The sequence below is a fragment of the Eleutherodactylus coqui genome, chromosome 1, assembly GCF_035609145.1.
Source record: "Eleutherodactylus coqui strain aEleCoq1 chromosome 1, aEleCoq1.hap1, whole genome shotgun sequence".
NCBI lineage: Eukaryota > Metazoa > Chordata > Amphibia > Anura > Eleutherodactylidae > Eleutherodactylus > Eleutherodactylus coqui.
The window spans coordinates 6,457,014-6,529,102 of NC_089837.1; the positions used below are offsets into that span (position 1 = coordinate 6,457,014).

General features: G+C 47.3%; 1 protein-coding gene across 1 annotated transcript; it reads left to right on the forward strand.

The window, feature by feature from the left end:
* The first annotated feature begins 3,780 nt into the window (after window positions 1-3,780).
* LOC136579528 (vomeronasal type-2 receptor 26-like) lies at window positions 3,781-58,558 on the forward strand. The gene is made up of 7 exons (XM_066579682.1): window positions 3,781-3,855; window positions 5,321-5,344; window positions 18,896-19,174; window positions 25,615-26,433; window positions 49,280-49,495; window positions 57,417-57,540; window positions 57,651-58,558. Exons 1-7 carry the CDS (start codon window positions 3,781-3,783, stop codon window positions 58,556-58,558), a joined length of 2,445 nt encoding a protein of 814 aa, XP_066435779.1.
* The last annotated feature ends 13,531 nt before the right edge of the window (window positions 58,559-72,089 follow it).

Genomic DNA, 72,089 nt, shown 5'->3' on the forward strand with positions numbered 1-72,089 from the left:
AGCTCGCTGTTACTTAATTTGTAAGCCCTCTGAAAAGATTGGTTTCAGTTAGAGTATAAAAACTTTTGAAGCTTTTAAAAATTGTAAAAAACTTTTAAACAGAGCCTTTTTGACGGCAGAAAAATTGGCAGTTCAGCGTGATGACATGATGTTTTAGGAGGAGGAGGAGTAACAATATCCGAGAGGGATTGATGAAGCTAATTCCCCCTTTTTTGTGATGATAGAGGATGCATTTTTATCCTGTTGCAGCGAAAAGAATCATTAGGTTCTGTTGCTTTCTGCCGTTGGAGAAGAGAAGTTTGGGGAAATCCAGCCTTTGTTCATCTTTATGAGTGTAAGCATGTCGGCACTGGCAGTTGACAGGCAGGTACACTTATCGTGATGATTCCCGCAGCTGCACTAAACACCCTCTCTGATAAGAAGCTAGTGGCAGGGCAGGCCAGCACCTCCAGGGCGTACAGCACCAGTTCGTGCCATGTGTCCAGCGCAGACACCCAATAGTTGTATAGAGCAGAGGGATCAGGGATAACGGTGGTATGATCGGCTATGTACTCCCTCACCATCTTTTTACAGTGCTCTCTTCGACTCAGCATTGACTGGGGAGTGGTGACACAGTCTTGCTGGGGTGCCATAAAACTAGCAAAGGCTTTGGAGAGTGTTCCCCTGCCTGCGCTGGACATGCTGCCTGATCCCCGCGCGTCCCCTGCTAGTTGGCCCTCGGAACTGCGTCTTCTGCCACTAGCGCTGTCAGATGGGAACTTTAGTATCACTTTTTCCACCAGGGCCCTGTGGTATTTCAACACTCTCGTACCCCTTTCCTCTTCGAAAATGAGAGTGGAAAGGTTCTCCTTATACTGCGGGTCAAGAAGGGTGTACACCCAGTAATCCGTGTGGGCCAGAAAGCATCTAACGCGAGGGTCACAGGAAAGGCAGCCTAACATGTATTCAGCCATGTATGCCAGGGTCCCAGCACGCATCACATCGCTGTTCTCACTTGTAGGATGACTTTCAGGATTATCCTTCTCCTTCTCCTCCTCCTGTTCAGCCCATACACGCTTAACAGATGAGAGGCAAACAGCATGGGTACCCTCTGCAGTGTGGCCAGCAGTCTCTTCCCCCTCCTCCTCCACATCCTCTCCCTGCTCCAAAACGCGCTGAGATATAGACATGAGGGTGGTCTGGCTATCAAGTGACATACTGTCATCCCCCGTTTCCTGTTTCAACTGCAAAGCTTTGGCCTTATGCTTAGCAGCGAACTTCTCAGCAGACAAAGCAGCGGGATGGTAACACTAATGATGGCCGCATCACCGCTCACTATTTGGGTAGACTCTTCAAAGTCTCCGAGGACCTGGCAGATATCTGCCATCCATGCCCACCCCTCAATAAAGAATTATGGAGGCTGACTACCACTACGCCGCCCATGTTGCAGCTGGTATTCCACTATTGCTCTACGCTGCTCATACAGCTTGGCCAACATGTGCAGCGTAGAATTCCAGCATGTGGGCACGTCGCACAGCAGTTGGTGCTCTGGTAGCTGAAACCAACGTTGCAGGGTCCTCAGAGTGAATGCGTACGTGGTGCACTTGCGGAAATGTGCGCAGACGCGGCGCACCTTGCCGAGCAGGTCAGACAAGTGGGGGTAGTTTTTCAGAAACTGCTGAACCACCAGATTGAAGTTGTGGGCCAGGCATGGCACGTGTGTAGGGCTGCCGAGCTGCAGAGCCGCCACCAGGTTATGGCCATTGTCACACACCACCATGCCCGGTTGGAAGCTCAGCGGTGAAAGCCAGAGGTTGTTCTGCTCTGGCAGACCCTGCAGCAGCTCGGGGGCCATGCGCCTCTTGTCACCTAAGCTGATTATTTTCAGCACGGCTTGCTGACGCTTGCCCACCGCTGTGCTGACGCGCCGCGCGCTACCGACTGCTGGCGATGTGCTCATACTTAATTGAGAGGTAGAGGTGGCAGAGGAGGAGGAGGGGAGGGTTCGGAGGAGGTGGCATAAAACGCTGCAGATACCAGCACCAAGGTAGGACCCGCTATTCTGGGTGTGGGTAGGACGTGAGCAGCCCCAGGCTCTGACCAAGTTCACCCAATGTGCCATTAGGGAGATATAGTGGCCCTGCCCGCCAGTACTTGTCTATGTGTCCGTGGTTAAGTGGACCTTCCCAGTAACCGCGTTGGTGAGTGCACGATTTATGTTGCGGGAGACGTGCTGGTGTAGGGCAGGAATGGCACTCCGGGAAAAATAGTGGCGACTGGGGACCGCCATCATGTTTTTTAAAGCCTCCGTTTCCACAAGCCTGTATGGCAGCATCTCCAGGCTTATTAATTTGGCAATGTGCACGTTAAAAGCTTGTGCATGCGGGTGGGTGGCGGCGTGTTTGCACTTTCGCTCCAACGCTTGTGTTAGCGACAGCTGAACGCTGCACTGAGAGACATTGCTGGATGGAGTGGAGGGCAGTGGAGGTGAGAATGTGGGTGCAGGCCAGGAGGCGCTCGTGCCTGTGTCCTGGGAGGGGGATTGGATCTGTGTGCCAGGTTGGGGCACTGGGGAAGAGGCAGTGGTGTGACCTGGAGGCGGTGAATGGCCTTCGTCCCACCTTGTGGAGTGCTTGGCCATCATATACCTGCACATGCTGGTGGTGGTGAGGCTGGTACTGGTGGCTTCCCAGCTGATCTTGGTGCGACACTGGTTGCACACCACTGTTCGTCGGTCGTTCACGCTCTCACTAAAAACATCCACACCCTTGAACACCTAGCCCTCTGCACGGAGGCTTGCCGCAAGGGGGTGTTTTGGGAAACAGTTGGGGGATTCTTCACTCTGGCACTGCCTCTACCCCTGGCCACCCCACTGGCTCTTTCAACCTGTCCTGCTGCTGCACTTGCCCCCCCCCCTCTGAAGCCCTGTCCTCAGTAGGCTTAGCAAACCAGGTGGGGTCAGTCACCTCATCGTCCAGCTGCTCTTTCTCCGAATCCTCTGTGCGCTCCTCCCTCGGACCTACTGCCCTTACTACTACCTCACTGACAGACAATTGTGTCTCATCATCCTCAACCACAGAAAGCTCTTGAGACAGTTGCCGGAAGTCCCCAGCCTCATCACCCGGACTCCGGGATCTTTCCAAAGGTTGGGCATCGGTCACGACAAACTCCTCAAGTGAGAGAGGAACCAGTTTTTTCCCACTCATGTCAGGGACCCGTGAACAGTTCCCGGGAGTCTCCCTGATTAGAATATGTCATTTTGATGGAGTGAGGAGGTTGGGATGAAGGAGGAGCAGCCAGAGTATTCAGAGTTGCAGTCCCTGGGCCGGAAGTAGTGGACTGCGTAGAAGACTGGTTGGTCGATACATTGCTGGACGCGTTTTCTGCCATCCACGACAGGACCTGCTCACACTGCTCTGTTTGTAATAAAGGTCTACCACACGGACCCGTAAATTGTGATATGAAGCTGAGGAGCCCAGAAACTTGCCTCTCTTGTAATCCCACAGCAGTCGGCTGTGATTCACCACGCCAAGGAACTCGGCCTGTGCCAACACCCTCACTTGGATGTCCGCATCCTTGACCCTTACCCCTACTCCTCATCATGGCAGATTAAGAATAGAGCAGGGCCCAAATTTATTATCCCACTGTACAGCATTGACAACTGTGCTTAATTCACTGCACACAAAGACTTGGAAATAGCGGAGGCTCTTTGCTGTGACTTCAAAAAATTAACCCGCTGTTTTGCGCTGATACCTAGGGGTAATTTACCGCTCGCAGAGACTTGTAGATAATAGAGGCTGTATGGAGTGGGAGAAGACTCTAAAGCGAGTGGCTAGTGCTTGTAACTGCGGTAATCTCAACCTCACCAAGGAAAGGGTATTGTGAGATGCTCTACACAGCGGCAGAGCTGAAATACTTTGCAGTGGCCCAGGAAATATTACAGTACTGTTTATCGGTGAGACCTCTGTCTAATGCACTGCAGACATTGAACAATATAGCTGAAATAGTTTGCAGTAGGCTAGGAAATATTACAGAGCAGTTTCACGGTGAGAGCTGGTTGTACGGCACTGTAGGCTGAGAAAGCTATTACTGAAAGGCTGGGAACAGGCCTAGATGCGTAATAAAAAATGAATGCACCACTACTCCCAGCAGGCCACAACTATAATGCACATGGTCAGATGTAGCCCTAAGAAGGACTGTTGGGAATCTTGCACAGAGGATCAGGAGGGCTGTATAACTTTCCCTATATAGGCAGCACTGTCCCTAAACTCTGCATAATATACTGCAGACTGAGAACGCTATAGCTGGAATGGCCTGCACAGCCCGAGATGCTTAAAAAAAAAAAAAAGGTGCACTACTGCTCCCAGCTAGCCACAGCAGTAATACACACTATGAAGAGTAGCCCTAAGAAGGACCGTTGGGGTTCTTGAAGACAGGATCCTACGCTAACACTATCCCTGAATGAGCAGCAGCAATTTCCCTAACCTCTGCCAGCATGCGTTTGAGGCGAGCCGCAGGCGGGACCAGTTTAAGTACTCAGCGGTCACCTGATCTCGCCAGCCACTCACTACTGTGGGGAGGAGAGAGGGCTGGCACGTCACAGCAGGAAGTGGTAATGCCTTCCCCGCATGTCTATTGGCTAGAAAATGGTGCGGAACATGCGGGGAAGGAAATGCAATTGACTCGAGTACCGCGTGGTGTTCGTCTCGAATAACGAGCAACTCGAGTACCCTAATACTGGAACGAGTATCAAGCTCAGACGAGTGTGCTCGATCATCTCTATCACCGAGTCATTCAGTCAGTGAGTCAGTCAGGTAGTGAGTCAGTCAGCGAGTTAGCAGGGGGAGCTGTCAGTCAGTGTGTCAGTCAGGCAGTGAGTTAGTCAGTCAGCAAGTTAGTCAGTAAGTCACTTGGTCAGTTAGAGCCAGTCAGTCAGTCAGTGAGTCAGTGAGTCAGTCAGTCAGTGAGTCAGTCAGTCAAGGAGTGAGACAGTGAGTCAGTCAGTGAGTCACTCAGGTAGTGAGTGAGACAGTGAGTCAGTCAGTGAGTCAGTCAGTCAAGGAGTGAGACAGTGAGTCAGTCAGTGAGTCACTCAGGTAGTGAGTGAGTCAGTCAGTCAAGGAGTGAGACAGTGAGTCAGTCAGTGAGTCACTCAGGTAGTGAGTGAGTGAGGGCTCCCACAAACTTGCGTTTGCATTTTTTGTTAACGTGATTGTCAATGGGACTTTTTTAATGTTAAAAACGCAACGCAATGCACCAAAAACGCAAGTTGCGCTGCGTTGCGTTTTTAACATTAGAAAGTCCCATTGACAATCGCCTTAACAAAAAACGCAAACGCAAGTGTGTGGGAGCCCTTAGTCAGTCAGTCAGCGAGTCAGTCAGTCAGTGAGGGAGTCAGTCAGCGAGTTAGTCAGCTAGTGAGTCAGTCAGTTATTAAGTTAGTCAGTCAGTCAGCGAGTGAGTCAGTCAGCGAGTCAGTTAGGCAGTAAGTAAGTTAGTCAGTGAGTGAGTCAGTTAGTCAGTGAGTCAGTCAGCAAGCAGTCAGTCAGTGAGTCAGTCAGGCAGCAAATCATTCAGTCAGCGAGTTAGTTAGTCAGTCAGTCAGTTAGTGAGGGCTTTCACCTTCATATATATAGATATCTTCTGACATTGAGAAGCGATTCTTAAAGGGGTTGTCCCGCTGTGACAAATACATCTATACTTACCTGATCAAGTACCCCCCCCCCCCCCCCTATATTTACCTGTCCAATGTCCTTGGATACAGCAATTCCAGCAGTGTCTCATGCACGCGCATGCACAGTCCACTCACCCCATGGCTCTCACTGACGGTCTGGACCTTAAGATGAGGAAGAACAGCGGCTTCCCCCTGTGAACTGTCCTCAGCTGTAGGGTAAGTTTGGGATGGGGGGCTTATGTATGTTACTGTTTATGTGCTGGGGAGGGGGGCTGTCAGAGCAATTTGTCGGGCCGGGGGAAAGGGGCTGTCACAGTAATTTTTCTTGCGGGGCTGTCACAGTAATTTGTCAGGCAGGGAGACTGTCACAGTAATTTGTCGTGGGGGTGGGGGGAAGGGTTTCTTTCACAGTAATTTGTAGTGGGGGTAGTGGGGGGAGGGTTGCTGTCACAGTAATTTGTAGTGGGGGGAGGGTTGCTGTCACAGTAATTTGTCAGGGTGGGGGGCTATCACAGTAAATTGTAGTGTGAGGGAAGGGGTGCTGTCACAGTAATTTGCTGCGGGGGTAGGGGGAAGGGTGCTGTCACAGCAATTTTTCATGGGGGTGGGGGCTGTCACAGTAATTTGTCATGGGGGAAGGGTGCTGTCACAGTAATTTGTTGTGGGGGGGTGGACTGATGCTGCTTGGGCTACTATTGTGGGGTTACTATTACTGCTGTGACTATAATTGTGGGGGCACTGATGCTGTTAGGGCTACTATTGTGGGGGCACTGATGCTGCTGAGCTATGATTGGGGGTAACTAATGCTGTTGTTGATACAATTGTGGGGGCCTAATGCTGCTGTGGCTACAATTGTGGGGGCACTGATGCTCCTGTGGCCACTATTGTGGGGGCACTATTACTGGGGATACTATTGTGGGGGCACTGATGCTGCTGTGGCTATAATTGTGGGGAAACCTATGCTGTCGTGGCTACAATTGTGGGGGGCTGATGCTGCTGTGGCTACAATTGTGGGGGCACTGATGCTCCCGTGGCCACTATTGTGGGGGCACTATTACTGTTGTGGCTATAATTGTGGGGGCACTAATGCTGCTGTGGCTACAATTTTGGGGGCACTATTACTGGGGATAGTATTGTAGGGGCACTGATGCTGCTGAGGCTATAATTGTGGGGAAACTTATGCTGTCGTGGCTACAATTGTCGGGGGCTGATGCTGCTATGGCTACAATTGTGTGGGCACCGATGCTGCTGTGGGTATTTTTATTGGGCACTATTACTGCTGTGGCAATAATAATTTGGGCACTGATGCTGTTTGGGCTATATTGTGGGGCACTGATGCTGCTGAGGCTATAATTGTGGGGAAACCTATGCGGTCGTGGCTACAATTGTCGGGGGTCTGATGCTGCTGTGGCTACAATTGTGTGGGCACTGATGCTGCTGTGGGTATTTTTATGGAGCACTATTACTGCTGTGGCAATAATAATTTGGGCACTGATGCTGTTTGGGCTATATTGTGGGGGCACTGATGCTGCTGTGGCTACAATTGTGTGGGCACTATGTGAGAGTACCATGTGAGGGACTGTGGGAGCACCGTGTTATGTGGGAGCACTATGTTATGTGAGGTCACTGGGGGGGGCACCGTTAGGAGACACTGTGGGAGTACCATGTGGTGGCACTATGTGGGGGCAGTGTAGGAGCATCATGTTATGTGGGGGTGCACTGTGGGGGCACCATGTTATGCGGGGGCACTATGTGGGGGCAGTGTGTGGTGGTACTTTATTATGTGGGGACACACTGTGGGGGAACTATGTAGGTAAAGCATGGGGGGGCACTGTGGGGGCACCATGTCATGTGGGGGCAATGTGTGGGGGGCACTATGTTATCTGGGGGCACACTGTGGGGGGGGCAATGTCATGTGGGTGCACTATACTATGTGGGGGTGCACTGTGGGGACACAATGTCGTGCGGGGACACAATGATGTGACTGTGCTGTCCCAGTGGCCAGTGATGAGGGGACATGCCGGGGAGATGAAGGAACCTCCTGCTACATCTGTCACAGCTCTAGCAGGAGATGACGATGCTTTCTTTCAGCGTGCACCTCTCGTCGGTCTTCCAGTCATGTGACCACCATCATCGGGACCGCGCCCGCTAAGGAGGAGAGAGAGCAGTGCATCATGGAAACTACCCCAGCGGTGCCATCTTTGAAAGTTTGTATAGGTCAGCTGTACAAGGAGAAGATAATGAATAAAAGGTGAGCAGAATATGGTTTCTATGTGTAATGCTGGATTGTAGGATGCTTTCACTTCACAGGCAGTAATGCAGCCCCTTTAATTACTGGGTATATCTGGGCCTCTGCAGCAGGGAGGCACAACATTCCATTGGTCATCAGATTCCAGCACTTCGATGTATAGAATGAACTTCTGGGACCAAGTACAGTAGGCTCCGATCTCCAGAGCTGTAGGCGCTCCATGCTCTGCCTCATAGCCTGAGCTCTATAGAGGGGTCATATGAGGACATAATGAGGCTTATTTCAGTTACATTATTTATATTTGTGTTCAACTCATTTACATAAGATACAGTTAAGATAGCTAAAGGGGAACAACCTTATATTAACCCCTTAATGGCACGGACCCTTTTTATAATCCATTTTTGTTTTCACTGCCCCTCTTTTTAAAAATCCTAACTCATTTATTTATCCATTGACGTAGGAGGGCTTGTTTTTTGTGGGACGAGTTGTATTTGCTAATGGTACTAGAAAATGTGTTGAAAAACTTTTAAAAAACTGTAAGTGGAGTAAAATGAAAAAAAAGAAGGCAAAACAACATTCCGCCATCTTTCAGTGCATCTTGTTTCTACGGCGCACAAACTGCACCAAAATGACATCTTTATTCTATGGGTCACTATGATTACTACGATTCCAAAGTTATACAGTTTTTTTTCGTTGCACTATTTTTTTTTCAGACATTTTGGAATATATACGACTTTTTGATCGCTTCTTATTGTATTTTTTTCTGGGAGACGGGGTGACTGAAAGTGCATTTTTGAGGTTCTTTATTTTTTTCCGGACGATGTTCACCATTTGGGGTAAATAAGCCACTACTTTGATAGATCGGACTTTTATGGACGCAGTAATTCCAAATACTTATTTTTGTTTTATGATTTAGATTCTTTTATTAAAAGTATTGGCATGCCACCTTTCTGCATGTACACTTTATTATGTGTTCTTATTTGAGAAGAATTATCTTGTAACCGATTCTGGTTCAGATAGAAGGATGACACTTCTGTCTCTACTAGGAACATTGTATGCTAGCATTTAAATATCAAATCGCTTTGGTGTAACTGACCATGTATTGGCCATATAGTAGGAGCATAATTATGATTCACAGTCCCTCAGAAATGTTTTCCTCCACAATTAATGTGTTCTGGTTGGCAAACATCTATTTTCTAAATCAACTGAGTTCATGCCCTTTTTCAAGATGGCCGACAGGGATTCATCCATCTATCACGTCATCACACGGCCGGCCTGCCTCTGGCATATGCCAGGGTCTCCTATGACAACACGCTGGTCTTGTCATGTCATCAGTGGCGCTGAGCGTGGTGACATCATCACGTCACGCCGCCGATCATGTCACGTGGCCTCTCAGGATGCCCAGCACAGTGATGTCACCACAGCACACAGACGATCATATCACGTGACCCGTTAGGACGTCACGGCAATTCCCATTTTACAAATGGGTTGCACTGGGCCGGGCCTCCCACTGACGTCTGATAACCAGTCATCATGGCGATCATTATGCGGCGATTGACCGGACACTCAGGGACGTCTTATCTTCACCACAGTAATGGGTTTCTCTATACTGCAAATATTACTAATACCTATGAGAGGGGACATGGTGGTAGTGAGCAATGATCCTGTATCGTTCATTGTTTACATCAGTAATGAGGGGGAGTGTCAATCATGTACCCCCTCCTATGGGTGGAGCACAAATGCCATATATTCCCTGCAACTCCTCTTTGGCGGTTGATACTCTAGTCCACCATCCGGGCTATGAGTACTTTTTTATTTTTTATCTCTGATAGAGGGGGTGATCTTTAAGAGGCGACTTTACTCGCAGCCCTAGTTAGCGTTAATCTGGGGCTTAGTAGCACCGAGGGTGGCATAGGTACTATCTACTGGATTAGGGTGGATCACCAACTATTCCACCTTATAACAAATTGGGTGCCACCATAGGAGCAGTTAATTGGAGACATAGAACATAGTAGCCTGCAATATTATGGCTCCTACAAGATCTTAATACTCCCTCTCAGACAGTGCATGCTATATTACGGGAGTTGTGATTTGGGTGCACCACTATTATCAGCCCCTAACACTCCCCCTCTCTTAGCACATTCTACACTACGGGAGCTGTGATTTGGGCGCCATATTATCAGCAGCCCATAACACTTAGGCCCGTGTGTGTATTAGTATCTTCCCCCTAGCACAAATGTGCTCTTCTGTGTGCCCCCATCGTGTTACAGCTCTCTGTAAATTACACTAGCTGGCAGATGGTCTGTCTTCATTAGTCTGGGCAGCTAATTGAGTTTTGGCTATGCCACTGACAATTACTTCCTGATGATCTATGAGATCCATGGGGAAACGCGTCGAAGTTTCGAGTCATAACACATATACATATACTTACACAGGGAGTCATGATCCTCTGAATTGCAATTTTGCAAAAAGACCCTGTGGGTTTTGAAAGGTGCAAAAATAATGATATGCGCAGAAAAAACATTGATGCAATAAATTCAAAATTATCCATGTTTGCCTTCCATATTTAGACCTGGATGCATTAGTAGAGGCGGGCAATCCATCATTAAGCCCCCCGCATGAGGCTGAATATACTATCCGAGCTGCATATTAGTAGATACTTTAGTTCCAAGTCGCAAGAAGCATTAATATATGCTATAGCTCCTTACATGGAGCAGTGATTCCATAAATTTGAATAATTAACACTGCCCTGGGTGCTCTTGGATTAGGCTGTATCAAGAGAGGTATTTCTTCTCACTTGAGCCTCCCATCTAGTATTATCTTGGAGAGAGTATCCCAGCAGCACACTTTAGGATAAGGAGTAGTGTTGGCATTAGTTTTTAAAACATATATTGTGAGTGCCAGCAGCTTCGGTTCATTGCCCAAATGGTTATTTGTTTTGTGTTCTTGTATGTTAGGTGTGCCCTATTGTGGTAAATGTTTTTAAGCAAATATCAATAAATTTATTTTTAGAATAAGGTATATACTGTGAAACACAGACACACAACATATGAAAGCAAAAAGGGAGAAAGTAATAGAAAATACCAGTCTATGAAGCTGTTTCACACAGTCTTGGGGCGCGGAGTGAGTAGAAAGGTGGACAGTTCTGCATTTAGATGCATCTCCTGAGTCTGTGAGTGTGGGAAGATCCCCCTTTTGTTTTAAAGTCTATGAGGGTCCCACCTCCACCATCCTCTTCATGACTTCACTGAGGGTTAGCTGAATATGTGCACAGATCTTCCAGATGGAAAACCAATGTAACATTTCTGCCATATTTCCCTAGCAGGCCCTCAAATAGGTGAGATATGGCCACCATGTTTTAACCTACAAGTGGATACTTTAGGGGGTCTTTCAAGGGAGACCACTGCGAATGTTGCCGGGTCCAAATCAATGCGTCTGATCAGCGAGTACTCGGAGAAGACATAAAATGACACCACATGCAGTGTGGTGAAATCAGAATGAATTCTTCTTTATTGAAGCAAACACATCAGATTATATAGACCATAGACCATCGCACATGCAGGAGGCGGTTATCTTACAGCCAGCATATTATTGCATAAACATATTCTTTCTTAATGAGCTATTATTTCTAAAACTTAGAGACAGAACATCCTGTTAGTCTAGCACAGATGTCCGTGGTCCGCTGCGTCCAGTTACAGGAGATAAGCAAGACCTTGAGAAGCTCGGAGAAATCAGTTTTCAACCAGCTGGTTCCTATCTCCACTAACCAAAGCATACTTTGTTTTTCAACTATTTATTCTTATTTTGATAGCTTAGCAACATAATTAACCCCGTACATAATCCCCCATTTGGACATGGAGTCAAGGCAAGCACGACTCCTAGTCCATAAACACGTACTTCATATTGGTGCAGAGAAAGCTTTTTCAGTACATTTGGTGACACATGAGATTACAATTTTTATAGCTATATACATGCATAATAAAATCATCACAACTTGTAATATACTTTGTAGGATCCCCATAAACCAACCTCCTAACCCCGAGAACCAATTTGCAGGATTGAGGAAACTAAACCACCCCTGATCTTTATCTTGTTTTATGCTGGCGGCTATTTTCCCTAAGTTATTGATTCTTTGGTGTATGGATTCTGAGTGATCAGAAAGGTTAAAACAACACATCCCCTCAAATTCCTCACATCCGTGGTTTAGCGCAAGTAGCAAGTAATCTATGGTGGCCCTGTTCTGTAGGGCTGCTTTTCTAACTCCCTGTATATCTAATAGAAGAAGATCCAAAGCCTGAGATGTGGCATTCAGACCTTTTACCATATCACATGCTCGGCCATTAATTACTCTTGCCTTATATTGGGCCAGCCCGGGAACACCCACAATACTGACAGCAAGTGCCCTGTGTTCCGAAAAACTCAGTAAAGTGGGTGTTCCTTCACACTTGCTATCTAGCCCCTTCAACTCCCGTCTTTGTCTATTCATGGATCCCAGGCTGTTAGGTTTTTGGTACATTAGTATACTTAGCCTGGACAATGCACACAGTCCACCTGAAATATTACCAGGGATGTATGTATAGGTTTGATTACCACAGGATAAGACCCATCCCACCGGCAGTTTGACATGCCTAAAATGACTGGGGCTTCGGACCGTGTAGTTGCAGAGCATAGGGGTCTGTATTCTCTTGCATTGCTCCTTTGTACGGTTACAAAGTATCTGGGAATCATTAGTTACTGTGTGCCCTGGCGCACACCCTCCAATATACCTTTTATCACATGTGAAGTTATAACACACCTCAGCCGGAGCAACATTCCTTACCTGAAACCGAGTCATATTTGACCAAAGTGTGTGTTCGATGGCATCGCAATGGGGACAATATTCATATACATTTAGGAAGGTATTTTCTTGAACAACATTACCATCTCCCACATAGCTATCATTATGCACTATTGAATATATATCGCGAAGTGTTTTTACAGGAGTGGGGACAGACAGTAGACAAGTCCGCAAAATATCTTCCCCACTCCGAAGGTTGGGCATACACATGTGGGAAATATTTAATACGTCTTTTGTGAGGTATTCCCACATATTGGGGTGTCCTTCTGCCCATCCAGTCCATCTTCTTTCAATATGGATCGTTGGTGGGGGTGCATCCCGATAAAAGGACAGTCCAATAAGACAAACTGCAGATATCAGGGTCAAAATACCCAGTATTGTCCACCCTGGCATAAGTGCCACATCCCACCCTGGTCTCCTGACCGCAACCCTCCCTTTCATTCTGTGACAGGCTCGGGCACTTTCTTGCAGTGGGAGGCGTGAATCCAAGTGGCTTTTCCTTCGAGTTTAACTGAAGTGGGAGTGGTCAGCAGCACTTGATATGGTCCGTCAAAGTGAGGTTCCAAAGCCTTTCTCATGTGTCTTTTTACGACCACCCAATCTCCAGGCTGCAAGGAGTGAGTTCCTTCTAGGTTATCAGGGTCTGGAATTGAAGAAAACACTAGATCGTGTGTTATTTTCAGCTTACGGCATAGTTCTTGTACATATTCAGTAACTTTATCACATCCTTGCTGAAGAGCCTGTGGATGGTACAGGCCTAATCTTGGCACTGAGCCAAACAGTACTTCATATGGAGAAAGTCCTGTCTTTCGATTGGGGGTGGTACGTACAGAGTAAAGGGCCATCGGGAGACACTCTGGCCATGGCTTCCCTGTCTCAGCCATGGCTTTTTGTAACTTCAATTTCAGGATACCATTTAGTCTCTCAACTTTCCCTGAACTTTGTGGGTGGTAGGGGGTGTGGAAAGCTTGCTCTACCCCCAAAGCAGCCATTACCTGCTGCATTATTTCACCAGTGAAGTGAGTTCCTCTGTCACTTTCAATTGTTTCTGGCACCCCAAATCTACACACCAATTCCATCACCAGTTTCTTGGGGGTGACTTGAGCGGTGGCACTCCCCATTGCGTAAGCCTCAGGCCACCCAGAGAAGAGGTCCATGCAGACGAGCACGTACTCATACCTTCCTGACCTGGGCAGTTGGATGTAGTCTATCTGTAGTCTCTGAAAGGGGTACAAGGGCCGAGGTGTACATTTCTTAGGAGTTTTGACAACCTGCCCTGGGTTGTGTAGTGCACACACTTCACATGCCCTGACATATGCCTTTGCCATCCTGTCAAACCCTGGAGCGTACCAAACCTTATCCACAAGAGCTACCATGGCATTGTGAGAGGCGTGGACCTTTCCATGGGCTAGTGACGCCAAACTAGGATAGGCAGCAGCCGGTAAACACGCTCTCTCTCTCATCATCCACACATCCTTCACTTTCCTCCCTCCTGCCATGGCCCATCTCTCCTCTTCCCTTCTGGTGGGCTTCAGTACCACCTCGGTAGAAGCGGCTACAGAAGAAATGCCGGCAGGTACCCCGGTGTCCTCAGGTGGGCAGGATCTTTGCCGGGTACTAACCCTGCGCACTCGGTCCTCTCTGTCCAGCAGGGCTGCAGCCTTGGCTGCTCTATCGGCCTTCTCGTTGCCCTTGCTCTCCATGGACTGACCCTGGGTGTGTGCTTTAACTTTTACTATAGCTACCTGTTCTGGCAACATGATAGCTTCCATCAGTAAACGTACAGCTTTTCCATTCTTGATCGGCTTGCCTTGAGCTGTGAGGAAGCTCCGTGCGCGCCAGATAGGCCCATAGTCGTGTGCCACACCAAACGCGTACCTGGAGTCAGTGTAGATGTTGGCAGTTACACCCTCGGCTAGTTTACAGGCTTCAGTCAAAGCGCACAGTTCCGCTTCTTGTGCTGACACATGTGGGGGCAGTGGTTGACTTACCAGTACCTCCTGCAGAGTTACTACAGCAAAACCTGTCACAAAACCGCCTTTCTCATTCAGGTATCTAGATCCATCCACAAACATTTCAAGGGGGGGGGGGGGGTTATGAGGGGTTTGTCAGTGACATGTGCGAACCCAGCTGTTTCCTGCTCCATGAACGCTGCACAATCATGCTGGTGTTCTGTGTCAAAGGCCTCCTCCTCATCAGTCTGGGAATTTGCAAAAAGCTGGTCCCCTGTACTTACTTCCCCATTTGAATCAGTGTCACCTAATGGTAATAAGGTGGCCGGATTCAAGGTGGTGCAATGTTGAAATGAGACATTGGATGAAGAGTGTACCGCAAGTTCCATTTTAATCTGTCTAGCAAGAGACAGATGTCTACGGCTTACCTGGGTCAGAATTCCATGTACATCATGGGGTGTCAGAACCACCAGAGGGTAGTCTAGGACCATCTCAGAGGCTTTCTCAAGTAGTGTTTGTACTGCCAGAACTGCTCTTACACAGGAGGGTGAACACCTGGCTACTGTGTCAAGATTTGCACTGTAGTATGCTACAGGGCGCTTTTTATCACCATGCTCTTGTGTGAGGACGGCAGTAGCATGTCCCGCCATCTCAGTCACGAACATTTGAAAGGGTTTGTTATAGTCTGGCAGGCCCAGTGCCGGAGCACTGGTAATCTGTATTTTCAGCTGACGGAAAGCTGACTCGGTTTCCGGGGTCAAAGCAAATGGCTTGGAACCCAGGCAGTCATACAGAGGCTGCATGGTCATGGAGGCAGAGCGAATCCACGGCCGACAATATGAAACTAACTCCAGAAATGTCTGCAACTGAGCATGTGAGGTAGGGAGTGGCATGTCCTCCACCACCTTGGTACGTTCTGGCGTGAGGTGTTTTGTACCAGAACCTAGGCAGTGACCAAGAAACACAACATGAGATTTGCAAAACTGCAATTTGTCTTTACTGGCTTTACACCCGCTGTCTGCAAGGAAACAAAGAAGGCTTAGGGAAGCATCTATGCATATAGACCTGTCCGGTGCACAGAGCAGTAAGTCATCAACATACTGTAGGAGGACCACTCCAGGCGGGGCGGCCCAAGCATCAAGCACTAACATCATACATCTGATTGGGGCTATTTTGCGTCCCTTGCGGTAGGACGGTCCAACAATACTGTTTCCCTCGGAATGTAAATGCAAACAAATACTGACAGTCAGGGTGCAATAGAACTGAAAAGAAGGCGTTTACTAAATCCACCACTGTATACCAGCAAGTTCCAGAAGGTACGGTTGACAACAAAGTATGTGGGTTGGAAACCAACGGTGTTTCTAAAACAGTTACTTTGTTAATTTCTCTTAAATCGTGAACCATACAGTAGGTGTCGGGCTCGCCCTTCTTTCCTTTCTTTTTCACTGGGAAGAGTGGCGTGTTAGCGGAGGAGACACAAGATTTTAAAGCATTCAAGGCACATAACTCTGTGACGGTGGAGGCTATTGCGTCTTCTTGTGCCATGGCAAGAGGATACTGGCGAATCATGGGGGCTTTTTCCCCATCTTTGAGGTACACCATGACCGGGGGTACTTGGAGATGCCCCAAGTCCATCTTCCCCCTTGCCCATAGAGTCTCTGGAACTGCTGAAAGAACCTGTGCATCTTCTGGGGTTAACATATAGACAGCAAAAGAAGGAGGCGGAGTGACCAAGTCTGCTGCCATGAGACAGAATACCTGGTGGTCGGCCGTAGTGGTGCTGACATGAGCCTCACCCGAAGGGTGAAGCTGTATGCAGCACCCCAGGGGTCCCATCACATCGGTTCCTATGATGCAATCCCCAGCAGGTGACACCAGGAAGCGAGTGAGGACTCGTGACCCTTGAAAGCAGACTTCCACAGTCTCCGTCTCTCTCATCGGGGTGGGATCGCCAGAAATACCAAATGCCACATGTATAGTGTCAGATAATGGTAGCTGAAGGTCCTGAACTTTCTTTCTACTTATACAAGACTTAGTAGCCCCAGCGTCTATCAAAAAGAGCACCTCCTCCCCCGCTAAAGTTAGAGGTTGAAAAACCTGTATTCCACATTCAGCCGCTGCCATAAGGGCTATGGGGGCAGGATTGCCGGACCTTAATTGATAATTTACATAACCTCCTGGGGCTGGCGGAGGTGGTGGCATGTCTGGTGGCTGGCGTGTGGCGACGGGCGGCTGCTGATTTCGCGGGCGTTTAGGGACTCTACAGTTGCGTGCCAGGTGACCGGGTTTCCTGCAATTGAAGCATTTACGGGTCTCTCTCTGTTGGGGCTGGTCACTTATGCATACTCGGTCACCATCCATGGTATAATTTTTAACAGCCACACCACCGGATCGTTTATCATCCATGGCGAAGCCCACCGCTTTCTTGTAAAGCTTTGATTTTGTTGGCCAGGCTCTTTTTTATGCCTTGCATAAAAGCTTCCGTGAACAAGGTGTCATGTATGTTATCAGGACAATTTTGTAGATTCATGTCTCTGGTACACTGTTCTAGCCGCCCATAATAACAATCAATAGTCTCATTTTTCTCTTTCTTACAGGTGGTTAAGGCTACCTGTCTGTCTCTTGATTGTTTTTCTAGCCAGGGACTTAAGTGGTCTAAGAATACTCTGCCGCTGTCAAGGGTGCGTGTATCCCGTGGCGGCCCGTCCAGTTTACAATGGGTGGAAATGTTAGCATATAACCCATCGGGACATTTAGTCAGACAGTCCATGTCTGTCCATGCGGCATTGTAATTTTTCTGTATTACTTCTATTTTTCTACGGAAGGCTGCTGGTTCAGTCTCTGGGTCTGGTAACTGTTGGCATAAGGCCATTTGGTCCGTGACTGACCAGGGACGCCATGACGAGACAGTTTTAGTCTGTTCAGTCTGTGTAAAGGAAGGGGGGGCGCCCCCTGCAGCTCCTTCTTCGGCCGTAGTAACATCTACGTTAGCCGTGACCCCTTTTCCCGTGGTAGTGGTGGAGGTTACAGGGAACATTTGGTGGGTAACATTAGAAGGGGGCCTATTGCCAGGGACACATTGTCCATGGGGTCTGGGGCCCCCACAAGCAAGACAATCTTCCAGATAGCAGGGATTCTGCTGCCTGCATCTGGGACAATCCCAAGCTGGACCCCTGAAAGGATTATTGTCCGGTGCTGGGGGAGCCGTAGAAGATGCGGGAGTTGGGTAGGCAGGTGGAAGCTCTTCTGCAAGGTTTGGATAAAGACCCGTAGGAATTGACGGGGTTGGTGGAGGGGCCAGAGGACAATGAACAACTATGCCTTCCCTGGCCTCCGTGTCCCAGTGTTCGTCTTGGGCTTTCCTAGATAAGTCTATTATGGCCTCGATACCTTTTTCTAGCTTTAAGTCACGTAGCATTTTAATATTTTTATTTTTAAATTGGGACCAAAATTCATAATTGAAAGTTCCCGCCTTTTTAAGTCCTATTTGTCTGTATATTTTATAGGCTTGTGTACTGATATCCTCCCCCGCCCTCTCTCTTATTATCTCGATAGGGGTAAGATAAGTTTTAGACTGTTCTGCCCCCATCTTCATATGCTCACTATTCTTCACGAAGTATACAGGACACTATATCACACAGTACTTTATAGGAGGACACACAGTCTTCCTTGTCCTGGAACAGTTTTACAGCATCTTCCAGCAATCACACAGATTACTTCGGAGGGTTCAGGGGAGACCACACTTTGCCTCTCAGGGAACTTTTGGTGATGTTATAGCAAAGCCAACAAAAACAGATAATTGCCAACGTGATACAAACAATCAGTACAGAAACTTCAAGAATTCCCTCAGGCAACATGGCATAAAACAAAAGGATATGAGTTCTTCCGTCTATTACAGTTTCATGAACATCATACGTTAAAACATGGCGGAGTATTCTTAAAAATACATGCAGCGACTAACCTTCTGCAACATTTCATCACACAGTGTATCTTTACACACCATAAAAACTACACAACCTTAGCCATCTGATTTCCTGAAAATCTAGAATCCATAGTTGTCATGAAGGTTTTTCCACAATAGAACATAAAAATATCAAAATGGTAAAAATATCAGTAGGGTTAATACTTACTGATCAGATAGTCGCCAACACGACCTCCATTCATCTCCTACCACTTTATCTCATCTCCACAGACCCGTGCCTCAGTACTACAGGTATCTTCTGACTTTCCGTTTCGCTATTGAGGAAATTAACCGAGATCAGACAATTCTACCCAACATCTCTCTGGGATATCATGTATATGACTCGTGCTCCGAAAGCAAGAAATCTGTGAGAAGTGTCCTACAGATTTTATCAGGACCCGGAAGGACCGTCCCCAATTATTGTTGTAGAGAGCAGAGGAATGTAGTCGGATTTATTGGAGACCTGGGTTCAGTATCTACGGTGTCCATGGCTCAAATACTGGCCATATACCGGTACTCACAGGTAGGTGGCATCCTCATGTCCTTAGCTCTGTCAGAAAAACATGTTTCTGGTTCTCATTGATCATTGAGACTCGGATCTTAGCTGCATAGGTCGGTATCACTGAAAGGATAATGATAAAATATGACTTTTAATACTTAGAATTAAAAATCAGGAACTGCTCATAGCTAACAGTGATGACATTAATATGAAGCAAAGCATAAACCCAAAAACACAAAACCAAAAACGACACAAAAGAAGGGAGGACGGGGGGAACGCACCATGAAATGGCTGGATCTCCTTTTGTAGTTGGTTATCCCCATAGGCGTATACAAAAATGGCCTCTAATGGGTTTCCAAGCACAAAATGTGATAATTTGTGTAATACACACCGCGATCCTTCATTTATTAAATCATGTGTGTTGCAGACACAGGCCCTTGGCATCATAATGATTGATCGTGGAGGTGAGAGCACACTGTTTATTGGCAAATGCCACCATGCGAATGCGACCTCATCGGTGATGAACCATCAGATGCCGTATCAATAGTTTGTGTTAAATGTCCTAAAGTTTAAGCTTTGGTTGTATTGTTGTTCTTAGGCCACTATCAATAGACCTTACACGCATCCGTTGTGGTACCCATCTAGTGACGTGATGAGCGATAAACTCTTTTTATAACAACCGTTGTTTGACACTACGCACATTGCAACCACGTTAATGGTATCATCAGGGGTCCTATATGTGGACGTAACATTTATAACCATAAGCACAAAATGCAATGAACTTCTAGGTCTAACCCCCGCATTCCTACACCCGATCTTAGCACTTTTTAGTATTCCTCATATATTTCGAGCTGCAGGGTAATTCCCTGTTCCATCATTTACATCAGATTTGAGTTCTACGTATCCATTTTATGCTAGTATTATAATTGTTACATCCACATTACTGTCACTGAACGGCCACTCCTAGTAGGATATGAGGTACCAAGGATCAATGAACCAAAAAAGAAACTGGTGCTTTCCGATATAGGACCGCTGATAGTTTGGTTGAAACATGCGTAGGGTCAAATAATGGTTGTTACAAAAGACGAGTCAATTAATGGATGTTATAAAAAGAGTTTACCGCTCATCACGTCACTAGATGGGTACCACAACGGATGCTTGTAAGGTCTATTGATCTTGGCCTAATAACAACAATACAACCAAAGCTTAAACTATATGACATTTAACACAAACTATTGATACGACATCTGATGGTTTATCACCTACTAGCTGATTACCCGGCGTTACCCGTGTATTTCTTTTTATACTCACTGACTTCTCCTGTAATTTTTGTTGCCAATGGCTATTTCTTATACCGCTGAGGTAAAATGAAAGCTGCACTGTGAATGGTGCCTATGGGTAACACAGACTTCCTTTCAGACAGCTTTCATAAGAGTGGGTGCTGGGCTCATTTCTGTGTGGTACTTAGTGGCTCAGTGCTAGTGGGAAGCTGTGTGGTAGTTGGAGCAGAGGAGGAGGTTGTCTGTGTAAGATATCGGAGGAGCAGGAGGTCTGTGTAATAGATTAGTATTTCAGGAGGAGGAGGTCGTCCATGTAATAGATTAGTGTATGATGAAGAGGAGGTTGTCTGTGTTAGATAAGACTGTGAAATAAAACCCATCTGCTCAAGTGCAATTCCTGCATTCCCACACCCCTACCCATATACATACTCACAGACAAGTGGTCGTTAGTAGTTTGATTATCCTTTCAGTGATACCTTGTTATTATAAGGATACCCATGACGTCTATACTGAGTATGCCATTTTCCAAATAAGGAATATGGAAAAATACCTCTGCAGCGCCACCTATAGGAGGGTGGCATTCCTTCAAATTAACGGGACTTTTTCACAAGTCTTAACAATAATTGGGAATAGAAAACCAAGGCAGGAAACCATCCACAGACAGCTGCTGTTTTTCCGGTTTGGTTTCCTATTCCCAATCATTATTAAGACTTGATAAAAAGTTACATCGATTTGGGAAGATGAAACAAAAGTGGACCTTTTTGTACAAATGCACAATGTTATATTTGAAGGAAAAGAGAGCACTCAACACCAACACCAAAACCTCATCCAACAGTGGAGCCTTGTGGAAGGCGGATCATGGTTTGGAGCAAATAGTGGAAGGAGCATCATGGTTTGGGGCTATGATAGAAGCAAAAGGTTTTTTCAGGCAGCACTCACTCAACATCCACAAAGGCAGGACCAAAATCCCATGCAATGCCACGGAATCGGCATCCCAGATCTCAGTTCCACATAAACAACATATAGTAGAAAGTGAGGTCCACAGCAGCATAAGTTGATGCATAAAATCTTTGTATTTTAGTCCTCCATGTAGATTGCGGCGATCTACATGGAGGAATAAAATACGTTTTTATGCATCAACTTAAACTGCTGTGGACCTCACTTTCTACTATAGTTTGGGGCTACAGTGGAGGAAGTATCATGATTTAGGGCTATGATGGAGGGGTTTCATGGTTTTGGTGGCTTTGGCATGTGATCACAGAGGAAACAATGATCAAACTGAAGGGTGATGCAACAAGGCAAGGATCCAAAGTACACAAGTGATAACATAAACAATGGTGGTAAAAAAAAAAATGTTTTAGAATGGCAAAGTCAATCCTGGCCTTAATGTTATAGAGATGCTGGGACATCAACTGAAGAGGGATGCTCACACAAGGCATCCCAGAAATAATGATAACCTGTAAAACATTTTCAAGGATAAATGGCCCAGCATTTCTCAATATTGTGCAAATCTTATTTGCAGCTACAGCCCATCGCAGAATAGACATATTTAAAACTAAATTTTAGTCAAACTATTAAAAAATTCAGGCTGAAAACACATACAGAAGCTGAGTAGTACCCACACATGAAGTTTGGAAAGTGCAGGGCTGTAAACTTTGAGACATACACATTACATAAATCTACATAGACAAACCCCTGTTGGTATCCAAGATGAAGGAATCCCTATACAGTATACAGAACACAATGACCCATAAAGCAAATATTGGTAAAAGGAAAGAGATCTGATTTAAGGCATGCCAACCAGTAAATGGGTTACAATGTAAGGTTAGTACACTGAGAATGACAGAGCCAGGATAGTCTTACTGCCTTCATTCATTCAGCACGGATCTAAAATATGATCCTTGGATTAAACAGTAAGTTGATTTGTGATTTTCAAATGTAACCTAGAATGATTTTTACTTTACAGAGTGAATTCATTCATGGTTTAGTACTAGAGATGAGCGAGCATACTCGTCCGAGCTTGATGCTCGTTCGAGTATTAGGGTGCTCGAGATGCTCTGGAAAGCAATGGGCTGCGGGCGATCTCAGGATGAATTTTTGGGAAGGGCTTAAAAATATAAGCCCTTACCTGAAAATCATCCTAAAATGTGTAAAAAAAAAAAAAAAAAAAATGTATACTCACCTTTCCACTGCAGCCGGAGTTCAGCCGCATCCGGCCGGCAGTTCTCCTGAACTGCTCTGTGTAGTATTCAGCAGCCGGGGATTTAAAATCCCTGCCTGCTGAATGAGCTGCCTCTGATTGGTCACAGCCTCACCAATCAGAGGCAGCTCTCACTCACACCCATTCATGAATTCATGAATGGGTGAGTGCTGCCTCTGATTGGCTCAGCGCAGGGACCAATCAGGGGCAGCTCTCAGCTGTCAATCAGAGGCAGCACTCACTCACCCATTCATGAATTCATGAATGGGTGTGAGTAAGAGCTGCCTCTGATTGGTGAGGCTGTGACCAATCAGAGGCAGCTCATTCAGCTGTGGCAGAGGAGAACGATCTTTATGCTGACAATGCGGGGGGGGGGGGGGGCGGGGGGCACTCTTGTCGCTATTGTGGCTTAATAGTGGGACCTGGGAACTTGAGATGCAGCCCAACATGTAGCCCCTTGCCTGCCCTATCTGTTTCTGTGTCGTTCCCATCACTTTCGTGAATTTCCCAGATTTTCACAAATGAAAACCTTAGTGAGCATCGGCGATATACAAAAATGCTCGAGTCGCCCATTGACTTTAATGGGGTTCGTTACTCGAAACGAACCCTCGAGCATCGCGGGAAGTTCGACTCGAGTAATGAGCACTCGAGCATTTTGGTGCTCGCTCATCTCTATTTAGTACACGTTGGTTCATGGTTTGACGTGTTTCACCACAACAACAGCTCATCAGGAACCTACAGAACCTATTCTCTCAATAGAGAAAAAGGCAATGAAAACTTCCCAGATTTTGGGAGGAATCAACTATAGGATCTATATGTAACAGGACCCAAACTAAGGGGTTGTCTGAATACTCGGTCCTAATAGGCAGTTAAATAGTGAGAGTTTTCTCAACCTTCGGCTAATAATATAGTCATACAGAGACTCGGTTAGGAAGTAAAGAGGAAGAAATAACTGGGTTTTCAAATTAATCTCTGAGGGAGAGGTGGGATAATAAACTATCTATGTTAGACCCCCATTTCTCAATGTCTGCTCTATATCAACCTTCACCTTGTAGTTAGTATAACCACAAAAACTAAGTCCCTTTGAGGAGTACTCGCACCCTAAAATCATTTCTAGGCTAGCTTAGAACAACCAGGTTACGCAGCTAAGGCTGTTCCTGGACCTAGAGGGCTAGGACCACGTTAGCTAAGCTAAATAGTGGATGGAAGCATAACACCTGGCTGTATGAAGCTTAAGTTCTTGTGTAGTGGCACAGCATATGCTTTCCTGCCCCCTCCATGAATATCATATTTGCTATGTCTAATGTTGATGTACTGTGCAAAAACTGTCAAGTCATCGTGCTATGTGTATTGCACAGCTGCAGCACGTGATGGGTTAACTGTTTGCATGAGACTGGGATATGACTGTCCCTTAAAAGTAGCAATTTATGTCCTGTCACATGGTGTGTCTGAGATTATAAATGTGTGTGATTGAGAGCGGGAAAGTTAGTTCCATTCAGGGTTCATCTTCCTAGTCTAGGAGAGGAAAGCACAGAGCAACATGGGGGTACCTTTAACCCTAATGTGGTGAAGATGGAAGAGGAGGAGAGGTTTCCCATTGTGAAAGGACCATGAATGCTAGAGGAGTGATCCCCAAAGAGAGAGAAAGCATGAGCTGAACATGAGACTAATTGTCCAAGGCCCAGTGCAGAGGTACTCTAGATATTTCTGAACTTCCTACATGAGCCTCCTAAAGTCTGGGATCACCACGTAGAGCTACTCTTCTTCAATTGTTCACACCTGAGCGTCCTGAAGTCTGGGACCACTGGGTGGAGGTACACATCTTCAATTGTTAACACACAGGTGTTCTGAAGTCTGGGATCGCTGTGTGGAGGTACTTCTACTCAAGTCTGTCTTAATGCTTGCACTTGGAATATTTTTTTTTGCCTTGTACTGATGGAAGTTCATTTCAAGTAAAGTTTCGCCAAGCCCTGACTGTTCCCATGGACCTGAGGTACATTATATCTGTCTGTGGCTCATTTATTCTCTGCCAAAGGTCATTCCAGTGTGTAACGGAAAAGTAGTGTCACCCATGACAACACCTCAATCACTGTTCGCTATGTTTATTGGGCATCCCTTTCCAAGGAGTGTCCGGAAGAAGCCCAGCAGTGCCCTGGCTGTGGCTACATGCAGTCCTCTGGAAGGGAGCGTGGTAAGTGCCGCCGTGACAAGCCAGCATCTTGTCGTCTCAACTCCTTAACGTATGCCCTGTGTCCAGGATCTAGATAAATATGATTTAAAAATAATAAAAGATGAGACGTGACCTGTAGCCCTGATGGTGGACTATAGGCAGGGGCATAACTATAGGGGATGCAGTTGCACCTAGGCCAAGGAGCATTAGGGGGCCATAAGGCAATATAGAAAGCCCAATACTATAAATAAAGCATTATAGTTATGGGGCCCTGTTACAGTTTCTCGTGCGGACGGTGCGCTGAATACATGAAACACATGCTTCTTTAGGCACTCAGTGCATACTCCCATCCTCTGTGTGCCTCGACAGAAATGTATGCCTGTCCCCAACAGGCCCACATTTCTGGCATAACTTAGGCCAGTGTCTGGGATAAATTATTCATAAGTTTCTTGGTACACCCTCCAAACAAGCTGCACCCACTTTTCAAAGAAGGTTGCAGGGCTGACGCAGAAGGCTTAAAAGTCACGACATTTTTGTGCAAACGGCCCTTGCAGAAAATGTTCCCCATTGTGTCTGGCTATAATTGTAACTTAGATACAACCCGACCACATTTTATAATCAGTGCAGAAATGTATGGACTTCATTTACTGTTTCTTCCATCTGTAGTTAGGGTCCAGGAGGGGAGGTTCTGCCCTATGTGTGGGCTAGGCTGCTATTTCATACCAGCAATCATTTCTATTTCTTTTGGTTTTCCATTAGATTCTAGGCTGTTTATTTGGCATTAATACTTGTTTTATATCATTACTCTTTATAGATCAGTTATGGGGCAACAAGTTCTGTTTTAAATGATCGACATCGCTACCCAACTTTTTACAGGACCAGTCAAAGTGCCCAGATCAGTTGTTTGGTGTTATCCAAGATAATGAAGTTCTTTAGATGGACATGGGTTGGGATTGTATCTTCAGACGATGACAGCGGTAATGAGGAGATTCGGATTTTGACACAATATCTGACCATGAATGAAATCTGTGTGGCCTACACCATAAAAGTAAAGCGTGTGAGCTTAAATGCTATACATGAGATAGAAAGAAAAAACATGGAGATCATCAGCAAGTCATCAGCCCAGGTTATCATACTCTGTGGGACGTATTCTGTATACCTTGCAGATTGGTTACACGCATTACGAATTGTGTTGCGGGATAAGACTCTGGTCTTCGGTCCTCCATTTGCTTTAATGGCAGCTCTTATAGAACATCACAAAGAAGCATTAAATGGGAGTTTGGCTATTGAACCTTCTCGGCTGCCTCTTCCAGATATGAGCAGCTTCTATGAAAGTTTCCAGACTGTAAATCATCCAGAAGACATGTTACTGGTTCATATTTGGCTGGTAAATGTCCACTGTCTATCAAGACATCCCCGAATGAATGAATTACATCAGTTTGCATACAATAAATCTCTTCATAACTGTACTGGGACAGAAAGGGTCACAGACTTTTATAACTTCCAAGACCCTGGTCTCTCCGACCGAGTCTATAAAGCTGTGTACATATTGGCTCAGGCTCTACATGATCTACACCTCACCAGGAACTGTCAATCTGCAGAGATAAATTATCTCCATAAGTACAGTCACATGGTAAGTGCAAAATGCGAGTGCCCATAAACATCTTATGGTATAACTGATATGTATGCCCAACTGTACTGTGAATAGTTGATCGTTGGCACATACGCCGGCGTTGTGTACCTACTGCCATTATATTGCACTGCTAATGATGTTCTCCCTCTCCTAACATTCACTTTATTCACAAGCTGTTGGCAGAGATATATGTACGATGTACATACTCCGTGATAGTAGTAATTGTACACAGTAAAGGCTCTCATACACATTAGTGTTTAGTCATCCAATCCACCTATTACAGCTGGGCCAGACAAATCTCTAATTTCTATGCGGGCTCCTCAACTTCCTCTGACAGATGAGTTTGGAGAAAAAAAGTATCAGGGACCTTGATGTCTGAGCCTTGTGTGGTGCAGAGTGTAAGCTCTCACCTACAATTAGAAGGTTGCAAGTTCAATCCTTGTGTGGTTCAGGTGGCTGGCTCAAGGTTGACTCAGCCTTCCATCCTTCTGGGGTCTGTAAAATAAATAAATAATTACCTGAAAGTGCTGCAGAATACGTTGGTGCTATACAAATAGCAAGATTTTTTTATTTTAATGCTTGATCCTTTTGTTCTCTTGAAGAAAGTTTGTATGGCTGTGACCTATCCCCCCTAAAGATGTAAACACCCAGCCAAGCCCAACAGAGCTGAGGGACACAATGATCATTCAGCCAACAGCTGTTGAAGGTGTGTGGGCACCTTTAATTTAACCCCTTGGTAACCAAGCCTACTTGTACCTTAATAACCAGGCAAATTTTTGGAAACCTAACATGTGTAACTGTAACATAGAATAACTCCGTAAAGGTTTTGCATCTCCAAGTGATTCTGACATTACTTTTTCGCCACATATTGTGCTTCACTTTGGTCGTAAAAATAGACTGATATAACTTGTGTACATTTGTTAAAAGCAACACAATTGGGAAAATTGGGGAAAAATTGTCTTTTTTTTTTAATTGCAATATCTCAAATATGTGCAAACATACTGTCCAGATTTTTGATAAGATATATACTCCATGTGTTTAACTTTATTCTGGAAGCGCATTTACAAAACTTTAGTTTATTTTTTTTTTTAGCATTTAAAGGTGAATATCCACTAGCGTTTTTCCACTCGCGAATTCGCTGCGTTGTTTTTTTTTCCAGATGTCAATGGGACTTTGTAATGTTAAAATCTCAATGCAGTTGACGTTTTTGCTGCGTTACCATTTTAACATTAGAAAGTCCCATTGATATTTGAAAAAAAACAAAAACGCAGTGAATTAACAGCGGGAAAAAAATGCTAGTGGGTAGTCACCCTTAGAGACATACAGATTTAACATTCATTATTAAAATTTTGAGGAATATTTTGTTTTCCTGCACGAAGCCAAGTTTGCAAACGCTCAGAGGTGTCAGAATGATAGATACCGACACAAATGACCCTATTTTGAAAAATACACCCCTTAACGACCGCCAATATGCCTTTTGACGGCCTCCCAAGCTGGCTCTCTCCTAAACCCCCTGCCCCTCCCCTGAACCCCCTGCCCCTCCCCTGAACCCCCTGCCCCTCCCCTGCACCCCAAAGCAAAAAGTTTTAGTGCACCTGGAAATATAGAAAGCTGCCAAATCCATATTTTGTAAATAGAAACTACCAGGGACCCTTGTGATTGGTCCATGGAGACATGGATGGCTGTGATAGTCATATCACAGCCATAGATGGCATGTGTTTTGAGAATTATGCACAAGATTAGTGCTGTATGATGCTCTGCCCTCTCAGAGCGTTTTCTGGGAGGAGAGAGAGAACACGTTCTTCTTGCGCTGTGACGTGCCGTGCTAAGCTAACCCACGAGAAAAGGTTAGCAGAGGCAGGCGAGGGCCCCCGCCTCTACCTTGCCCAGCTTCTCGGAGGGGGTGCCCAGGCTTGGGGCAGTCACCTCATTCTCACACCACTGCATGGGAGAGGGGATCACAGAGAGTCAGACGGTGGAGACGGGCAGGCCCCCGCCTCTACTTTACCCAGCTTCTCGAAGGGGGTGTCTAGGCTTGGGGCGGCCGCCTCATCCTTGCACCGCAGTGTGGGAGAGGGGCTCGCAGGGGCTCACATGGCAGAGGTGGGCGAGGGCCACCGCCTCTACCTTGCCCGGCTTCTCAGAGCTTGTGTCTGGGCTTGCGGCGGTCACCTCATCGTCGCACCACTGCGTGCGAGAGGGGCTCACATGGGGGTCACACGGCGGAGACGGGCAGGCGCCCACATCCACCTTGCCCTGCTTCTCAGTGGGGATGCCCAGGCTTGGAGCGGTCGCCTCATCTTCGCACCGATTGCGTGGGAGAGGGGCTCACAAGGGGTCACATGGCAGATATGGGCAGGCGCCCACCTCAGCCTTGCCCGACTTCTCGGAGGGGGAGCCCAGGCTTGAAATGGCCACACATTGGCCCCACGGCCAGACAAGCAGAGTGGGGACTTGGCAGGGAAGAGGGGGACTCAGTCGCTCTGCCCCAAGGGAGGCAGCGGTGGGGGAAGGCTGTGGTGCATTGACTGAGTGCGTCCCCACTCCTCAGCACTTTGAGAAAATGTGTCAAAGACCACAGCTCTTTCCCATTGGCCCCGACAAGGTGCTCGTTGTGACGTTTTGCGAGTCCTTACTTTACCGACGTCGGCTCTATCAGGGGAAACTGGCCTGCTCCTTCCGCTTTCTGGGAAACGCTGCTCGGCCCGGAGCGCCCAGGATTTTCCTCATTCCACGTTACCATCATTAGCGTTACCATCCCACTGCTTTGCCTTCTGAGAAGTTTGCTGCTAAGCATAAAGGCCAACGCTTTGTGGTTGGAACAGGAGACGGGGATGACAGTATGTCGCTTAATAGCCAGACCACCCTCATGTCTATATTTCAGTGCGGTTTGGAGGAGGAGGGGGAGGAGGAGAAGGAGGAGGGGTAAGAGCCTGCTGGCCACACTGCAGAGGGTACCCATGCTGCTTGCCTCTCATCTGTTCAGCACGTATGGGCTAGTGAGGAGAGCGATGTGTTGCGTACTGGTACCCTGGCACACATGGCTGACTTCATGTTAGGCTGCCTTTCCCGTGACCCTCGCGTTAGACGCATTCTGGCCAAACATGGATTACTGGGTGTACACCCTTCTAGACCCACGTTATAAGGAGAACCTTTCCATTTTCATTCCCGAAGAGGAAAGGGGTACGAGAGTGATGCAATACCACAGGGCCCTGGTGGAAAAAGTGATGCTAAAGTTTCCATCTGACAGCGCTAGTGGCAGAAGACGCAGTTCCGAGGGCCAAGTGGCAGGGGAAGCGCGGGGATCAGGCAGCATGTCCAGCACAGGCAGGGGAACACTCTCCAAGGCCTTTGCCAGTTTTATGTCTCCCCAGCAAGACTGTGTCACCACTCCCCAGTCAAGGCTGAGTCGGAGGGAGCAATGTAAAAAGATGATGAGGGAGTACATAGCCGATCATACCACCATCCTCCATGATCCCTCTGCTCTATACAACTATTGGGTGTCAAAGCTGGACATGTGGCACAAACTTGCACTGTACACCTTGGAGGTGCTGGCCTGCCCTGCCGCTAGCGTCTTGTCAGAGAGGGTGTTTAGTGCAGCTGGGGTATCAACTGCCAGCGCCGACATGCTTACACTCATAAAGATGAACAAAGGCTGGATTTCTCCAGACTTCTCTTCTCCACCGGTGGAAAGCAGTGGAACCTAAAGATTCTTTTAGCTGCAACAGGAGAAATATGCATCCTCTCTCTAACCCCCAAAAAAGGAAGAAGTAACTTGGTCTATCCCTTTCGGAACTTCCTCCTCCTCCTAAAACAGCATGTCATTGTGCTGAAACGCCAATTTTACGGGGGTTAAAACAAATGTTGTCGGAGGGCTGTCTCCAGGCTCTGTTGCAAATAAAGCGACAGCTACATTAAAAAAAAAATGTTTATGGCTTTTACCTGCTTTCAGGGTTAAGCAATTTTTCAGGGGTACACTTGTACTCTTGGTACACCGATTTTTCAGGCCCTCGCCTATACTCTTACCCAACAAATTTTTCTTACCCTCGCCTATACTCTTGGCAAACAAATTTTTTCAGGTGTTCGCTGATACTCATGGTACACCAATGTTTGAGGGGTTCGCCTATGCTCATGGTACACCAATGTTTGAGGGGTTCGCCTGTACACTTGCAAAAGAAAAGTTTCAGGGGTCCGCCTATACACTTGCTACTAAGAGGTTTGGGGGGTCCGCCTATACACTTGCTACTAAGAGGTTTTGGGGGTCTGCCTATGCACTTGCTACTAAAAGGTTTGACGGGTTCGCCTATACTCTTGCAAGAGAAAATTTTCGGGGGTCCACCCATACACTTGCTGCTAAAAGGTTTGGGTGGTCCACCTATACACTTGCTACTAAAAGGTTTGAGGGGTTCTCCTATACTCTTGCAACAGAAAAGTTTCAGGGGTCCGCCTATTCACTTGCTACTAAGAAGTTTGGGGGGTCCACCTATACACTTGCTACAGAAAGGTTTGATGGTTTCGCCTATACACTTGCTACTAAAAGGTTAGAAGGGTCCGCCTATGCACTTGCTACAAAAAGGTTTGAGGGGTCCGGCTATACTCTTGCAACAGAAAAGTTTCAGGGGTCGGCCTATACACTTGCTACTAAGAGGTTTGGGGGGTCTGCCTGTACACTTGCTACAGAAAGGTTTAAGGGGTTCACCTGTACTCTTGCAACAGAAAATTTTCAGGACTTCACCTATACTTTTGCTACAGATATGTTTCTGGGGTTTACCTATACATTTGCAACAGAAAAGTTTCAGGGGTCCGTCTATACATTTGCTACTAAGAGGTTTGAGGGGTTCGCCTAAACACTTGCTACTAAAAGGTTTGGTGGGTTCTCCTATACACTTGCTACTAAAAGGTTGGAGGGGTCTGCCTATACACTTGCTACTAAGAGGTTTGGGGGGGTCCGCCTATACACTTGCTACTAAAAGGTTTAAGGAGTTCGGCTATACTCTTGCAACAGAAAGGTTTCAGGGGTCCATCCATACATTTGCTACTAAAAGGTTTGGGGGGTCCACCTATACACTTGCTACTAAAAGGTTGGAGGGGTCTGCCTATACACTTGCTACTAAGAGGTTTGAGGGAGTCGCCTATACACTTGCTACTAAAAGGTTGAAGGGGTTCGCCTATACAATTTCTGCTTAAAGGTTTGAGGGGTTCGGCTATACTCTTGCAACAGAAAAGTTTTTCAGGGGTCTGCATATACACTTGCTACTAAGAGGTTTTGGGGGTCCGCCTGTGCACTTGTTACTAAAAGGTCTGAGCGGTTCGCCTATACCAGTGATGGCAAACTTTTTAGAGATCGAGTGCCCAAACTGCAACCTAAAGCCTACTTATTCATTGCAAAGTGGCAACACATCAGGGGGCGGGGCTTATGACGACATATGATTTTTACCTCCATCGTTCTTAAAAGAACAGGGCCGTTTGGAAATAGACCAGGTGCAGATTTTGACTTCTTTTGGATGCGGAAATGCTGTGGAATTTGCCATGGTAATTTCCGCTGAGGACATTCTGCAGCATTTTCACCTCGTGTAAACATATCCCAGCAGTGATAGTGACCCCCCAGATCGGCCCCAGTGGTAATAGTGACCCACCCCAGTGCAGCCCCAGTAGTAATGGTGACACCCCACAGCGGCCCCCAGTAGTAATAGTGACACCCCACAGCGGCCCCCAGTAGTAATAGTGACACCCCACAGCAGCCCCCAGTAGTAATGGTGACACCCCACAGCGGCCCCCAGTAGTAATGTGAAACCCCACAGTGGCCCCCAGTAGTAATGGTGACACCCCACAGCGGCCCCCAATAGTAATGGTGACATCCCATAGCAGCCCCAGTAGTAATAGTGAGACCGAGACCTATATACTTACCCCCTCCTACTCTGCTCGGCGCTGCTGCTGGCGCCCATTCCGGGTGCACACTGTGATGACAGTGTGCTTCAGGACGCCTCAACCCCCTGCTCCCGTGGAACCTAAGAGAGACAGCAGGGGAGGGGTATCCCGGCTGCACATTGACGACACTGTGTGCGCCGGGATCAGCGCTGCTGAGTGAACGCTGGCAAGGGAGCTGCGGCCCCTGCCAGTAATCACTAACGTGGTGAGCGGCCGAAGGTGGCACGTGCCATCAGGGAGGGCTCTGCGTGCCGCCTCTGGCACACGTGCCATAGGTTCATCATCACTGGCCTATACTCTTGCAACAGAAAATTTTCAGGGGTCCATCTATACTCTTACAACAGAAAAGTTTCAGGGGTCTGGCTATACACTTGCTACTAAGAGGTTTAGGAGGTCCACCTATACACTTGCTATAGAATGGTTTGGGGGGTTCGCCTGTACACTTGCTGCTAAGAAGTTTGGGGGTCCGTGTATACACTTGCTACTAAAAGGTTTGAGGGATTCTCTTATACTCTTGCAACAGAAAAGTTTCAGGGGTCCGCTTATACACTTGCTACTAAGAGGTTTGCGGGGTCCACCTATACACTTGCTACTAAAAGGTTTGAGGGGTTCGCCTATACACTTGCTACTAAAAGTTTGGTGGGGTCCGCCTATACACTTGCTACAGAAATGTTTCAGGGGTCCGGCTATACACTTGCTAATAAAAGGTTTGAGGGATTCGCCTATACTCTTGCAACAGAAAAGTTTCAGGGGTCCGGCTATACACTTGCTAATAAAAGGTTTGAGGGGTTCGTCTATACTCTTGCAAAAAAAAATAAAAATCAGGGGTTCGCCTATACACTTGCTACTAAGAGCTTTGAGGGGTTCACCTGTACACTTGCAACAGAAAATTTTCAGGGTTCACCTATACTCTTGTTACAGAAATGTTTCTGGGATTTGCCTATACATTTGCAACAGAAATGTTTCAGGGGTCTGCCTATGCATTTGCTACGAAGCGGTTTGGGGGGGTCTGCCTATACACTTACTACTAAGAGGTTTGGGGGGTCTGCCTATACACTTGCTACTAAAAGGTTTGATGGGTTTGGCTATACACTTGCAACAGAAAAGTTTCAGGGGTCCGCCTATACACTTGCTACTAAAAGGTTTGAGGGGTTCGGCTATACTCTTGCAACAGAAAGGTTTCAGGGGTCCGCCTATACCCTTGCTACTAAGAGTTTTGGGGGGTCCGCCTATACACTTGCTACTAAAAGGTTTAAGGAGTTCGGCTATACTCTTGCAACAGAAAGGTTTCAGGGGTCCATCCATACATTTGCTACTAAAAGGTTTGGGGGGTCCACCTATACACTTGCTACTAAAAGGTTGGAGGGGTCTGCCTATACACTTGCTACTAAGAGGTTTGGGGGGGTCCGCCTATACACTTGCTACTAAAAGGTTTAAGGAGTTCGGCTATACTCTTGCAACAGAAAGGTTTCAGGGGTCCATCCATACATTTGCTACTAAAAGGTTTGGGGGGTCCACCTATACACTTGCTACTAAAAGGTTGGAGGGGTCTGTCTATACACTTGCTACTAAAAGGTTTGAGGAAGTCGCCTATACACTTGCTACTAAAAGGTTGAAGGGGTTCGCCTATACAATTTCTGCTTAAAGGTTTGAGGGGTTCGGCTATACTCTTGCAACAGAAAAGTTTTTCAGGGGTCTGCATATACACTTGCTACTAAGAGGTTTTGGGGGTCCGCCTGTGCACTTGTTACTAAAAGGTCTGAGCGGTTCGCCTATACCAGTGATGGCAAACTTTTTAGAGATCGAGTGCCCAAACTGCAACCTAAAGCCTACTTATTTATTGCAAAGTGGCAACACATCAGGGGGCGGGGCTTATGACGACATATGATTTTTACCTCCATCGTTCTTAAAAGAACAGGGCCGTTTGGAAATAGACCAGGTGCAGATTTTGACTTCTTTTGGATGCGGAAATGCTGTGGAATTTGCCATGGTAATTTCCGCTGAGGACATTCTGCAGCATTTTCACCTCGTGTAAACATATCCCAGCAGTGATAGTGACCCCCCAGAGCGGCCCCAGTGGTAATAGTGACCCACCCCAGTGCAGCCCCAGTAGTAATGGTGACACCCCACAGCGGCCCCCAGTAGTAATAGTGACACCCCACAGCGGCCCCCAGTAGTAATAGTGACACCCCACAGCAGCCCCCAGTAGTAATGGTGACACCCCACAGCGGCCCCCAGTAGTAATGTGAAACCCCACAGTGGCCCCCAGTAGTAATGGTGACACCCCACAGCGGCCCCCAATAGTAATGGTGACATCCCATAGCAGCCCCAGTAGTAATAGTGAGACCGAGACCTATATACTTACCCCCTCCTACTCTGCTCGGCGCTGCTGCTGGCGCCCATTCCGGGTGCACACTGTGATGACAGTGTGCTTCAGGACGCCTCAACCCCCTGCTCCCGTGGAACCTAAGAGAGACAGCAGGGGAGGGGTATCCCGGCTGCACATTGACGACACTGTGTGCGCCGGGATCAGCGCTGCTGAGTGAACGCTGGCAAGGGAGCTGCGGCCCCTGCCAGTAATCACTAACGTGGTGAGCGGCCGAAGGTGGCACGTGCCATCAGGGAGGGCTCTGCGTGCCGCCTCTGGCACACGTGCCATAGGTTCATCATCACTGGCCTATACTCTTGCAACAGAAAATTTTCAGGGGTCCATCTATACTCTTACAACAGAAAAGTTTCAGGGGTCTGGCTATACACTTGCTACTAAGAGGTTTAGGAGGTCCACCTATACACTTGCTATAGAATGGTTTGGGGGGTTCGCCTGTACACTTGCTGCTAAGAAGTTTGGGGGTCCGTGTATACACTTGCTACTAAAAGGTTTGAGGGATTCTCTTATACTCTTGCAAAGAAAAGTTTCAGGGGTCCGCTTATACACTTGCTACTAAGAGGTTTGCGGGGTCCACCTATACACTTGCTACTAAAAGGTTTGAGGGGTTCGCCTATACACTTGCTACTAAAAGTTTGGTGGGGTCCGCCTATACACTTGCTACAGAAATGTTTCAGGGGTCCGGCTATACACTTGCTAATAAAAGGTTTGAGGGATTCGCCTATACTCTTGCAACAGAAAAGTTTCAGGGGTCCGCCTATACACTTGCTACTAAGAGGTTTGAGGGGGTCTGCCTATACAATTGCTACAGAAAGGTTTGAGGGGTTTGCCCCAACTGTGGGTGCACAAAGGTTTCCCATAGCTGTGTTCAGCTGTCTGGCATGAATACACAGAATGACTAGGGCAAAGGTGTGGGCCGAGATTCTGGGTGGGGTGAAACTCTGCCATGTGTGGTCACTCTGATTTCTTCATGTGTAATACTGTTTTTGAGCTTCATGGGCTCGCCTATGCTGTGGGTGCACAAAGACTTCCCATTGCGGAGTTTTACCTATTTGGCAAAAATACACTGACTGACTAGGGTAGGGTGCAGAGTGCAGATGGCTTTCCCATTGCGGTGTTTAACTATCTAACACCTACACAGAATGAATTGTGTGAGGACACATGGATTTCCCATAGCTATGTAACTCACGGCACCTTGCGTCACACAAGGTGGATGCTGGAACTGAGCCTGACCCAGGGCCCGCTCACGTGCTTCCCACACAAAGTATTGTGGCTCCTACCTCGGTCATGGTTTCTCGGGCTTATTATGCCACCTCCCCCTGCTGCTTGGGGTCTGGGGATCTGCGTTGGTCGGCATGTATTATCTCTCGTGCTACAAATTACCACAGTTATCCGAGATACTGGATTGGAGCATCCACAGGAAGCGTTAGTGATTTCATGAGACTTTCACAGGGTCACTGTATACCTGTGGTGGCTACTTTTGCGACACCTCCTGCTGCAAACCAATCTTTGGTGTTAGTATGTGCTGCTGCATTGTGGAGATGTGTAGAAGTACTGGCACCTGAGTCCCCTTTATGCCCACGTTAGCGGTTCCGGACAATTTTGTGACGGAGGTGGCACGGGATTGGAATGATGATCGTACGCAATTTATCATCAATTCTCAACAGCATTGTGGGCTATCGCCCGCACTTTCGAAGAGGGTCGCTGCCTAGCCATGCCAACCCTCTGTAGTGTTAGTCTCCGGTTCCTCCTCATCCAGTACGCACTTATAAATAGACATGAGGGTGGTGTGGCTATGCAGCCAGCGTGTGGCATGAGGGCAGCTGAACGCTGCGCAGGGAAAATTTGTGTGTGCTGTGGACGCAGGGTTGTGCGGGGGGTTGGGCAGCATGTAACCCAGGAGAAGAGGCAGCGGTGTCACCCGCAGACAGTGATTGTCCTTGGTTGCAGGTAGTGTGGTGCTTAGCTGAGGTGTGCCTTGTTAATGAGGGTTTGTCCGATGTAAATTCTTAGGGGGGTGACCGCCAGACTCTTGCCCCTATTGTGGCTTAGTGTGGGACCTGGGAGACTCAGATGCAGCCATGCATGCTGCCCCTGCCCTTCCCTATCCGTTTCTGTGGTGTTTCCATGACTTTCTGAGGTTTTCTGGTGTTTCACAAATCATCCCCTATGCGGAGCATCGGTCCCATACAAAAATGCTCGAGGCCCCGTTTGACTTCAATAGGGTTCGTTACTCGAAACGAGCTCTCGAGCATTACGGAAAGTTCGACTCGAGTACTGAGCACCCGAGCATTTTAGTGCTCGCTCATCTCTAGTCTTAACTGATTCAAGCTGGCTCTCCGGTATACCACTGGAACATCGGGTTACTGATATATGCGTTCTTGGATGTTGGGTGGCGGTGGGTCCCCTTGGGCAGGGTGTGTCTCATCTGGCACCTGGTAAGTCAATCTACCACCTCCTTTCTTTTTTTTCTCTTATTGGATTTCTAAACTATGGAGCACTATTTCAAGTTTTGTTTTGCCTCAAAGTTTGGATTTTATGGCTGCGGTCAAGATCTAAAGAATTGAATGACACAAAAGTCCTAAGGTGAGGCAGACTGGTCAAAGTGCGGTGCAAGAAAAAGCATGTAGGCTTATTTATATTAGATATAGGGTGATTATGAGGGCATCTCAGTGGTCCTGGGATAATTTGCTTTGTTCTTAAAGGGGTTGTCCCGCGGCGAAATGCAATTTTTTTTTTTCAACCTACCCCCGCATTCTGCACCGTTAAAATCAATACCGTTTGAAATTAAAAAAAAAAAAAATCACTTACCTCCTTCCCAGTTCGCGCAGAATCTTCTTTTCTTCTTTTAAAGATGGCCGCCGGTACTTTCCCAATGATGCACCGCGGTTTTCTCCCATGGTGCACCGCGGGTCTTCTCCCATGGTGCACCATGGATTGTCTTCTCCTTCCTTGCGTTCCACTGCCAATACAGCCACCTAATTGGCTGATCGGCACCACGTGATGGAGGCTGAGCTACGATGACGACGCGCAGACCAGCTCTATGGCGCGAGCGTGCCGGAGCGGCCCCATTCACCAGGCAGAAGACCGCACAGCGCAAGCGCGTCTAAAGAAGCCAGAAGACACAGAAATTAAACGGAGCCATGGAGACGGGGACGCCAGCACCGGAGGGGGTAAGTGTATAACTTCTGTATGGCCAATATTTAATGCACGATGTATATTACAAAGTGCATTAATATGGCCATACAGAAGTACTTAACCCCACTTGCTTTCGCAGGACAACCCCTTTAACAGGAGACAAACAGCAGATGGACTTTAGTGTGTAACACTGAACCACCATGTACCCAAACCTCATGTGGAATTTCAGCAGTTCTTGCTGCCTTGCCACTTTTCAGCTGTTTGCTAGCCTTGATGTCTCCTCCAAGGTGGGGATCTCATTAAGTTCTGTTTCCTCTGACTGTTTTGGGATGCAATGTATTGCTGAGTCCTGTACCATGTGTTGGTGCTGACCACTGATTTAGGATAGATGTCTTGTCTTCTAGAAGTGTTAGACCATCTACACCGTGCAAGGGACTTTGAATTCTGTGTAAAAAAACCTATATATCATCTTCAGAGCCTCATAAAACACCATGCATTCATCAATCTCTGTGAGGAGCTGATTTTTCTCTGCAAGATTGGTCCACAATTCTTTTTGGATAACTCACAGTCTATACTGAAGGTTACTACAAGTAATGGGAAGTGTTTGTGCACCCACAGCATATCCAAGCCCCTGGATCCCAAGAAAAGTATTACACATGAAGAAATCAGAGTGCCCAAACATGGCAGAGTTTCACCCCCGCCAAGGGCCTCGGCCCACATTTCTATCCTAGTCAGTCAGTGTATTTGTGTCAGACAGGAAAAACACCGCAATGGGAAGTCTTTGTGCACTCACAGCATAGGCAAGCCCAAGGAACTCAAGCATGGTATTACACTTGAGGAAATCAGCGTGCCCAAACATGGCAGAGTTTCACCCTGTTAAAAACCTCTGCCTACATTTCTACCCTAGTCAGTCAGTGTGTTTGTGCCAGACAGGTAATACAACGCAATGGGAAGTCTTTGTGCACCCACAGCATAGGTGAGCCCAAGGAAATTAAAGATGATATTACGCCTAAAGAAATCACAGCACCCAAATATGGCAGAGTTTCCCCCTGCTAAGGGCCTCGGCCCACATTTCTACCCTAGTCAGTCAGTGTATTTGTGCCAGACAGGTAAAACACAGCAATGGGAAGTCTTTGTGCACTCACAGCATAGGCAAGCTCAAGGAACTCAAGCATGGTATTACACTTGAGGAAATCAGCGTGCCCAAACATGGCAGAGTTTCACCCTGTTAAGAGCCTCTGCCTACATTTCTACCCTAGTCAGTCAGTGTGTTTGTGCCAGACAGGTAATACAACGCAATGGGAAGTCTTTGTGCACCCACAGCATAGGTGAGCCCAAGGAAATTAAAGATGATATTACGCCTAAAGAAATCACAGCACCCAAATATGGCAGAGTTTCACCCTGCTAAGAGCCTTGGCCTCGGCCCACATTTCTGCCATAGTCAGTCAGTGTGTTTCGGCCAGACAGGTAATACAACTCAATGGGAAGTCTATGTGCACCCACAGCATAGACGAGCCCCTGGAAACCAAGGAAAGTATTACACATAAAGAAATCAGAGCACCCAAACAAGGAAGTTTCACCCTGCCAAGGACCTCCACCACGGCTCACACCCTCAGTAATCGTGGTCATAAAGCGGACTCGGATGCTAGTGTAGCTGTGACCGTCTCATTAATGCAGTAACGTTCCTTTTGTTTGGCCCAAACCAGTTCCTCAGATAACTGTGGTAACACAAGGGAAAATGCATGTTGCCCAGTGCTGATCCCCTGACCCCAAGTAAGAGGAGGAGGTGGCCTTTCAAGGCCAAGACACCATGACCAAGCTAGGACCCGCAATAGTCTGTGTGGAAAGTACGTGAGTAGACCCTGGGGCAGGCTTGGTCCTAGCTTCCACCTTGTGTGACCCAAGGTGCCACGAGTTACATAGCAATAGGAAATCCATGTGTCCACACACTATTCATTCTGTGTAGGTGTCAGATAGCTCAACACCGCAAGGGGAAGTCTTTGAGTTACTTGGGCTCGCCTATGCTTTCAGTCCACAATGATAGTATTATATAGGATGAAATCAGAGTGCCCAAACATGGCACAGTTTCACCCCGCCAAGGACCTTGGACTCAGCCCACATTTCTGCCCTAGTCAGTCAGTGTATTTGTACCAAATAGGTAAAACACTGCAATGGGTAGTCTTTGGGCATCCACAGTATAGGCAGACCCCTGTAACATTTCTGTAGTAAAAGTGTAGGCGGACACCAGTAACATTACAGTAGCAGAAGTATAGTCAGACCCCTGTAACATTCCTGTAGCAGAAGTATAGGCAGACCCCAGTAAAATTCCTGTAGCAGAAGTATAGGCAGACCCCTGTAACATTCATCTAGCAGAAATATAGGCAGACCCCTGTAAGATTTCTGTAGTAAAAGTATAGGCAGACCCCAGTAACATTCCTGTAGCAGAAGTATAGGCAGACCCCTGTAAGATTTCTGTAGTAAAAGTATAGGCAGACCCCAGTAACATTCCTGTAGCAGAAGTATAGGCAGACCCCAGTAACATTCCTGTAGCAGAAGTATAGGCAGACCCCTGTAAGATTTCTGTAGTAAAAGTATAGGCAGACCCCAGTAACATTCCTGTAGCAGAAGTATAGGCAGACCCCAGTAACATTCCTGTAGCAGAAGTATAGGCAGACCCCAGTAACATTCCTGTAGCAGAAGTATAGGCAGACCCCAGTAACATTCCTGTAGCAGAAGTATAGGCAGACCCCTGTAACATTCCTCTAGCAAAAGTATAGGCAGACCCCTGTAACATTTCTGTAATAAAAGTATAGGCAGACCCCAGTAACATACCTGTAGCAAAATTATAGGCAAACCCCTGTAACATTTCTGTAGCAAGAGTATGGGTGGACCCCAGTAACATTCCTGTAGCAGAAGTGTAGGTGGATCCGAGTAACATTCCTGTAGCAGAAGTGTAGGTCGACCCGAGTAACATTTCTGTAGTAAAAGTATAGGCGGACCCCAGTAACATTCCTGTAGCAGAAGTATAGGTAGACCCCTGTAACATTCCTGTGGCAGAAGTATAGGAGGACCCCTGAAACATTGGTGTACCAAAACTATAGGCAGACCCCAGTAACATTTTGGTAGCAAAAGTATAGGCAGACCCCTGTAACATTTCTGTAGCAAGATTATAGTTGGACCCCAGTAACATTTCTGTAGTAAGAGTATAGGCAGACCCCATTAACATTTCTGTAGCAAGAGTATAAGCGAAACATTGGTGTACCAAGAGTGTAGGCGAACACCTGAAAAAATGTTGTTACCAAGAGTGTAGGCGAAGGCCGTAAAAATTAGTTAGATAACAGTATAGGCAAGGGCCAGAAAAATTGGTGTACTAAGAGTACAAGTGCACCCCTGAAAAATCGCTCAACCGCGAGGGCAGGTGAAACCCATAACTCGCTGTTGCGTAATTTGTAACAGAGCCTGGAGGTAGCCCTGTGAAAAAAATAGGTTTCTGTTAAAGTATCAATACTTTTGAAACTTTTAAAAATTGTAAAAAAATTTATAAACAGAGCCTTTTGGGCCTCAGAAAAATTGGCAGTTCAGCGTGATGATATGCTGTTTTAGGAGGAGGAGTAGGAGGAGTAATAATATCCGAGAGTGATTGACAAAGCTTATACCCCCTTTTTTCTGGTGATAGAGAATGGTTTTTTCTCCTGTTGCAGTGAAAAGAATCATTAGGTTCCGCTGCTTTCCGCCAGTGAGAAGAGAAGTCTGGGGAAATCCAGCCTTTGTTCATCGTTTTGAGTGTAAGCATGTCGGCACTGGCAGTTGACAGGCGGGTACGCTTATCCGTGATGATTCCCCCAGCTGCAATAAACACGCTCTTTGACAAGACACTAGCGGCAGGGCAGGCAAGCACCTCCAGGGCGTACAGCGCAATTTCATGCCACATGTCCAGCTTTGACACCCAATAGTTGTATGGAGCTGAGGCATCACGGAGGACGGTGGTACGATTGTCTACGTAGTCCCTCACCATCTTTTTACAGTGCTCCCTCCAACTCAGCCTTGACTAGGGAGTTGTGACACAGTCTTGCTGGGGAGCCATAAAGCTGGCAAAGGCCTTGGAGAGTGTTCTCCAGCCTGCGCTCGACATGATGCCTGATCTCCGCGCCCCCGCTGCTACTTGGCACTCGGAACTGCATCTTCTGCAACTAGTACTGTTAGATGGGAAGTTTAGCATCACTTTTTCCACCAGGGCCCTGTGGTATTGCATCATTCACGTAGCCCTTTTCTCTTCGGGAATGAAAGTGGAAAGGTTCTCCTTAAACTGTGGGTTGAGAAGGGTGTACACCCAGTAATCCGTGTTGGCCAGAATGGTGAGGGTCATGGGAAAGGCAGCCTAACATGAAGTCAGCCATGTGTTGCAGAGTATCAGTACGCAACACATCGTTGTCCTCACTAGGAAGATGACTTTCGGGATCCTCCTCCTCCTGTTCTACTCTACGGCCCATACACGCTGAACAGATGAGAGGCAAGCAGTATGGGTACCCTCTGCAGTGTGCCCAGCGGTCTCTTCCTCCTCCTCCTCCTGCTCCTCCCTCTCCTCCAGAACATGCTGAGATATAGACTTGAGGGTGGTCTGGCTATGAAGTGACATACTGTCACCCCCTGTGTCCTGTTCCAACTGCAAAGCGTCGACGTTTATGTTTTGGAGCAAACTTCTCAGCAGGCAAAGCAGCGGGATGGTAACACTAATGATTACCGCACTGCCGGTCACATCTGGGTAGACTCCTCAAAGTTTCCAAGGACCAGGCAGATGTCTGCCATCCATGCCCACTCCTCAGTAAAGAATTGCAGAGGATGACTACCACTCCACCGCCCATGTTACGGCTGGTTTTCCCCTATTGCTCTACGCTGCTTGTACATTTTGGCCAACATGTGCAGCATAGAATTCCAGCAAGTGGGCACGTCACACAGCAGTCGGGGCTCTGACAGATGAAACCGATGTTGCAGGGTCCTCAGGGTTGCAGCGTCCCTGGTAGACTTGCGGAAATGTGCGCAGACGCGGCACACCTTGCTGAGCAGTTCAGACAAGTGGGGGTAGTTTTTCAGAAACCGCTGAACCACCAGATTGAAGACGTGGGCCAGGCATGGCACGTGTGTGAGGCTGCCGACCTGCAGAGCCGCCACCAGGTTACGGCCGTTGTCTCACACGACCATGCCCGGTTGGAGGCTCAGCAGCGAAGGCCAAAGGTTGGCCTGCTCTGTCTGAATCTGCAACTGCTTGGGGGCCGTGTGCCTCTTGTCACCTAAGTTGATTAGTTTCAGCATGGCTTGATGGCGCTTGCCCACTGCTGTGCTGCCGCGCGCTACCGACTGTTGGCGACGTGCTCACACTTCTTAATTGAGAGGTATAGGTGGCAGAGGAGGAAAAGGGGGAGGGTTTGGAGGAAGTGGCATAAAACGCAGCAGACACCAGCACCGAGGTAGGACCCGCTATTCTGGGTGTGGGTAGGAGGTGAGCAGTCCCAGGCTCTGATTCAGTCCCAGCCTCCACCAAATCCACCCAATGTGCCGTCAGGGAGATATAGTGGCCCTGCCCGCCAGTCTTTGTCCACGTGTCCATGGTTAAGTGGACCTTCCCAGTAACCGTGTTGGTGAGGGCACAATTTATGTTGTGGGAGACGTGCTGGTGTAGGGCTGGGACGGCACACCAGGAAAAATAGTGGCGACTGGGGACCGAGTAGCGGGGGACCACTGCCGCCATCATGTTTTTGAAAGCCTCCGTTTCCACAAGCCTGTACGACAGCATCTCCAGGCTAATTAATTTGGCTATGTGCACGTTTAAAGCTTGTGCGTGAGGGTGGGTGGCGCCGTGTTTGCGCTTTCGCTGCAATGCTTCTGTTAGCGACAGCTAAACGCTGCACTGAGAGACATTGCTGGATGGAGTGGAGGACAGTGGAGATAAGGGTATGGGTGCAGGCCCGGAGGCGCTCGTGCCTGTGTCCTGGGAGGGGGATTGGATCAGTGTGGCAAGCTGGGGCACAGGGGAAGAGGCAGTGATGTGACCCGTAGATGGTTAATGGCCTTCGTCCAAGTCCCAGGGGTGCTGGGGGGTGGTGAGGCTGGTACTGGTGGCTTCCTGGCTGATCTTCGTGCGACACAGGTTGACCACCCCTGTTCGTCAGTCGTCCGCACTCTCACTAAAAAACATCCACACCTTTGAACACCTAGCCCTCTGCATGGAGGCTTGGCGCGAGGGGGTGCTTTGGGAAACAGTTGGGGGATTCTTCATTCTGGCCGTGCCTCTACCCCTGGCCACTCCACTGCATCTTCCAACCTGTCCTGCTGCTGCACTTGCCTCCCCCTCTGAAGCCCTGTCCTTGGTATGCTTAACAAACCAGGTGGGGTCAGTCACCTCATCGTCCAGCTGCTCTTCCTCTGAATCCTATGTGTGCTCCTCCCTTGGACTTACTGCCCTTACTACTACCTCACTGATAGACAACTGTGTCATCATCCACAAAAAGCTCTTGAGACAGTTGCCGGAGATCCCCAGCCTCATCACCCGGACTCCGGGAACTTTTCAAAGGTTGGGCATCGGTCACGACAAAATCCTCAGGTGTGAGAGGAAACATTTTTTCCCACTCATGGCAGGGACCCAAGAACAGTTCCTGGGAGTCTGCCTGCTCATCAGAATATGTCATTTTCATGGAGTGAGGAGGCTGGAAGGAAGGAGGAGCAGCAGCCAGAGGATTCAGAGTTGCAGTCCCTAGGCCAGGAGTAGTAGACTGCGTAGAAGACTGGGTGGTCGATACATTGCTGGAAGCATTTCCTGCATTCCACGACAGGACCTGCTCACACTGCTCTGTTTGCAATAAAGGTCTGCCACGCGGACCCGCAAATTGTGATATGAAGCTGGACAGCCCAGAATCTTGCCTCTCTCCTAATCCCGCAGCAGCCGGCAGTGAATCACCACGACCATAAACTCGGCCTGTACCCACACCTTCACTTGGACGTCCACATCCGCATCCACGTCCACCTCTTCGACCCTTACCCCTATTCCTCATCATGGCGGATTAAGAATATAGCAGGGGCCAAATAAATTACCCCACTGTACAGCACTAACAACTGTGGCTTAATTCACCGCACACAGAGACTTGTAGATAGCGGAGGCTCTATGCTATGACTAGGAAAAAGTAACCCGCTGTCTTGCGCTGATACCTAGGGGTAATTTACTGCTCGCAGGGACTTGTAGATTATAGAGGCTGTGTGGAGTGGGAGAAGACTCTAAAGCCAGTGGCTAGTGCTGGTAACTGCGGCTATTTCAACCCCACCAAGGAAAAGGTATTGTGGAACACTCTGCACAGCGGCAGAGCTGAAATATTTTGTAGTGGCCCAGGAAATATTACAGTACTGTTTAGCGGTGAGACCTCTGTCTAATGCACTGCAGACACAGAGTGGTATAAATGAAGTCACTTGCAGTAGGCTAGGAGATGTTAGAGTGCTGTTTCACGGTGAGAGCTGGTTGTATGGCACTGCAGCCTGAGAACGCTATTACTGAAAGGCTGGGAACTGGCCTAGATGCGTAATACACTCCCTACTACTCCCAGCAAGCCACAAGTATAATGCACACGGTCAGATGTAGCCCTAAGAAGGAGCTTTGGGGTATTTGGCACGGAGGATCAGGACTGTATAGTGTATAACTTTCCCTATAAAAGTGGCTGTGCCCCAACACTCTGTGTTGCTCTGTGTGCTCCCAGCCAGCCACAACAGTAATGCACACTATGAAGCATGAGTAGCCCAAAGAAGGACTGTTGGGGTTCTTGAAGACTGGATCCTAGTTTAACACTTTCCCTATGTCAGCAGCAGCACTTTCTCTAACCTCTGCCAGCATGCGTCTGAGGCGAGTCGCGGGCGGGACCGCTTTAAGTACTCGCGATCACTTGATCTCACCAGCCACTCACTACTGTGGGGTGGGATAGGGCGGGCAAGTCACAGCAGGAAGTGGTAATGGCTACCTCACATGTCTATTGGCTAGAAAATGGTGCTAAACATGCGGGGAAGGAAATGCAATTGGCTCAAGTACCGCGTGGTGCTCGTCTCGAGTAACGAGCATCTCGAGCACCCTAATGCTCGAACGAGCATCAAGCTCAGACCAGTGGGCTCGCTCATCTCTAATTATAAACTCTAATAATAAACTTGTCATCTCCATGGAATCTTTATATATGATATAGAGACACAAATTAGGAAGAGCGCCTTGCACTTGGGTAAAATAATAGATAGTGAATCCACTCCACTTACCCGGTGTTGGGCGGAACAGCAAAAAAAATTTTTTTGTGTCCCGCCTACACCTGGAATCCAAGTAAGCCTTCAATAGGTATCTTTAGTCAGGATCCTCCGTATCATCCAAAAAATATATGTGTGTCTGATATCCTACACAATATAAACTTTTTTGGAGAGCAGCAGCTCTAAAGAAAACCCCAATTCTCTGGCAGAAAAAATTGGGATAGTACAGTATAGAAAAAAAGGAAAAAAACTTTATCCAGCTGTGCTCTGTCGCAGGACCTCAAGAGCATATAGGGAATAAGCTTCCACAATAGTAAGCCAAGTTAAATCCCATAAAAATAAAACAGAATAGTAACAGGTTTATAGTACCTCTACTATCGGGTAAGCAACGCGTTTCTGCGTCATCTGACGCCTTTGTCAAGCATATAAACCTTATACCCAATCTTATATATATATATATATATATATATATATATATATATATATATATATATATATATACACAAAACATACCCTAATCAAAGATCCATATGGGGGACATCTGATTCCATCCCTTAACCACGCCAAACGCCATCAAAGCGTGTATGGGTGAAGGGCGGAAGCTAAAGTGGTTCCGCTTTCATCAACGGATGCTGAAGCGCACCTGCGTTCCACATAGATAGCCTTCCATGCAATGTAAAAAAGATCCACGTAATGCGTCATCACGCTGTAGGGGAGGACGCATCGTGGATGAGGTTATCACGCTCCTGAAAGGAGCGCGCGGGGCTTGTCAATGCTCTGTGTAAATAACAACGTGCCGCGTCATCACGCTCTGCTCCGAGGTCCGCAGTGACTTAATTTCACTATATATATATTTTATTAGAATAATCTATTGATCACCCTTTGCATGGGAACCAGGAGTTGCCATTTGGGAGATAGGGTTTGTAGGTATGGTATTAAGTTAATGTATCACCAGCTGTTGAAAGAGATAATTGACATATAATGTGGGCAATTCCCAAACATCTGTAACGTATGGGAATAGATCCAGGGTGTTTTACAGACTGACATGCATCGTGTGCTCCATCTATGATCAATTAACTAAACTGTCAGTCTATAGCGTGCATTGACACGCTCCGTGCGTTCCATCTGAAGCGTGACTAATTAAGTCACTGCGGACCTCGGAGCAGAGCGTGATGACGCGGCACGTTGTTATTTACACAGAGCATTGACAAGCCCCGCGCGCTCCTTTCAGGAGCGTGATAACCTCATCCACGATGCGTCTCCTCTACAGCGTGATGACGCATTACTTGGATCTTTTTTACATTGCATGGAAGGCTATCTATGTGGAACGCAGGTGCGCTTCAGCATCCATTGGATGATGAAAGCGGAACCACTTTAGCTTCCGCCCTTCACCCATACACGCTTTGATGGCGTTTAGCGTGGTTAAGGGATGGAATCAGATGTCCCCCATATGGATCTTTGATTAGGGTATGTTTTGTATATATATATATGAGATTGGGTATAAGGATTATATGCTTGATAAAGGCGTCAGATGACGCAGAAACGCGTTGCTTACCCGGTAGTAGAGGTACTATAAACCTGTTACTATTCTGTTTTATTTTTATGGGAGTAAACTTGGCTCATTATTACCGGCCGTTGTGGAAGCTTATTCCCTATATGCTCTTGAGGTCCTGCGACAGAGCACAGCTGGATAAAGGTTTTTCCCTTTTTTTCTATACTATATATGATATAGACAGTTCACAGGTTCTTCACTGCTTGTCATGTCACACTATGTCTTAGGGTCCTCTCACACATGAATGTAACATCGACTCTTTGCGCTTCTTCAGAAGAAACAATATCCCCTCAGACCCACATCCAAGGCCTCTCACACAAGGAACCAATATCCTGCTCTGCACTGACAAGGCACAAACACTCCAAAACAGCCTGTCTGCAGAAAGGCATCTTTCCTATCTGGAGAAGTGTCTTCTTTGGCTTGTACCCTTATTAGAGATGAGCGAACGTACTCGTCCGAGCTTGATGCTCGGGCGAATATTAGGGTGTTCGGGATGTTCGTTATTCGTAACGAACACCACACGATGTTCGGATGTTCGGGTTACTTTAACTTTCTTCCCTGAGAAATCTTTTCTATATGCGCTCAATGGGGCCGGCGGCAGCAGCGCCAACCCCATTGAGAACATATAGAAGACAAATCCTTCTTCTCTGCCACAGCTGTAACAGCTGTGACAGAGAAGAACGATGTTTGCCCATTGAATTCAATGGAACCGGCAATACAGCCGACTCCACTGAATGCAATGGGCTGCCGGCGATCGCGGGATGAATTGTCGGAAAGGGGTTAAATATATAAGCCCTTTCCTGCAATTCATCCAGAAATGTGTAAAAATAAAAAATATATATATACTCACCTGGTGCCGACAGACGGAGTTCAGCGCGGCAGGCTGCAGTTCTCCTGAATTCATGAATGGGTGAGTGAGGGCTGCCTCTGATTGGTCAGGCTGTGACCATTCAGAGGCATCTTATTCAGCAGGCGGGGATTTTAAATCCCCGGCTGCTGAATACTACTCACAGCTGTTCAGAGCAGTTCAGGAGAACTGCAGCCTGCCGCGCTGAACTCCGTCTGTCGGCACCAGGTGAGTATATATATATTTTTTATTTTTACACATTTCTGGATGAATTGCAGGAAAGGGCTTATATATTTAACCCCTTTCCGACAATTCATCCCGCGATCGCCGGCAGCCCATTGCATTCAGTGGAGTCGGCTGTATTGACGGCTCCATTGAATTCAATGGGCTAACATCGTTCTTCTCTGCCACAGCTGTTACAGCTGTGGCAGAGGAGAACTTGCTGTGTCGTTCCCATCATTTTCTTGAATTGCCAAGATTTTCACACATGAAAACCTTAGCGAGCATCGGCGAAATACAAAAATGTTCCGGTCGCCCATTGACTTCAATGGGGTTCGTTATTCGAAACGAACACCCGAACATCGCGGGAAGTTCGTTTCGAATAACGTGAACCCGAACATTTTGGTGTTCGCTCATCTTTAATCCTTATATTCAACACAAATAGACATTACACATATGTGAAGGGATTCCTGGAAATAACCAGATACATTTCCCTCCTTCATTCTTCCAGCTTCACCGATACCTGGGAAGTCAGAAAGATAATACTGGAAATCTGCTATTCTACGACAATGGAGATTTCATCTCCCAATATTCCATCGTGAATTGGCTGAGTTCACAGAATGGATCGGTGTTCGTAAAATATATTGGTTCTACAACAACAAAACAAAATGATGCTGCATTTAATATCAAAGCGGATCAGATCTTGTGGAAGAACAGGGTCAGCGAGGTGAGACTATGGTAATCTGGGCAAGAATTGTAGGATCGCTAGTGAAAAGAGAGAGGAGGGAAGTTGGACTGGAAGACTGAGCTAATAAATCCTGAAAAATCCTCTGGTCCTGGACTTGTGGTCGCAGTTATAGGTCACTTACTAGAATGATATAATCAGCCATCTTCCGGGTCAACCACAAAACATTTCTCTTGACTCACCATATGGTGCTATATGATGGAGGCGAAAATAAACCCATCGTGTCAGACAGCAGTATATGTTATATTAGAGTAGAGGTGCAAAGTATCTCTGACTAGTTAGTGAGGAGATCCAACACACCAGAACTGAGTATACGGTTCCTGAGAGCTAGTATATAGGAGAGCTACTGTGCTAAAGAGTAAAACTTGGAAACTGAAGTAAGAATGACCCTTACAGCTTATCTCCCCTTATCTACCCCTTTTCATTTCTCTTTGAAGGGTAGAAATTTTTGGAGTCACATCGGGATGAGCAAGAAATGTTGTGGAATATCATCCACAAGTCTGAAGGAAGAAGTTTATTCACGATGGTCCCATAGCAATAACAATTTAAGCACATGTACAAATATATGTGTGTTTTTAGTTTCGTCAGATTTTGTCCATAATTGTGACTTAATTAACTATGAGATGACATTTTATTAGTAATCAATGTGGAGATCTAGGGGTGTACAAAGGGCTCACTTACTTTTTCCTGCATCCATAAATGTATGCAGCTGTGAGTGGTCAGCGTTAATGTTAGAATCAGATGGAGGCACAAGGACATCAACATAAAGTACAAGTGGCTGGTTAAAACCTGTGAATAATGCAAAAGCGGAGTATGTTGTGGTAGGAAATAGTCTCTCTTACACGCATAGTGGCATAGAATGTTTAGGCAGGAATCATCAGCCAGGTTTGGCATACTTAATTGAGAGACTGTAAATTTAGTTTACGGTGCCCTTCTAGAGACTGTAATTATTATATTTGCAAAGAGAAAAAAGTCTGGAATTATGTTAGCAAAATATGACTGTTCTCAGCAAGAGAAACCAAGTAATCTTGTAGATGTGAGACCTTTTAATGGCTAACAAAAATACATGATGTTACAGCAAGCTTTAAAATTTACATAGGGTTCTTTCTCAGGCTTAATGGAACAGATCCGAAGAGGCATAAATATTTATAAACATACACATGAAAGTGCACAGACATGGTGTGATTAATTTGCACTTAAGTCAATACCAGAACAGGATGAGTAGATGAGTCCACTAATAAGGATGTGAAAGTTTTATGCTATCTGTCACATAGCAGACCAGAGGAGCCTCTGTCCTCGATCATTCTAACAGTATTGAAAGCTTGAAGTCATTAGAATACTGTCTAATTTATACCCAGCTTTCCCAGGCTTATGCACACATGCAAAGCGAAAGCTCAAATCATCCACCTATTCCATTCTAACGCACTCCACATCTCTACAATGCTCATACAAATACACGCTGCCACCACCAGTTTTGATATCTGTAAACTGAAACACGATCTATGAATTATGAACATAATCTATGACGTTATGATTCATTTTTAAAATGCACAAGGCAGACTTCTAAATTGCAGATTTAATCTAGAAAAAGTCTATCAGGGCAGGATACCTGATATGTACAAAGATATACAAAAAAGGTTGTAACATGGGAGCATAAGGAAATGCAGTATGAATACACAACAAGGCAGATTTTTAAAATAAGCAGGGACAAAATAAAAGAAAGATATCAAATTTGAATATTGGTCCAATGTTCCAATATGTGCGGAGTCACTGAAGCAAATGGGACAGCCTTAGCCGAAGAGTATTTCTGTAGGATCTGACAATTTGGAGCCTGTGGGATCCCAAATTATAAAGAGTCTCAAGCTTTGACACCCAATAGTTGCATGGAGCTGAGGCATCACAGAGGACGGTGGTACGATCGGCTTAGTACTCCCTCACCATCTTTTTACAGTGCTCCCTCCGACTCAGCCTTGACTGGGGAGTGGTGACGGAGTCTTGCTGGGGAGCCATAGAGCTGGCAAAGGCCTTGAAGAGTGTTCCCCTGAACATGCTGCCTGATCTCCGCGCTTCCCCTGCTACTTGGCCCTCGGAACTGCGACTTCTGCCACTAGCGCTGTCAGATGGGAAGTTTACCATCAGTTTGTCCACCAGGGCCCTGTGGTATTACATCACTCTCGAACCCCTTTCCTCTTCGTTAATGAGAGTGGAAAGGTTCTCCCTATACCGGGGGTCGAGAAGGGTGTACACCCAGTAATCCGTAGTGGTCAGAATGCATCTAACGCGAGGGTCACGAGAAAGGCAGGCTAACATGAAATCAGCCATGTGTGCCAGGGTGCCAGTACGCAAGACATGGCTGTCCTCACTAGGAAGATCACTTTCAGGATCCTACTCCTCCTCCTCCTCCTCCTCCTCGTCCACAGGCCATACACGCTGAACAGATGGGAGGCAAGCAGCATGGGTTCCCTCAGCAGTGGGCCCAGCTGTCTCTTCCCCCTCCTCCTCCTCCTCCTCCAAAACGCGCTGAGATATAGACATGAGGGTGCTTTAACTATCAAGCGACATACTCTCTTCCCCCATCTTCTGTTCCGATCGCAAAGCGTCAGTCTTTATGCTTTGCAGCAAACTTCTCAGCAGGCATAGCAGAGGAATGGTGATGCTAATGATTGCAGCATTGCCACTCACAATCTGGGTAGACTCCTCAAAGTTTCTGAGGACCTGGCAGATGTCTGCTATCCAGGCCCACTCCTCGGTAAAGAATTGGGGAGGCTGACTCCCACTATGCCGCCCATGTTGGAGTTGGTATTACACAATTGCTCTACGCTGCTCATAGAGCCTGGCCAACTTGTGGAGCGTAGAATTCCACCATGTGGGCATGTCGTACAGCAGCCAGTGCTCTGGCAGATTAAACCGATGTTGCAGGGTCCGCAGGGTGGCAGCGTCCGTGTTGGACTTGCGGAAATGTGCGCTGACCCGGCGCACCTTGCCAAGGAGGTCTGACAAGTGTGGGTAGTTTTTCAGAAACCGCTGAACCACCAAATTAAAGATGTGGGCCAGGCATGGCACGTGCGTGAGGCTGCCGAGCTGCAGAGCTGCCACCAGGTTACGGCCGTTGTCACACACGACCATGCCCGGTTGGAGGCTCAGCGGCAAAAGCCAGATGTTGGTCTTCTCAGTCAGACCCTGCAACAGCTCGGGGGTCATGTGCCTCTTGTCACCTAGGCTGAGTAGTTTCAGCACGGCCTGCTGACGCTTGCCCACCATTGTGCTGCCGCGCTCTACCGACTGCTGGCGACGTGCTGTTAACATTTCTTAATTGAGAGGTAGAGGTTGCGTAGGAGGACGAGGAGAGGGTTTAGAGGAGGTGGCATAGACCACCGCAGATACCAGAACGGAGGAAGGACCCGCAATTCTGGGTGTGGGTAGTACGTGTGCGGTCCCAGGCTCTGACTCGGTCCCAGCCTCCACCAAATTCACCCAATGTGCCGTCAGGGAGATATATTGGCCCTGCTCACCAGTACTTGTCCACGTGTCCATGGTTAAGTGGACCTTCCAGTAATCGCGTTGGTGAGGGCACGATTGAAGTTGCGGGAGATTGCTGGTTTAGGGCTGGGACAGCACACCGGGAAAAATAGTGGCGACTGGGGACCGAGTAGCGTGGGACCGCCACCGCCATCATGTTTTTGAAAGCCTTCATTTCCACAAGCCTGTATGGCAGCATCTCCAGGCTGATCAATTTCACAATGTGCACGTTTAAAGCTTGAGCGTGCGGGTGCGTGGCGGTGCATTTGCGCTTGTGCTACAAGGCCTGCGCTAGCGTCAGCTGGATGCTGCGCTGAGAGACATTGCTGGATGGGGCCAAGGACAGTGGAGGTGAGGGTATGGGTGCAGGCCCGGAGGCACTCATGCCTGTGTCCTGAGAGAGGGGTTGGATCTGAGTGGCAGGTTGGGGCCCAGGGGAAGAAGCAGTGGTGTGACCCGGAGGCGGTGAACCGCCTTCGTCCCACCTCGTGGGGTGCTTGGCCATCATATGCCTGTGCATGCTGGTGGTGGTGAGGCTGGTACTGGTGGCTCCCCGGCTGATCTTGGCGCGACACAGGTTGCACACCACTGTTCATCGGTCGTCAGCGCTCTCACTGAAAACATCCACACCTTTTGATGACCTAGGCCTCTGCAGGGTGACTTGGCGCGAGGGGGTGCTTTGGGAAATAGTTGCGGGAGTCTTCGCTCTGGCCCTGCCTCTACTCCTGGCCACCCCACTGCCTCTTGCAACCTGTCCTGCTGCTGCACTTGACTCCCCCTCTGAAAACCTCTCCTCAGTTGGCTTAGCGAACCAGGTGGGGTCAGTCACCTCATCGTCCAGCGGCTCTTCCTCCGAATCCTCTGTGCGCTCCTCCCTCGGACTTACTGCTCTTACTACTACCTCACAGATAGACAACTGTGTCTCATCATCATCGACCTCCTCGCCCACTGAAAGCTCTTGAGACAGTTGCCAGAAGTCCCCAGCCCCATCACCCGGACCCCGGGAGCTTTCCAAAGGTTGGGTATCGGTCACGACAAACTCCTCAGGTGGGAGAGGAACCATTTTTTCCCAATCAAGGCAGGGGCCCGAGAACAGTTCCTGGGAGTCTGTCTGCTCATCAGAATGTGTCATTTTCATGGACTGAGGAGGCTGGGAGGAAGGAGGAGCAGCAGAGAGAGGATTCAGAGTTGCAGCAGTGGACTGCGTAGAAGACTGGGTGGTCGATACATTGCTGGATGCATTTTCTGCTATCCACGACAGGACCTGCTCACACTGCTCATTTTGTAATAAAGGTCCAACACGTGGACCCATAAATTGTGATATGAAGCTGGGGACCCCAGAAACTTTCCTCTCTCCTAATCCTGCAGCAGCCGGCTGTGATTCACCTGGACCAGGAACTCGGCCTGTGCCCACACCCTCACTTGAACCTCCGCGTCCTCGCCCGCGTCCACGGCCACATCCTCTGGGCCTACACAGAATACAGCAGACACAGAGCGGTGTAAAAAATTAGGCAATTATTGGCCTGCACTTGGAGGCTGACAGCGGTTATGTTACGCACACTGTAGGCCAAACAAATTATACGCTAGGCTGCAGAAAGGCCTAGCTGGCTAATAGTGAGCAAGTACAACTCCTAGCTGCCACGCAGTAAACTGCACACACGCACAGGTACCCCCAAGGAGTGTTTTGTTCATTTTTTTTTTTTTTTTAAAACAGCCGCCTAGATAGCATGTATATGTCTTTCGCTCTATCAGCGGCTGTTGCTGCACGCTGTGCGTGAAGTTGATGGGACGCACACAGCGGTGTAAAAAAATTGGCAATTATTGGCCTGCACTTGGAGGGTCACAGCGGTTATGTAACGCACACTGTGGTCCGAAAAAATTATACGCTGGGCTACAGAAAGGCCTAGCTGGCTAATAGTGAGCCACTACAACAGTAATGCACACACTTACAGGTAGCCCTAAGGAGAAGTTTTTTTGGGGTACTTGTTGACAGAATTGTACACTACCACTATCCCTGCCTGACCAGCACTGCCCCTATACTCTGCATAATAGACTGCAGACTGAGAACGCTATAGCTGTAATGGCCTGCTCAGCCCGAGATGAAAAAAAAAAAATTGTGCAAAACTGCTCCCAACCAGCCACAACAGTAATGCACACGGTCAGATGTGGCCCTAAGATGGACCGTTGGGGTTCTTGTAGACACTAACACTCTCCCTATAGCAGCAGCACTCTCCCTAATCTCTCCCAGTGTGTGTCTGAGGCGAGCAGCGGGCGGGACTGCTTTATATACTCCGCGGTCACTTGATCTCGCCAGCCACTCACTGCAGGGGGGTGGGATAGGGCTGGCACGTCACAGGAGGAAGTTGTAATGCCTTCCCTGCATGTCTATTGGCCAGAAAATGGTGCAAAACATACAGGGAAGGAAATGGAATTGACTCGAGTACCGTGTGGTGCTCGTCTCGAGTAACGAGCCTCTCGAGTACCCTAATACTCGAGCGAGCATCAAGCTCGGACGAGTACGTTCGCTCATCTCTAGTTATAAACCTGTACTACAAAATTCTTCTATGACATTGAGATTTGAAGATACCTTTTAATATACTAACTTTCATGGTATATCTATTTGCCAAAAGAGGAAATAATTGTGTTTGAGGATGAACAACACACAATCTTTTCTTATTTTGAAATAGAGATATTCCTGCAACTCACTGGAACTGTCATGGGCAGTAAAATGGCACCGCAATACGCCAACTTTTTCATGTCAAAACTGCTAAGTGACCTTCTGGCTTCCTGCTCCATCAAACCATTTGTCTACTTCTGCTACATTAATGACATCATAATCATCTGGACCAGCTCTGACCAAGAACTAATACAATTCCATGAGATGTAAGGCATTCCATCCCATGACAAACCTGACATTAAGCTACTCACCATAAAACACCACCATAAAAATTTTAAACAACTCAGTACAAACATCCCTGTGCCGAAAACCTATTGATCTGCCCACATACCTCAGATGGGACAGTTTCCATCCTAAACACATCAAAAAGTCGATTGTCTACAGCCAGGCTATCAGATACAACCGGATCTACTTCAACCAAAACGACAGAGAAGTACATCTATACCATCATAAAAAAAAAAAACATTTTTAAATCGGGGCTACCATCCCACATCAATTGATGACCAAATCACAAGAGCCACCAGGATACCCAGGAATCAATTGCTCTAATACAGAGAGAAGGAATGAAATGACTGTGTACCTCTAGTTGTGACCTACAATCCGTATCCGGAGGTGATAAGGAAAACCCCAAAGAAACTCCACCATACCTACACAAGAATGACCATCTGAACACCATATTCCTGGACTCTCCCCTCTGTGTTACAGGCAACCTGCAAATTTGAGTAGCTTTATAATCAGGAGTCCATTGTCATCCGACACACAAAAAGCAACTTATCACTGCAATGTAAGGAGCTGTAAGATCTGCTGACATGTACGGACCGTGGACAGGATACAAATCCCCAACACACAGCAGCACTACAAAATCCAAGGGACATTCACATGTTCCATGTCCAATGCTGTGTACCTGATCCTGTGCAGTGAATGCCCTCTTGGGGAGCCGTTGTGTTGGCAAGGATGAGATCTCATCACCACACAATTAGAGAGGGAAAGACTGAATTACCTGTGGCGGAGCACTTTACTAGCCACAGACACAACATAGAATATATGAAGGTTACTATATCAAAAGGCAACTTTAAATCTCAACCTCCCAGATGAATTTTGGAGTGCGAATTTATAGCCATCTTTGACACTCTGAAGACAGAAATCCACATTGTAAGTGGCTTCATGCATCATTGGAGAATATGAGAAATCTATAGCAGAGATAACACTCTGGCCTGGTGACCCCCTAACACCAATTTAGAGACCATAACATTTTCACCCCTAATCACCAGACGAGTTAAATATTTACTCCGCTACTCATCCTGTTCTAGTATTGTTTTAATTAATTGTTTTTATTAATCACGCCATGTCTGTGCCTTTTCATATGTATGTGTATATATATATATATATATATAAATATATATATATATATATATATATATATACATACGTTATATAATATATATATTGGATTGCAACGGGTTAAAAGATATATCTACAAGACTATGTGGTTTCTATTACATTTGTGTGCTTCCACGCGCAAATAATAAAAATTTTTGTTTACATCAACGAGTATTTGAGACATTCCAGCATGGTGTACAATCCCTTACACGCCCATCATAGAAAAGTATTGGATATGGTTATATGGACTGTGAAAAAATTATTGCACAGGAAACATAGATCATTCTAGAAGTTTACTCATGCAAAGTAAATTGTCTTTCTCCCAAGATCCCTGCATCTCAATGTTCAGAGAACTGTTTACCAGGAACTCGTAAAGTCTCCCACTCCAAAATCCATACCTGCTGCTACAATTGTGTCCAGTGCTTCTCAGGAGAAATCTCCAACATTACAGGTATGAAAACCTTACGCATAGGTGTGCTCCACTGATGATTATGGACTAACGATATATTGATGATTCTTCAGATACTGAATATTTATGGTTTTTATTTTTTGATTTTCCAGACAGTGAAACCTGCATGAAATGTACAAACCTTGATTGGCCCAACAAGAAGAAGGACCATTGTGTGCCAAAGCGGCTGGAATTTCTCTCCTACACAGATGACACAATGGTCCTGGTTATTTCCCTGGTCTCTACTATATTTTCTTTCCTTACATTCATGATTCTTGTTGCTTTTATTTTGCACCAAGACACGGCCATCGTGAAGGCCAATAACAGGAACCTGAGCTTCCTCCTTCTGGTCTCCATCATGCTGAGCTTCCTCTGTGTCTTCTCGTTCCTTGGACATCCCGTGGACCTCACTTGCATACTACGTCAGGTCTCATTTGGAATCCTCTTCACAGTAGCCGTTTCTTGTGTCTTGGCCAAGACCATCATGGTTTCCATTGCTTTCAGAGCCACCAAGCCTGACAGTTTCTGGAAACACTGGATTGGAAGCAAGTGGACTAATTTTTTGGTGGTGTTTTGCACATCCATCCAAGTAATAATCTGTATGGGTTGGTTGGCTCTAGCGCCCCCCTTCCTGGAGCTGGACACTCATTCCTATCAGAGAAAGATCATTGTGCAGTGTAATGAAGGTTGTGTTATTGGGTTCTACTCTGTCCTGGGTTATATGGGGGTCTTGGCGGCTGTTAGCTTTATTATGGCTTTTTTAGCTCGGACATTACCGGACAGTTTTAATGAGGCCAAGTACATCACCTTCAGCATGCTGGTGTTCTGTAGTGTCTGGATTGCCATGATCCCAGCTTATCTGAGCACCAGAGGGAAATACATGGTGGCTGTGGAGATATTTGCCATACTCACCTCATGTGCTGGACTTTTAGGGTGTATATTCTTCCCAAAGTGCTCCATTATCCTATGGAGACAGGACCTCAACACAAGAACACGTTTACTGGAGGGAAGAAGCAGATGAGAGATTTACATAGTAACAAAGTATGTTAGGCTGAATGAAGACAATGTCTATCTAGTTCAGCCTGTTTCAACCCCCCACCCTCCTTTGTTGGTACAGAGGAAGGCAAAAAAAAAAACAGCAAGTCAATTAGTTCCTATGGAGGGAAAAAACATCCTTCCTGACTCCATAATGGCAGCCAGAGTAATCCCTGGATCAACATTTGTGATCAACAACCCTGCTGATTATTTAATGTCTATATCCTGTGATATCATAGTGTTCTAGAAAGACATCTAATCCCTCTTAAACTCTATGGATTTTTACATCACCACGTCCTCAGGCAGAAAGCTCCACAGTCTCACTGCACTTACAGTAAAGAACCCCCTCCTGTGTTGGTGATGAAACCTGCTTTCTTCTAGACGTAGAGGATGCCGTCTTGTTACCGTCGCAGTCCTGACGCAGTATTAGGGTGTGTATAATGGGCATCCTTCCAGGGGCAGACGGGCACCGTCTCATTCGTCCCAGCATACCAGTCACCTAAGTCTCATCCATGGCGCCCAGATTCGAGTGAATTTATCGTGGGAGTTTGTAGACCAACTGTGTAGCTCTTCTAAATTATAGAGGTTATCAACTTTTTCTTTCCATTGTCTGAGCTAGGGGTGTGTGTTTTGCATCCAAAGAGAAGGTATTAAGGACTTAGCTGCATCAAATAGAAGGGCTAATAGTTTGTCCTTCAGTGGGTGAAACTGGTGTGACGGTCTCCACAGGAGGACCATGTCTGGTGAGATGGATAAATTCGGGTACAGTTTCTGAATAATTTTCTCTACCTCTTTCCAAAAGGAGGTTATTAATAGGCACGTCCACCACAGGTGTAAGTATGATCCAATGTCCCTCCCGCATCTCCAACAAGAACCCTGGGTTGCGAGGTTGTGGTCATGTAGCCATTGGGGGGGTCCGGTACCATCTGGCTAATAGTTTATAATGTGATTCCTGAGCGAGTATGCAAGGAGATCTCCCGAAGGAGGTTTTTAGGATCGCCTCTACCTCGCTTGCTGAGAGTACAATATTCAACTCCCTTTCCCACGAGGTAAGAAATGCTGGTTTACAAAATGAGAGGGGAGTTATACAGTTTTTCCGCAGAAAGGAGATTTTCCTGAGGGAGGCTTTATTTTCGGTCAGGGCCTTCTCAAAGGCGGTCCGTGACCTAGTGGATCTAAATGTTAGGAGGAATTTCTTGAATATCCCCAGTACATGGGCTCTCTGTAGAAAGGAGAATTTTTCAGATGGTAATAGCCTGTTTAAAATGATTGCTGGCTGAAGATTGCTAGCTAGAGCTTGGAGGTCAGCTATCGTGGATGATTTGAATCTTTTCCAGACCGAGGCAGTACTCAGGTCCGGTGGGAGACCTAGCGTGTTGATAATATTGTATAATGGAAGGATGGGAGAGGGGAGCGGCGCAAGGTCCACCCTCAGCTCGTCCCACACCCCACAGGGACCTCTGGGTAACGGGTTGAAAGCTTTCGTTTTATAGCGGGACCCCGACGGGAGCCAAAGGTCCTTCGACAATGTGGCGCCACTGTAACCCTCCACCAGCGTGGACAAAAGAGTGTCTCTGCGGCCCTGTGAAAAGTCTATCCAGTAACATAGTTGAGACGCTCGGTAGAAGTCGTACGTATCCGGGAGATCAATACCTCCCTCGGCGCTCCTCTTAGTCAGCAGTTTATGTGCCAGTCTCGGTCTCCTCTGTCTCCACACAAAGCTCGAAAAAGCCGAGCGTATTGTCTTGAAGAAGTTGGCTGGGAGGTGAATTGGGAGCATTCTAATTTTATATAAAATGATAGCTAGTATATATGATTTGTTAATATTTTTCCTGTCAAACCATGATATGAATGGCACATCATAGGATTTGAGGAGATGTTTAATTTGGCTCAGCAGGGGGTAAAGTTTTCTTTGTATAGGTCCTCTGCATGCTTGGATAGCTTAATGTCGAGGAAGTCCAACGAGGAGGACGACCATGTAAATGGGGAATTGGTTCTTAAAAGCCTACATTGGTTCTCGGGAATAGATACATTCAGCACTGTTGATTTCGCGAAGTTGATCCTAAAGTTGGATACGGCACTAAACTCCTCCAGTAATTCTATAAGACGCGGGAGGCTCTTATGTGGGTCAGTTACTAGAAAGACGATGTCGTCAGCAAATGCCGCTGTGTGAAGGGATTGGCCGTCAGGCGACAGTGCTCAGATTGTCTGGTCCTGTCTGACCTTCAATAGCATTGGTTCCAATGCCAGAATAAAAAGGGAGGGAGAGAGGGGGTAGCCCTGCCGAGTACCATTTCTTATATCAAAGGGGGGAGAGAGGATATCATTGATTTTGAGTCTAGCATAGGGGCACGCATAGAGAGAGAACACTGCTCGGATAAACTCCGACGGGAAGTTAAAATGATATAAGACGCTTTCCATATATCGCCAGTCTACTCGATCAAAAGCCTTTTCCGCGTCCGTGCCTACTAAGGCTAGTGGAATCTTATGGTGTTGTGCATAGCGGGTTGCATGGAGTAATCTAATGCAGTTGTCTCTCCCCTCCCTTCCCTTGACAAAGCCCACCTGCTCAGTATCAATCAAACCAGGCATGAGAGGCTCAAGTCCTCTGGCGAGTAGCTTGTCCCATAATTTCATATCTAAGTTGATCAGGGATATTGGGCGATAGCTTCCACATAACTCTGGGTCCTTATTTTCCTTATGAATCAGGGTTATGTGGGCCTCTTGAGATTGTCTCGGCAGGGCTGCCCCATCTAATAGATTATTGAATAGGTCCGTCAGTCTTGGTTTTAAGACAGGCATGAAAGCTTTATAATATTGAATGGGAAGGCCATCCAGGCAGGGGCTTTTGTTTGGGAGGCATGAAGCTATCAATTTCTCTACTTCGGGTTGGGTGACCCGAGCAGTCAAGGCAGATGCATCTGCAAGATTTAGTTTGGGAATGTTAAGATGGCATAGGAACTTGTCTATCAGGGTGACTGGATCATCCGGAGCCCCGGATTGCGGGGGACCCTTCAAATTATACAGGTTGGAGTAGTAGCTCTGAAATTCTAATGCTATGTCCTTGGATGAGGTCATTGTTAAACCAGAGGTAGATTTGATGGAGCTAATCTGATTCCTCGCCCTGGTCTTTTTAATCAGCGCGGTCATCAGCTTGCTCCCTCGGTTGCCCTGCGCATACACCTTATGCTTAAACTGCATTTGTTTTTTATTAAATCTTGTTGTTATGACGAATCTCAATTCTGCCCTTAGAGCCGACAGATTATTCAAGTTCTGTTTTGTTTGGGAGAGTTTCGCTGTCAGTTCCATTTTTGCTATCTGCGTTAATTTTTAGTCGATTTCCTTTTGTAAGCGTTTTTTGATGCGTGTGCGCAGGGCAATCAGGAGGCCCCGCATGTAGGCTTTGTGAGCCTCCCAAACCATTGGTGTCTCTATCTTGTCTGATGAATTCAAGAGGAAGTATTCCTCAAGTAATTTGGATAAATGCTCCCTCTCCTCGGGTGAGTCCAGTAAAGAGGCATTAAGAGACCATCTCCACTCCCGAGGGAGCGGGGTTGGCGCTCTGAGGGTCGCGTGTACTGGTGCGTGGTCAGAGATTGACATTGTATCGATGTCAACCTTAATCAGGGAAGTGAGGAGATCAGAGGAGACCAGAACGTAGTCCAATCTCTGGAACGTAGAGTGCACCAGGGTGAAAAATGAGTAGTCTCTCCTTGACGGATGTAATGTACGCCAGGCGTCAACTAGTCCCATTTCCTGCAGAGTCCTACAGAGTTTTCTTAGTCTAGACTGTGAAGTCTGGGAATGACCGGAAGATGAATCCAGCGGGTTGAGGGTCACATTAAAGTCGCCCGCCAAAATTGTCTGGCCTGTTCTAAAGTGTTTTAATATCTCCAGCTGTTTTAAAAGCCAGGGTACCTGGTCAGCGTTCGGGGCGTATATGTTAGCTAGTGTCAGTTTAACATTGTTTAGAGACCCTCCGATGAAAAGGACTCTACCCTCGTCATCTCTGAATTGAGCCTCCTCTACGAAATTAATCTATTTGTGAAAGAAAATGGAGACTCCCTTCGAGGCCGACGAGGGGTGAGTGCTATGGAAGGCCTTAGGGAATTGTTTTCCTGGTAAGTCCATGTGTTTGTGGCCCTTGAAATGCGTTTCCTGTGTGAAAAGAATTTTGGTGTCATACCTTTTCAGAAGAAGCGCCAGGTTATGCCTTTTGAGTGGTGCATTCAGGCCCCTGATATTAAAGGACGTGAGACGGAGTCCGTTCATACTGATGTTCTTGAGCTATAGATGAGGGAGTTGAAATGTCAGACATAGTTACAGTGAGTTGCGTACCAAGAGCGGTGTGGACAGCTGCCAATCACCCCACGCAGCACCCAAGGGTATCAGGAGGGGACGGGTTAGAAGGGGTAGAGGAAGGAGGGGGGTAGGGAAAAATTAAGACACAGAAGGGTACAAATAAAAGATAATTAGCAAAACAATAAGTAAACAACACTAAGTCAGCAGAAAAATACCACTGATCAATTTAAACAGGCGTGGGCCAGGGGGGGGGGGGGGGGCAGAGGACCCAGTACCCCGGACCACTTGGGGGCAGATTACTGAGATCCTACAGAGTCGTAGACCCTGCAGAGATGTCAGAATAATTTTTCACTGCCTGGACAGACAGGCAGCACCCTCGACCCACAGGGGGGAGAGCGAAAGTGACTGGGTGGGCTCCCCAGTCGCATGCTGCTATGGCAGACAGGTTCAACAAGGAACAAATCGTGTAGAACATCAAATAGAACAATTTATGCACTACTAGAAGAGAAAGAAAAAGTTAACGGGCACAAAGCGAGAAAACAAAGGAGTGTAATTATTCGGGTGAATCCCCCGAGGGGGGGGGGGGGGGGAACGTATAGTCTCCAGTTCGCTTCCGGAGGAGTGGTACGGCCTGGGTATTTAAGTGTCCTCGGGGCTTCCAGAGTCTCCTCTGTGGGGTAGTAAAACTGGATAGGGGAGCATGTCACTCCATCATTATGGGGCCCAAGGTAAATTGGACCACTCTGGGTGGGAGACGAACGGTGTCTAGTCTCGCCGGATAACAGATCTGTCGTCTCACATTCTCACCGATCTTCCTTTGCCTTTTGGGGATTTAGAGCTACCCGCAACCAGCCACCTCCCCGGGTTCTCCAGATGGGGCAGCTGAGGAGGTTCAGGGAGCGATTGCCGGCTCGGGAGCTCTATGGGATCAATGTCCAGCAATTTCCACAGGTTCTGAAGATCTTCGGGCATACGCACGCTCACTCTTTTGCCGCTGTGCATAATGCTAAGTCCGAAGGGGAAGAGCCACGCATACTTTATCTCCATGGATCTGAGGACATCCAGCAGTGGGCGTAGAATGCATATTTTAAATCTTTGTGGGTTCCAGTAGCTCTCAATACAGCTGCTGTGTCAGGAAAGGCTAGCAGTTTGCAAATGACGTCTCTAGGTGGTTCAGACGCACTAGGTGGGGGCCTAAGAGCTCTGTGTATTCTTTCAATGCATATCGTGGAAGCTCTATCCGCGCCTAGTAACGTGTTGAAAATTTCTTTCGCAATGTTAGGAAGGCACTCACCCGTGAAGGTTTCCGGAAGACCCTTGATGCGCACATTGTTGCGGCGATTTCTATTTTCCAGGTCTTCCTGCATCAATAGCACCCTATTCAGGTGTGCGTGAGTGCTGGTCCTTCACCACTTGCTCAAGCTGCATGGCATGGGTAGAGATAGCTGCAGAAGTAGATTCCAAATCTTTAACTCTGTGCCCCAGCTGCCTGAGCACCTCTTTGATTTCAGCCAAGTCAGAGCTGATGGGGCGCAGGGCTTGTGTTATTAGCTCCTTCATAAAGCCTCTGGACACCCCTTCGCTGTCCTCCTCCTTTGACAGGGTCTCTTCTTCATCTCCTCTGCTAGGAGCGGGAACAAGCTCACGAGCCGGCGCCATCTTGGAGGGGGGGGGGGGGGGGCGGGGGCCAAGCGCTCCGGTCTCTGAAGAAACGCTGCATATCCACTTGCCCCTTAGACGTCCGGCGGGTTCCCTGATGTTCTGCTGCCTTGTTTTTTGTGATTTTGCCCATGTTGCTGTCTGTCTGCCGCTGCTATGGGTCTCGGGAGAAGCCTACTATCGGGAGCGCTGCTCTCACACTACCATGCCGCTCGGCATCCAGGCTCCACCACCCCCGATCTTTTTCCATCTCACTTTTCCCTAGCAATACCCCATTTAGTGTATACTGGAGACATCCGTTTCTCCTGCCCATGTGCAGAACCTTACATTTATCCACATTGAACTTCATTTACCCTTTTTCTCCCCCAAGCCCCCGGCTTATCTTGGTCCTTTTGTAGCTGTACATTGTCCTCTGTTGTATTAATTGTCTTATATAATTTTCTATCATCTGCAAATATTGATTTTTTACTGTGAAGCCCCGCTATCAGGTTGTTGATAAATATATTAAACAGAATGGGGCCTAATACTGAACCCTGTAGCCCCCCACCGACGATGGTGGCCCAATCAGAGTATGAACCATTTATTACGCCCCTCTGTTTTCTATCTCTGAGCCAGTTATTTACCCATTTTCACCCAGTCCGAGCTTCTCATTTTATATATCAGCCTATTATGCGGCACTGTGTCAAATGCTTTAGAGAGGTCCAGAAATACAGGATCAACAGACTCTCCTAGGTCCAGCCTAGAACTTACTTCATTGTAGATGCTGATCAGATTGGTCTGACATGATCGACCCCTCATGAACCCATGCTGGTAAGGAGTTATTCCGTTGTTCTCATTGAGGTATTCTAGGATGGCGTCTCTCAGAAACCCCTTGAATATTTTTTCTAATTATTGAAGTAAGACTTACCAGCCTGTAGTTACCAGGGTCCCTTCTTGACCCCTTTTGCTATATTGACAAATTTGATTACACACACACACATATATATATATATATATATATATATATATATATATATATAAAGTTCCCTAAACATGTAGAATGTATAGCTAATATACTATGTACCAAATATAACTAACTGCAAGAACATGGATCCCTAGTGTTAACCCTATCATGTTGTGATCAACGTACAGTAAAACATTCGCAGAGTGCTACCTTTGTGACACCATTGACCCTTCGCTATGTAATCCCAGAGGTCCAATGGGTTACTACAGAAACTGTTTGCCAGTCAATGGCGTCCAGGAAGCATATACCTATATTACACTAAAGTTCATCACTAACAAATAGAGATGAGCGAGCACCAAAATGCTCGGGTGCTCGTTGCTTAAGTCGAACTTTTCGCAATGCTCGAGAGCTCGTTTCGAGTAACGAACCCCATTGAAGTCAACTGGCGACTCGAGCATTTTTGTATGGGACCGATGCTCAGCATAGGTCATGACTTGTGCAACACCAGAAAACATCAGAAAGTCATAGAAACACCACGGAAACGTATATGAAAGGGCAGGGGCAGCATACATTGCTGCATCTGAGGCTCCCACGTCATACTATTAATCCAAAATGGGGGCAAGAGTCTGGCGTCACCCCCCCTAACAATTTACTTTGGACAAACCCTCATTAGCAAGGCACATGTGCTCATACATCTTACTCAAGCACCACACTAACTGCAACCAAGGACAATCACTGCCTGCGGGTGACACCGCTACCTCTTCTCCTGGGTTACATGCTGGCATTGCTGTCCACGCATGCCCCTGCATCCACAGCGCACACAAAAGTTTCCCTGAGCAGCGTTCAGCTACCCTCATGCCACACACTCGCTTATAGCCACACCACCCTAATGTCTATTTATAAGTGCGTACTGGATGAGGAGGAACCGGAAGCACACACTGCAGAGGATTGGCAGGACTAGGCAGCGACCCTCTTTGAAAATGTGGGCGATAACTCACAATGCTGTTAAGAATTGATGATAAATTGACGTACGATCATCATTCCAATCCTGTGCCACCTCCATCACAAAATTGTCAGGAGCCGCAAACGTGAGCATAAAGAGGACTCTACACAACTTCTCCACATCTCCACAATGCAGCAATACTGTGTGTGGGAAGCACATGAGCGGTCCCAGGGTCAGGCTCGGTCCCAGCCTCCACCTTGTGTGACCCAAGTTGCCAAGAGTTACCTAGCAATGGGAAATCCATGTGTCCCCACACAATTAATTCTGTGTGGGTGTCAGATAGATCAACATCGCAATGGGAAGTCTTTGAGTTCCTTGGGCTCGCCTATGCTGTCGGTGCACAAAGATGGTATTACACAGGAAGAAATCAGAGCGCCCAAACATGGCAGAGTTTCACTCCGCCAAGGACCTTGGCCCACATTTCTACCCTAGTCAGTCAGTGTATTTGTGCCAGATGTGTAAAACACCGCAATGGGAAGTCTTTGTGCACCCACAGTATAGACAGATCCCTGTAACATTTCTGTACCAAGAGTATAGGCAAAACCTAGTAACATTTCTTTAGCAAAAGTATAGGAAGATCCCAGTAACATTTCTGTAGCAAAAGTATAGACAGACCGCAGTAACATTTCTATAGCAAAAGTATAGGCAGACCCCAGTAACAATTCTGTAGTAAAAGTATAGGCAGACCCAAGTAACATTTCTGTAGCAAAAGTATAGGCGGACCCCTTAAATCATTCAGTAGAAACTGCATCGGCGGACCCCTGTAACATTTCTGTAGCAAGAGTATAGGCGAACCCCTGAAACACTGGTGTACCTAGAGTATAGGCGGACCTCAGTAACATTTCTGTAGCAAAAGTATAGGCAGACCCCTGTAACATGTCTGTAGCAAAAGTATAGGTGAACCCCTCAAACCATTCAGTAGAAACTGCATAGGCGGACCCCAGTAACATTTCAGTAGCAAAGGTGTAGACGAACCCCTGAAATATTGGTGTACCAAGGGTATAGGCCGACCCCAAGTAACATTAGTGTACCAAGAGTATAGGCCGAGCCCAGTAACATTTCTGTAGCAAAAGTATAGGCAGACCCCAGTAAACTTTCTGTAACAAAAGTATAGGCAGACCCCAGTAGCATTTCTGTAGCAAAAGAATAGACAGACCCCAGTAACATTTCTGTAGCAAAAGTATAGGCAGACCCCAGTAACATTTCTGTAGCAAACGTATAGGCCGACCCCAGTAACATTCCTGTCGCAGAAGTATAGGCAGACCCCTCTAACATTTCTGTAGCAAGAGTGTAGGCGAACCCCTGAAACATTGGTGTACCAAGAGCATAGGCGGACCCCAGTAACATTTCTATAGCAAAAGTATAAGCGGACCCCAGTAACATTTCTGTAGCAAAAGTATAGGTGAGACCACAGTAACATTTCTGTAGCAAAAGTATAGTATGATAGAGAATGCATTTTTCTCTTGTTGCAGCAAAAAGGACATTAGGTTCTGCTGCTTTCCGAAGAAGAGTAGTCTGGGGAAATCCAGGCTTTGTTCAACTTTATGAGTGTTAGCATGTTGGCACTGTCAGTTGATAGGCGGGTACGCTTATCCGTGATGATTCCCCCAGCTGCACTAACCACCCTCTCTGACAAGACGCTAGGGGCAGGGCAGGGCAGGCCAGAACCTCCAGGGTGTACAGCGCAAGTTGGTGCCACGTGTCCAGCTTTGACACCCAATAGTTGTATGGAATAGAGGCATCACGTAGGACGGTGGTATGATCGGCTACATACTCCCTCACAATCTTTTTACAGTGCTCTCTCCGACTCAGCCTTGACTGGGGAGTGGTGACACAGTCTTGCTGGGGAGCCATAAAGCTGGCAAAGGCCTTGGAGAGTGTTCCCCTGCCTGCGCTGGACATGCTGCCTGATTCCCGCTACTCCCCTGCTATTTGGCCCTCTGAACTGCATCTTCTGCCACTAGTGCTTTCAGATGGGAAGTTTAGCATCATTTTTTCCACCAGGGCCCTGTGGTATTGCATCACTCTCGTACCCCTTTCCTCTTCGGGAATGAGAGTGGAAAGGTTCTCCTTATACCGGGGGTCAAGAAGGGTGTACATCCAGTAATCTGTGTTGGCCAGAATGCGTCTAACGCGAGGGTTACAGGAAAGGCAGCCTAACTTGAAGTCAGCCATGTGTGCCAGGGTCCCAGTACGTAACACATCGCTGAACAGGCAAGGAGCTTGGGTACCCTCTGCAGTGCGCCCAACTGTCCCTTCTCCCTCCTCCTCCTCTCCTCCCCCTCCCTCTCTCCCTCCAAAACATGCTGAGATATAGACATGAGGGTGGTCTGGCTATCAAGTGACATACTGTCATCCCCCGTCTTCTGTTCCAACCGCAAAGTGTCGACCTTTATGCTTTTCAGCGAACTTCTTAGCAGGCAAAGCAGTGGGATGATAACACTAATGATTGCCGCATCGCCGCTCACCATCTGGGTAGACTCCTAAAAGTTTCCAAGGACCTAGCAGATATCTGTCACCCATGACCACTCCTCAGTAAAGAGCACCGACTGCTGTGCGACGTTCCCACGCGTTGGAATTCTACGCTGCACCAGCTGCAACATGGGCAGCACAGTGGTAGTCAGCCTCCGCAGTTCTTTGCAGAGGAGTGGGCATGGATGGCAGACGTCTGCCAGGATCTCGGAAACTTTGAGGAGTCTACCCAAATGGTGAGCAGCAATGCAGCCAACATTAGCATTTCCATCCCGCTGCCTTGCCTGCTGAGAAGTTTGCTGCTGAACATTAAGGTCGATGACAGTACGACGCTTGATAGCCAAACCACCCTCATATCTATTTCTCAGCATGTTTTGGAAGAGGAGGAGGAGGAGGGGAGGGTGAGGAGGAGGAGGAGAGACTGCTGCCCACATGCAGAGGGTAGTCATGCTGCTTGCCTCTCAATTGTTCAGCATGTTTGGGCTGAAGAGGAGGATCCTGAAAGTCATCCTCCTGGTGAGAACAGCAATGTGTGGCGTAATCAGACTCTAGCACACATGGCTGACTTCATGTTAGGTCACCTTTCCCGTGACCCTCGCGTTAGATGCATTCTGGCCAACACAGATTACTGCGTGTACACCCTTCTAGACCCATGGTATAAGTAGAACCTTTCCACTCGCATTCGCAAAGAGGAAAGGGGTACAAATGTGATGCAATACCACAGGGCCCTGGTGGAAAAAGTGATGCTAATGTTGCCATCTGACATCGCTAGCGGCAGAGGACGCAATTCCAAAGGGCCAACTAGCAGTGGAGGCGCAAGGATCAGACAGCATGTCCAGCAAGGCAGGGGAACACTTTCCAAGGCCTTTGCCAGTTTTATGGCTCCCCAGCAAGACTGTGTAAGCACTTCCCAGTCAAGGCTGAGTCGGAGGGAGCAATGTAAAAGGATGGTGAGGGAGTACATAGCTGATCGTACCACAATCCTCTGTTATCCCTCTGCTACATACAACTATTGGGTGTCAAAGCTGGACACGTGGCACGAATTCTCGCACTGGAGGTGCTGGCCTGCCCTGCCGCTAGCATCTTGTCAGAGAGGGTGGCTAGTACAGCTGGGGGAATCATCACGGATAAGCGTACCCGCCTGTCAACTGCCAGCGCCGACATGCTTACACTCATAAAGATGAACAAAGGCTGGATTTCCCCAGACTTCTCTTTTCCACCAGTGGAAAGCAGCGGAACATAATGGTTCTTTTAGCTGCAATACAAGAAATATGCCTCCTCTTTCTAACCCCAAAAAAGGGGAAAAGTTGCTTTGTCTATCCCTTTCGGAACTTACTCCTCCTCCTCTTCCTAAAACAGCATGTCACCACGCTGAACTACGAATTTTTTTGCGGGCCAAAAGGCTTTCTTAAAACCAATGTTTTCAGAGGGCTGCCTCCAGGGTCTGTTACAAATAAAGTGACAATGAGGTTTGGGGGGTCCGCCTATATACTTGCTACAGAAAGGTTTGAGGGTTTCGCCAATACTGTGGGTGCACAAAAGTTTCCCATAGTGGTGTTCAGCTATCTGGCAGAAATACACAGAATTACAGAAGTGTGGGCCGAGGTCCTTGGCGGGGTGAAACTCTGCCATGTGGGCACTCTGATTTCTTCATGTGTAATACTGTTTTTGAGTTTCATGGGCTCGTCTATGCTGTGGGTACACAAAGACTTCCCATTGCGGTGTTTTACCTATCTGGCAATAATACACTGAATGACTTCCCAGCCCGCTGTTTAGCTATCTGACACATACACAGAATGAAGTGTGTGGGGACACATGAATTTCCCATTGCTATGTAACTCACGGCACCTTGGGTCACACAAGGTGGAGGCTGGGGCCGAGCCTGACCCTGGGCCCGCTCACGTGCTTCCCACACAGAGTATTGCGGGTGCTACCTCGGTCATGGTTTCTCGGGCTTATTATGCCACCTCCTCCCCCTTCTGGGAGTCTGGGGATTAGTGCTGGGCACTATGTATTATCTCTCGTGTTACCACAGTTATGTGAGACACTTGTTCGGACCAATCAGAAGAAGCATAACTGAATTAATGAGACGTTCACAGCTGAACTGGCATCCGAGTCCGCTTTATGCCCACGATTGTTGAGAGTATGGGCAGAGGCCGAGGTCCTGGGTGGGGTGAAACTCTGCCATGTTTGGGCACTGTAATTGCTTCATGTTTAATACTTTCCTTGGGTTCCAGGGGCTTGCCTATTCTGTGGGTGCACAAAGACTTCCCATTGCAGAGTTTTACCTGTCTGGCACAATTACACTGACTGACTTGGCTAGGGTCCAGATGGCTTTCCCATTGTGTCATTTTACCTATCTGGCACTAATACACTGAATGACTTGGACAAAAGTGCGGGCTGAGGTCCTGGGCAGGGTTTGGGCACTCTCTTTTCTTCATGTTTAGTACTGTCTTTGAGTTTCAAGTTCTCGCCTATGCTGTGGGTGCACAAAGACTTTCCCATTGCATTGTTCAGCTATCTGACACAAACACAGAATGAATTGGGCAGAAATGTGGGCCAAGGCTGAGGTCCTTGGTGGGGTGAAACTCTGTCATGTTTGGGCACTCTCTTTTCTACCTGTTTAATTCTGTCCCTAGGTTCCAGGGGCTCGCCTATACTGTGGGTGCACAAAGGCTTTCCCATTACGTTGTTCAGCTATCTGGCGCATACAAAGAATGAATTGGACAGAAATGTGGGCCAAGGCTGAGGTCCTTGACGGGGGGAAACTCGGCCTTGTATGGGCACTCTGATTTCTTCATGTGTAATACTGTCCGTTAATAATGCTGTGGGTGCACAAAGATTTTCCATTACGGTGTTTGTCTATCTGTAACTATCTGTCACCTACACAGAATGAACTGATTTCATGAGACGTTCACAGGGTCACTGTATACGTGTGGTCGCTACTTTTGTGATACCTCCTGCTTCAAACCAGTCCTTGGTGTTAGTATGTGCTGCTGCATCATGGAGATGTGCAGAAGTGCTGGCACCTGAGTCCCCTTTATGTCCACGTTTGCGGCTCCTGACAATTTTGTGACGGAGGTGACACGGGATCGGAATGATGATCGTACGTCAATTTATCATCAATTCTCATCAGCA

What these genes read in the sequence shown, in the direction of transcription:
- LOC136579528 (XM_066579682.1), top strand. Translation starts at nt 3,781, where the DNA reads ATGGAGTGGGAGAAGACTCTAAAGCGAGTGGCTAGTGCTTGTAACTGC. An exon ending in TCAACCTCACCAAGGAAAGG is followed by an intron (nt 3,856 to 5,320) that starts GTATTGTGAGAT and finishes CGCAAACGCAAG; the next exon opens with TGTGTGGGAGCCCTTAGTCA. An exon ending in TCCATAAGTACAGTCACATG is followed by an intron (nt 26,434 to 49,279) that starts GTAAGTGCAAAA and finishes TCATTCTTCCAG; the next exon opens with CTTCACCGATACCTGGGAAG.